Genomic DNA, 60948 nt, shown 5'->3' on the forward strand with positions numbered 1-60948 from the left:
ATATCCAACTAATCAAATCTTTGCTGCTGCCTTTGAACTGTGCTGTACGTGAGCATACTTGCACATTTGTGCTTGTATCTGTGGCTTTAAAGTCTGGTAAAATACCCTCTGGTGTTATTTTTGGAGGGGGATTTCTGAGCCCCAAGTATGGTGATAGGCCTTTATAGAAATGTTGCTGTCAGATGACTTCAGAGTGATTATGAAACTAGCCACGTTCTGAAATCCCAGACACATCATAAAGCTAGTTTTCAAAAAAGAAGCTTTTTTTGAGGAACAATTTGGTTTATAAATACAGTAAAATCATATTATGGACTTAGAACCTTACTTTTCTACAAACTCTATTAGGTCAAATCATTTCTTCCTTATCCACAGGAAAATGCTGTCTTCTCTTAGAATCCAGAAAATTAGTGCTGCCCTCCCTTGTCCTATACATGTGTTATTAACAGATTGTTGTTTGTCCTTTGTTCTTGAAGAGGACCATGACATCAGGGAGGTGATGCCATGACACACAGGTGAGTTGGATTTAGGTGAGGAGGAGCTGTGTAGAGTCACCAGCTTCGCTTTCTCCTCCAGAGCTGTGTCCTGATCTATTTTAACAGATAACACTGTAATGAAGTCCTGACTCCTAGGACCTGAAAGGTACGTGTTGGAATTATCACCATATATTTCTTGCATTCTAATTGGTTTAGGATTCAGAACTGACTACAGCTTACCTAGTGTCAAAGGCAAAAAAAAAAAAAACTAGGGAAAAGCAATTGGGGCTTCTTACAGGGATACAAAATTTAGAGAATAATAACAACATGCACAGTCCTTCCAGGTAGAAACAATAGAGTTTAGCACCTTGCTAGCAAGAAATTAATTAGTAGGAAGCTGCCAGATGGTGTAATGCATAGAGTGCCAGGCCTGGAATCAAGAAGACCTGAATTCAAATTTGGCCTCATACACTTACTAGCTGTGTGACCCTGGGCAAGTCACTTAACCCTGCTGGCCTCAGTTTCCTCATCTGTAAAATAAGCTGGAGAAAGAAATGGCAAGCCACTCCAGTATCCTTGCCAGGAAAATCCCAAATGGGGTCACAAAGAGTCAGACTCAACTGAAAACAACTAAACAAACAACTAGACGGTAGGCTAGGGCAAGTCTTCCCTTGACTTACTCTGTTCCCTCCACTCCTTTAAGGTGGCCTCCTTAGCAGTAGATTCACAAAAGTGCCCTGGAAACATCTATCTTTGTTTCTTCAGCTGAGGGCAGAAATCATGCGGTTCTCCCTCTGCCCTCCCCACTTCCATCCTCTTTTAAGCCCATCATGGTTTGTGTCTAGCCAGTCAAAGCTTTGTGGTCCTTACCCTGACACAAATATTCATCATCATGGCTTTGATCAAAGGGACTTTAATAAGTGTTCTACATAGAATGGTAATTTATGTCATTGGGCAGATATCACTTCATTCCAGGAATCTAAGTCATACTGCCCAAGTCCAGGGTATAGGACCAGGGCGGGCCTGGCTTGTGAGAAGGTCTGTCTCTCTGGACCAGAGCAGCTCTAACCAACTGAACTGATTGGTATAAATTTCTGTGTAAATTCAATTTGCTCTTGTCATCTAGCCTGTTACTAGTACTTGGTGCTATTAGATGTAAAGGAGTCTGGTACATCGATGGAATTCCTCAGGTGGTGTTTGCCACTTAGAGGCCAGTAAGGAGCCTACTTCCAGTAGAATAGTGATAATATGGAATGGAAATGACTTGGAGAGACTGTGGAGTACTTATGGATGTTCTGTAGCTAGTTCTGGCTGGCCAAGCATGTGGCGAAGAGGAGGCTCTTTGGCTATGAGGACCTTCAAAAGGCCTGTCAGGCTCAATCACAGCCTCTTTGCCTTCATTGTCTTAGGGACTTCATTGACTAACCTTTGCTCTCAATGATGGATAAAGGGAATGGAACCTATCTAGGAGGAAGGTCTAGAAGTCACTAAAATATCCTCAAATTCTAGAGCTTATGTTTGCAGCCTGTGAAACATTGATGCACTTGTGACAAGAAAATAGAACCTCCCTCTGCATTCCATCCATCATTCAAGTCTGGGTTTGCAGTCAGTGCAGCACTGATGTCCTGAAGGGCAAGGTGTAATCTTCTGAACACTAGCTGAGTGGCAGCTAAAACAAGGATTCATGCAGCAGTGATGCCAAACTTGTTCATGGACTTGGTGGGATCTATGCTATCGGGGAGGAGCAGCTAGGTGGCGAAGTGGATAGAGTGCCAGGCTCATCTTTCTGAGTTCAAATGTGACCTCAGACACTTCTACTAGCTGTGTGACCCTGGGTAAGTCACTTAACCCTGTTTATTTCAGTTTCTCAACTGTAAAATGAACTGGAGAAGGAAATGGCAAACCACTCCAGTATTTCTACCAAAAAAAAAACCCAAAAAACCAAATCCGAATGGGTCACATAGAGTTGGACATGACTGAAACAGCTATAGAACAAACTATATAGAAACTGTGCTAGGTCAAGTTTATTCTCCCTAGATACTGAAGTGGTGTAGAGGAAGAGTTCATAGCCTTAAGATATGGTGGGGGTGGGGGTGGAGGGGTAATTTATACATTGTTTTTGTCATATCATTAAAGTAAATATCCCTTTGGACAGAGCTTAAGTGGTTAAATGGAACAGGGATGGTATCATAGGCACCTAACAGTGGGGGCAACACTGGTGAGGGTTCGAGTCAATGGCAGTAGAAAAGACAGATACCTCAACTCCTCAGAGTACTTACTCTAGAACCCTGAGGCAGTAGAAAGACAGATACCTCAACCCTCAGAGTACTTACTCTAGAACCCTGAGGGAGAGATGTAGTTTCCTGGACCCATGAGAGTAGACCAGAGTATTCACACTACATCTTCTATGGGTCCCCATACACTTCAACTTCTCTACAAGGCACTTCCATTCTGCATCTTCACATCCTCTGAGAAGCAGATTCCCCAGAGTCATCCACATGGAGGAAAGCCAAATGAGAAATTCTATGAGTGCACAAGACCTTTCCCCCAACGTTACACATACCTTGTACCTCATTTGATATTTTTATTGGACAGATATTTCTGATGACTGGTGCTTGTAGAAATCCTACTGTTTATTTTTCTGGTATCTCCCTAAGCGATGTCATCTTCTAGATGGGGAAACTGAACCCTTGGGAATCTGACATAACATACCCACCATATCCTGTGGTGGGAAACACACTCAAACGTCCTGATCTCCAATACAGCATGCTTAAATTTTTAAAAAATGAAAATGTCACATTAATGACCTTCTTTAAAGAACATGGTGAAAAAGGGCTGAAATTAGCCTTTGAAATGTCAATAATTAACCTACTTATTATCACAAAACTCTCTCTCAGAGTTTTTTTTTTTTTGTGGACTTCAGTATTTTGTTACTGTTTAAAGTTCACAAAGCTGCTTCTCCTAAGCCTGTCCAATAAATGAGACATACAGTTTATGATATTTATTTGCTGTTCAAAATCTGAAACTTCCTGGTCAGCCTTTGGCAGGGCAAGTTTTACTTTCTTTTCTGTTAAAAAAAATAGAAAGAGGGGAGGAAGAGGGAGGGAGAAAGAGAGATTACCGAGAATCAGACACTGCTCGGGGACCTGGAATGAGTCACCCTCTTTTTTAAGCTAGTAAGCAGCCCCTCCCAGTGTGCTAAAGTAACATGACGTCAGACTTGAGTCTTTGGGCTTTTAACTTCTACAAGCCCCAACTACTCTACTGACTTCATAGGCTCCTTAGGAGGAAGACAAGGAGTGCTAATTCTGTGGGTGTGTCACAATTTTTCCTAGAGGTAGCATGGACCTTGATTCTGGGCTCCTGGGTCATCTTCCCAACTCTACTGCCAATCTCTTGCGTGACCTTGGTGGAGTCACTGCTCCTCTCTGTTCCTCAGTTTCCCCCTCTGTACCAATGGGGAGATTATTTTTCAACAACAGGTAACATCTGAAGCTGGAACTTAATTTTCTCTGAAGGCTGATGATCTATTCTGTTTCAAAACTGTCATGTTGAACTTTTTAAAGTTTGAGTATTCTGGTTTATTATTTCTTTTCGTCTCCTCAGGACATTCCATTCAGCTGAGCAGAGACAGCCTGACACTCCCTGGAGCCTGATATCAACGGGACATGGGCAAAATGCAACACCAGCTTCTCTGACTTCTGGGCAAGACCCTGGACAGGTAGTCTCTGATACTGGACTCAGTCCAGCTGTGGATCAGGTAGGTACAACTTGGGTAGAAACAGAGAAAATTCTTCCATTAATTCAGCTGGGGCCACTAACTAGTTAAGGCTTCGGGGTTACCCTTCGGATGACTGCGATAGTAAAATTGGAGATAAGGATTTCCAAGGCTGTGTAACTGACTCCTTATTCGGGGAATGAGTATGTGGTCTGAATGAGGGAACCCCCTAGATTTATTTCAAAGTTGAAAAGTTGGGAGATCCCCTACCTACACAGCTTTTCTGAGAGTGTGAAGGGTCCTAATGGTGTTTGGCATTCTCGGAAATGTCGAGGTTATGGGAGGAAGGCAAAATGTCTCAAGGTTCTCTAATCCTGAAGGTTGTCATCAAACCATCTGGTACTTTTGTGCCTAAAAATATATTTGCAATATTTTATTATAAGAAATAATTTTGCTAAGCCCCATCATAATTTTTTCCTTATTTTTTTCCTGTACATATTTTATCTTATGGAATTTTTTTAAATTAAAAAATTTAATTATCCTTATAATCTGAGAGAACCCTACATCCTATATTATGGAAGACAGTGAGGTAGAAGGTAAAGAGATGTTATCTTGGTTAGTCCAGTGGATGAAAGGACTTCTTTGGCAAGGGAGACATTGGTGAACTAGGCAGGGGTGGATGTCAACTTCTGAGAAGACTAAGTTTAATTAATTAAATTAATTAGGGAAAGTTTAATTAATAAGGGAAAGAGAAAAGATGAGAAACAAAAAGCCAGAAGAAGGAGGCCCGTATTAGACATTAGAAATTACCCTAATCTCAGACAGTCTCCATATCAGGTTTAGATTCAGCACGGGCATACATCGAAGAGGAAGGGTCACATAGGCACGGCCAGTAACTGAGGCAATTTATGAAGGGAACAACCAGGGTTCAATGCTATGGGGAAAAGCATAGCTTATTTAACATAAGCAGTTGAGTATGAATTGTTGCAATGGCATGTGCTGATTTTTGGACTGGGAAACATGGAATTACACAATTTCAACTGTATGTCAAGCAGTGTAATAGGAATGGGACCACATACACAGGAAATAGAATACAACAGCTAAGATGTATATAGCACTTTAAAGCTTGTAAAGCACTTTATACATATTACAATATTGGAGGAGGGGGCATTTGAATACAGCCATTTTCCAACTTTGAGTTCAGCTATTGTTACTTCTGAGGGTTCCAAAAGATCATTTGAAGGAAGGAAAGAAGCATTTTCTAAGCACCTGCTATGCACTAGGCAGTGGGCAAAGCACTTTACAAATATTATCTCATTTGATTCTCAAGTCTTTCGAGTTAGGTGCTATAATTATTCCCCTTTTACAGTTGAGGTAATTGAAGCAGATAGAGGTTAAGTGACTAGCCCAGGGTCACATAGCTAGAGTATTTAAGGTCAGAATTGAACTTGTATTTTCTTGTCTCTTTAGGGCACATCATTCCCTTTATTATTTCCGATTCCACTGTTCTTTTGAGGTAATATCATAAAATCTCCTTCACTGGAGATGAAAGGAAAGAAGAAAGCCAATTTAAATTACAGAAAAATTTAAAATAAATTCAATTTTTTTCAAGGATATAGAATTATAAAAAGTACTAGGCTTAGCTTGTTGCCAAATAATCTTAATAGGAAGTTTTACAAAAGGATTTTGTAATCTTTACAGTTAACAAAACAGCAGATTGTATGTAAACGATACTTCTGAAGTGCTTTTAAAAACTTCATTTTCTTTAAGGATAGGGACTGGACCTTTGATTTCATTGATACAGGGAACTTTTACCAAGGTAGGTAGGTCAGCAGCCTGCTTCTCTGTAATTTATAGGTTGAGAGAGCTGCCCAGACCAGAGATTAGGTGATTTGCCCAGAATCACCCTGAAAGGCAGTATTTGAACTCAGACCTCCCCTTTACTTCTCGATCTATTAGACCATGCTGACTCTTTTTCAATGTGATTTTCTTTAAAAATAATGAATTTGTTCAGCAATTAACATTGTTAGCAGGGATCTTGGAGATCATCTAGTCCTATCCTCTCCCTTTACAAGTGTTAAAACTGTGGCCTAGGGAGATTATCAAGTCGCTCTTGGTTAAGAGCACAGTTAGTGTCAGTCAGTTCTTTTGACTTAGCCTATACCAGTGTCCTTTCCTATTTCTTCTTAACCAAAGCCAATTTCATCAAAATTATTCAAATTTTGAATGGGGGGGTGGTGGTGGTTGGGTCTGAAATTTTACTGTAATTCCTCAGAAATTGAATGACATAAGTAAGGTTGAACAACTTCCTCATACCCTGGTCCACACAGGCTTCCTGTTAAATCTGATAGTGTATTAACACTATCATTTTGGGCTGTCATGTCTTTGAGGTTCTGTAGTACAGTAGAAGATGCTTGAGGGCTAGGTTATCTATTTGGTTTAAAATAAAGACCTGGGAAAGAAACTTTGGCTATTTCCAATCATAGGTTATGGGAAAAATTTCCACTTTTAATGACATAAACCTCATTCTTTGAGTGTGTCTAATTTAATACAATGACAACTGAGACCTCTCTGCATCACCAACCCAGAAGGTCTTGTTTTATTATAGGAATGGCATGATCTTGGGGAAATTTCTACTCTGAGTAAAATGTAATCTAATGATAACTCTTTACCTCTTCAGCATTTAGGGTGATTGGTTCAGATAATTTTAACTAATTGTGTAATAGCCTTATAGCTATCTAGAATCAAAGAATGCTAGAATTGAATGGGACCTTAAAGATCGAATTATACAACTCCCTCATTTTAACTTTCACATCTGTAGATCTAATTTTATCCTCATAACAACTCTATGCCAGGCAACAAGGGGTTTAGTGCTGGCTTTAGAGTCAGGAAAGAAGGGGGTTCAAGTCCCGCCCTCGTGACAAATATTAGTTGTGAGTCCAATCGCCTAAACTCTCAGTGTTCCAGACAGCTCTGTAAGACTATACGTTTCAAGGAAATTACTTTGCTGAATGCATTGGTTGAGGGAGTTTCTACTTGGGGAACTGCTTATGTCGATGAAGTTGTAGGTCCAGATTTCCTCTTTCCCTCTCCACCCCACACCCCAAGGGGAAAAAAAAAATCCCACCAGTTTCATGAAGTAGGTACTCATTTGACAGCTGAGGCAAATGAGAGACAGTGCAGATCACAGAGAGCTGACAGCAGCCCTGGGGTTAAGACCCCTAGAACTCCAGATTCCTAGCTTTCTCTAGCTTCAGCTATTTCTAACAGGTATTTGTTCTTTGCCCTCAAGCATCCTAATATCAGGTACTTCATCTTCCATAGAGATGTATACCAGAGGAGCTCTTAACTGGTTAGGCTTTCAAAAATGATTTTCAAGTAATTTAGAGATTCCTTCTAGTGTAACATTCTTTGCAAGTTGCCCAAGTATTCAAGAGAAGAATTGTGTGAACTGTATACAGTGATGATTTGGATTTGAGGTTACCTGTGTCTGGCTCTTGGTTACAGTGGCTTATATCACACTTCATTCAAGGTAAAACCTGCCTGTTTTGGGGGCAAGGAGTGATGTTTTCAAGCTAATCAATCTTAATGTTAAGATTCTGGTGGCCAGGAAGATTCAACATCTATTAAGCACCTACTGGGTGCCCTGCACTGGAGATACATAATTTTTTTTTTGAAAGACAGTCCTTGCTTATAAATAGCTTATAATTTAATGGAGGAAGGAGAGGATAGGACATAGACATAAATCAAGTATGATAGAAGGGAGAAGGGGGAAAAGAGAAATCTGAAAAATTTGAGAATTTCAGGGTCATTTTCAGTAAGAAGAGGGTTTTGGGGGGGGGATTGTTAAATTTCCTCTGGCTGGGTGAGACTAAAGAGAAAGGATGATGCCCTTGATCCTGAAGCTTGGGGAGGAGTGGGCCCAGGACCTACATGGGAATTTTGTGCAAAGGGCCCCACCATCCCAATGTCAACGGGCCACCTGTGGGTGTATCCATAATGTCTCACTTCTTCAAGGAAAGGAGGAGGTGCATTTTTCATTTTTTTTCCCCTGGGCCCATGTTTAGTCATTACAATTTCACTGTGTTTGCTTTCAATTTAGTAGGAAAATGCTAATTCTTTAAAGCGTAAGTAACTGGGACGCGGAGGGTTTCCAGCTCGGGCCGGGCCGGCCGGCCAAACCAGGCAGCACCCCCCCCGGCCGTAGCCGAACCCCAGAGCTGCTCAAGGGGTGTTACACGTGTAAGCCATAGACAAGCCCCAGGGAACCTCCCTCACACCTCACCGTCCGAGGGGATGAGATGACCCCAAACGGGCTCAGAAAAGGCGGGAGGCCGACTTAAGTAGTAACGGCCGCCAACGGGCCAGCCAATCAGCGGCGGCTGCGGCTCCCTCTCCTCTCCCACCCCCCCCCGCCCCTCCACTCCGTTCTTCTCCCCCCCGCCCCCCATCACCGCCACCGCCGCCTCTTGGGCCCTCCTTCTGCCTGTCAGTCACTGCCCCGGGAGTGGGGGGGTGGGGCCGGCGGCGGCTGCTGCGGCGGCGACTCAGGCTCCAGTTCCGGGGCGAGCGGCGGCCGTTGGGGTGAGTTTGGAGGCGGTTCGGGCCGCTGAACCCCGGAGCGGGAGCGGGAGAGGGGGAGGGGGAATTCCGTCGCGATGAGCGGGGCCGAGCCGGCCCGAGCCGAGGGAGTCAGCTGTGGCTACAGCCACCCCTCGAGGGGGGCCAGGTGGGCTGGGAACTGGGGGGCCCGGTCTCTTTCGTCTCCTCCTCCTCAGGTGCCCGAGGAAGGGGGGGGGGCGACACACCCTCCGAGCCCTTCGGGACGGGTCCTCCAGCTCCCGGGGCCCCGTCCGCCCCCCTCCACCCCGGGCGGGCCGACCTGGGCCGGGGCACGCTCCTCGGCCTCGGCCTAACCTTGCTCGCGCCGCCCGGGCGGACCCTCACCCTCGCGGAAATTGGGCCGGGGGTAGGAAAGGCGTGGGGAGGCCACCCTGGCGGGGAAACCGAGATTTCCAAACTCCGTTGGGCTCTTATTTGCATTGAGTCCGGGAGAGAGGAAGTCGGTGGGGGGAGGCGGGGAAGGAGCCGGTGAAGGGGAATTTCCAGCTCTTCTTCAGGATCGGGGCTTGACAGGAAGCGCCGCGCCGGGAGCCCTTGGCATATTTCTGTGCGGAGGAGAGGAGCTCGGCGAATGGGGGAAGGCCCCCGGGGGCCCTTCTCCCGGCCCCCACCCCCACCCCGGGGGCGCTTTCCTTGGGAATCGTCCTAAAACCGGAGGCCAGGTTTTTGTTTTATCTGTGTAGTACATGAATGGATTCCCGGGGCCGACTTGGCTCCCAGCCTTCTTCAAGTGTTCCAAAGATTCCTGACTTATGTATGCATGCATACCTTTTCCAGGGACAGGCCTGAAGGGTTCTGTCTGGATGGAAGAGATACAGATTCATTTCAGACCCTTACTTGTCATGCATGTGGTGATAGGGTTCAGGATAGGGCGGAGGAGGCTCTAACCATTAGACTTCACGTTGGTGCTTTTACACAGAACTTGTCTCGCTCGATTTTCTCAATGATCCTGTGAAATAAGCAGTACATAGAATATTTTTACTATTTTGTAAATAAGGAAGCTTAAGAATCCCAGAAACTTTGAATCAAGACTTGACTCCCAATCTTCAGACTCCTAGCTCATTGCTCTCCAAGATCATGTTCTAGCCCCTTCAGGACCAAGTCATGTTTTTACTGTTTTCCAGATAATGGAACTTGAGAATTCCAGAAACTTTGAAGTGACTACTTGCGCAAGTTCATACTGTACTATAGTTAATGTGAGGCAGAATCAAGTGTTCAGACTCCTAGCACACTGCTCTTCAAGAGTGTGTTCTGTCTCCATTAGAGCCGTTTAGATTCACTGTATTTCATGGCCACAGAATGTATCACTACCCCAGGCAAGCTGCATCTTATTGGGTCCATTGGGTCACGGATCAAGGGTGTGATTTGTTCAGTGGAACCTCTTATCAGTGCTGGAAAAGCAGCTCTGAAGGTTTTTTCTATTTTCGGTGGAGTGCCAACTTTTTAGATCAAGGACAGGAGGGAGGGCTTTAAAGCCTTGGTGGCAAGCAAGGCATGGAGGTCTGATTAGAATGAAATTGGGCCGTCCTTGTTTGGAACCTTAGGTCTGGTTTCTAGTCTCAGTCATATCATTTTGAGCAAACCATTTTATCAACAGGTACCCACTATGTCACATACTGGAACAAGCACTGGACTAGGTCTGGAGACTCGGATTCAAGTCTTTGCTCTTCTCTAGATAAAAATGTAATGATCTTAGCCAAGTCATTTTGACTACATGGGCCCCGGCGTCTTTATCTGTAAAATGGGGGAAGAGCTTGGACTAGATACTGTCAGGAATTTTGGAAGTTGGCAAAGAGGCGAATTTTAAGTTTGTTATAAAGAAAAACTTGCTAACAAATAAGGCTTTCCCAGAGTGCATTGGGTCTTTTGGGGACCTGGTCAATTCCCCTTCCCTGGAAGTCTTCATTACAAAGCCTGATTAACTACTTGCCAAGGTATAGTTGCGGTGATTCTTTTTTGGGTATGGGTTGGACTATAGTCAATCTCTTGAGGTCCTTTCCAACTCTGAAATTATGTGATTCTTTGCTTTTTCCCTTCAGCTTTCTCTAAAAACATTTCATGAGTCCCCAACACTGAGTTCTAGGTACTCTGGAGAATATAGAAATATAAGATATGGTATCATCTTTTGAGAAACTTATATTCTACTGGGGATCAAAAGTAAGCCACTGGGGGAAAACAATTTAAACAGTTAAATATTGAACTGTATGATACTGACTAATATATTCATAGATGGTTATCTTAGGATGGACTGTTTGGGCTGGAATAGTCAGAAAGCTTCTTAGGACTTAAAGGATAAATAGGTGTTGGGCCTTGAAGAATGGATAGGATTTAGGTAGTGGTGGGGGAGTGCTACATTTTGAGTCTCAGGACCTGGATTCAGATTCTGTCTCTGACACTACCTATATGGCCTTTGGCAAGTCATTAAAATTCCTTGAGCCTCAGTTTCTTTATATGATGTGGAGGTTAGACTAGCTGACCATTGAAAGCCTATCCAGCTCTATAGCTATGATCCTTAGCCGTCTCTGGGACAGTTGCCTCATCTTGAGAGGAGTTGACTAGGTGACTTTTGATTGAGGTTCCTTCCTGTTCTAAATCTATAATTCCGTGATAGAAGAAGGACACTTCCAAATTTCTGATGCCAGGCCCTTCACTCTATCCACTATGCCACCTATCTACCCTGTCTATCCGAGGCAGTTAAGTGGCTCAGTGGAACTGGAATCAGGAAGACCTGAGTTCAAATCCAGCCATAGATACTTGTAGTTGTGTAACTCTGGGCAAGTGATCTAACATCTCTCAGGCTCAGTTTCTTCATCTGCAAAATGAGGCTAATAACATGGCATCTTCATTTCAGGGAGTTGTTAGGATAAAATGAAATGATGTTTGTAAAGTGCATTGTAAACTTTGAAGCATTATATGTGTTGCTTTCTCACAGGATTATTGTAAGGATAAAATAAGCTGTGAAATCACTTTAAGGGGTAAAAATACTTTAAAAGTGCTTATAGTGTTTTTCTCCTAGAATGTGTCATATTTTTAATTCATGAAAAAATGTATTTTGTAAGTATTTTCAACACAAACTAGTATTTTATCACAATGTAGTATTTCTGCTTTGTGGGGTCTACCCCATATTGTCGCATGTCTAAGCAATCTTTATGAAGAGATTGCTGTAAAATAATTGTTACCCATGGTAGTATGCAAAAATTTTTTTAAAAATTATTTCAGTGCCTGTTGGCTTTATTTCCGGATATATGTATTCCTGTACCACTCCTTCCCTAACAACTTTCTCCTATGTCAAAGAAAAACATTTAAGCAAAACCCACTGACATAGTACCTATGTTCCAATTCCTCTTCTGACACTCTGTGTGACTTTAGACATATCATTTTACCTCATTGAGCCTCAGTTTCCTTATCTGTAAAATGAGAGGATTGAACTGTTTAGTATTCATAAAAATGGATTTTGTATAACAAGGACTAATTGGAATGGATTGTGGTATGTGGTAAGCTTCATGAAGGCAGAAACTTAGTCTTTGCATCTTACTGTACTTCCTTGAACTGGTCTCTGCTCAGTAAATGTTTGTTGAATCAATGAAAGGTGTCCTTCCTTTTAAAATTAAATAATTTTTGTATTGAACTTTATACAACAATCTAAACAAATGTACATTTGCATCTATCGATACTTAAAAATTAATTTTTACATACAATATTACAGCGTAAACACATGAGCTAGTCCTTAATGAGGAGTGTTTGTTGACTAGTGCTTCCTCTGTTGCCCCTTATATTCATTCATCTCTGTATTGGGGCACTGTTTTTCTTTTTGTAACAAATAATCAATACATAAATATTTAATTAGTATCTACTGTGTACCAAGCATTAGGGATACAAGTAAAAATAATCAAATACTTCTATTTTCAAGGAACTAACTTTCTAATAATAGCATCTGTAAGTGCTCTTAGGTTAGTGAAGCACTTCATGTACATTATATCTTTTGATCTTCACAACAGTCCTGTGAGATAAGGACTCTCCATTTTATAGATGAGCAAATTGAAGCTCAGAGAGGTCAAATGACTTCTCTGTCATCACAAAGCTATTAAGGCTTATTGGGTCAAAGGGTATGCTTTTTTTGGTGACTCTTGTATATTGCCAGATTGCCCTCCTAAGAGGTTCTTCCAGTCTACAATTCTGTCAGCAATGTATGAGTGTACTCAACTCTGCCAACATTGTTTTAGTACTTTTTTTTCTAATTTGATAGTTATAAAAGTAGTAATAAATCAATAAATTTGTTATTAACCTACTGTGTGTTGGGTGTTAGTGATACAAATATAAAAGTAAGACAGACCTGCCCTTCTTCTGGAGGGGTAGAGAGAGGTAATTACTTAGTTTAAACGGTCCCAGAGATAGTGAGTGGGTAAAGACCAGTAGATTATTACGCTTTTAAGTAGAAGCAACAATATTGATTTGATTATTGTTTAATGATCATGAGATGGGGAAGGGCTTAGAGGGAATGACCAGTTAGTTAATGGGACAAGACCAATGTCACTCAACTAAGCCCTGGTCTGCCTAGGGGGTAATGATAATGATGACAATAACTAGCATACTGTGTGCCAGGCACTGTGCTAACTACTTTGCAAATATTATCCAATTTGATTCTCACAGCTCTCCTGGTGTTATTATTATCATCCCCATTATACAGCTGAGAAAAATGAGATAGAAGTTAAGTCATTTGGGGGAGGCGGAGCCAAGATGGCAGCTGGAAAGCAGGGACTAGCCTGAGCTCCCTGCTGAGTCCCTCCAAAAACCTATAAAAAATGGCTCTGAACCAATTCTAGAACTGCAGAACCCACAAAATAGCAGAGGGAAGCAGGGCTGCAGCCCAGGACAGCCTGGATGGTCTCTGGGTGAGGTCTGTCCCGCACGGAGCTGGGAGCTGAGCGGAGTGGAGCAGAGCCCAGCGTGGGCGGCAGCAGGACCAACCAGACCAGGAGCTGGGTGGAGCGTGCCCTAGCGCCCTGAATCAGTGAGCTGCAGCAGTTACCAGACTTCTCAACCCACAAACACCAAAGACAACAGAGAAGGTTAGTGGGAAAAGCTGCGGGAGTGGAAGGAGTTTGCAGTTCGGCCACCGCCCTGGGAGCAGTGGAGGTGGGGCAGCTACAGAACTACAGCTGCGCTTGCTTCCCAGCCCCAGGCCCACCTGGTGGGAGAAATTAAGTGGTGGATCAGAGCAGGAGTGAAGAGCCTGCTGAAGATCTAAGTCCAGTCCAGGTTGGGGGTTCTTGGAGAAGGAGGAGTGCTGGTGGGGCAGAGCTGGCGCATCCCCCCAAGCTTGGAACATAGTTCTCTTAACTCTACAAGCAGTCGTACCCCACTGAAAAACTCAAGGGTCAAGTTAGTTGGCTGGGAACATGGCCAGGCAGTGAAAACGCACCCAGATTCAGTCTCAGACTTTGGAATCTTTCTTTGGTGACAAAGAAGACCAAAACATACAGCCAGAAGAAGTCAACAAAGTCAAAGAGCCTACAACAAAAGCCTCCAAGAAAAACATGTACTGGTCTCAGGCCATGGAAGAGCTCAAAAAGGATTTGGAAAAGCAAGTTAGAGAAGTAGAGGAAAAATTGGGAAGAGAAATGAGAAGGATGCGAGAAAACCATGAAAAACAAGTTAATGACTTGCTAAAGGAGATCCAGAAAAATACTGAAAAATATACTGAAGAAGTTAAGTCATTTGCTCAGGGTCACACAGCTAGTAAATATCTGGGGCTGGACTTGAATTCAGGGCTTCCAGGCTCCACACCCAGTGCTCTATCCACTCTGCCACCTAGCAGAGTATTGAAAATTTAACAGTTTTAGTTTAACAGTTTAAAAGTTTTAACAAGGACTCATCTTGAAGCTGAATGGGGATGAAGAGGGGGAAGAGTAATTCAGAATTGTTTTAAATTTAAATTTTTCTGATTATTAGTGAAATGGATGAAATTCTTTATGTTCATATTTTTTGACCAACCAATGGGTGCTGCTTTTGAATTTTTATATTAGTCTTTATAAAAGTATATGTTAAGATTTTACCTGTTATATTTGGTGCAAATATTTCCCTCAACTTGCTGTTTTTTAATTATATTGTTTTTGCTTTCCAGAACTTTACATTTTTGTAGTGAAAGACAATTTCTTCCATTGTTTAATAATTGATGTCTGTCCTCAGTTGAAAACAATATATTATTTCCGTTTTTTCTAACATTTTAGAATTCATTTTCTTGTACTTCAATCTATGATGGAGCTGGAATTTATTATGGCATATATTCTTTTATTTTTAAATTAATATTTTTAAATATTCCTAAAATAAATATGAATAGTATTCATCCTTGAGTGCCTATGGATTGAACTGTGGAATTATTAAATATAATTTAGTGACTAGTCAGTCAATTAACAGGTATCAAGCGCCTATTTGTCAGGCACTGTGTTAACCACTGGAGATACAAAAAAAGGCAAAAGACAGTTCCTGCCCTCAAGCAGCTCACAATCTAATGGGGAGAGACAACAAACAACAAATATGTACAAACAGCTATATACAGAATAAATAGGAAGTAAATAAGGGAAGGAAGATAGTAGAAGTAAGAGGTGTTGGGAAAGGCTTCCTCTAGAGAAATGGGATTTTAGTTTGAACTAGAGCATTAGAATAGATATATATATATGTAATATATTATTATTATATTATGTATGCATATATATGCAATAATTTGTAGTTAGAGAAATATCTAAAGTTAATTAGTCTTCTTAAACTATACCCTAAAGAGTTAGGTCTGGTCCCTGTTCCTGCTTCCTTTCTTATGAAATCAGGATGAAAACTAACTTTTACCTATGTTATGGCAGTGTTATGAGGACTGATTAAATTATATCTAAGATTAGTGTTATTTAAACTGTGACCTAGAGAGTTAATTAGAGCTGGGCTCTGATCCTAATTCCTTTTCTGGTAAAAAAAAAAAAGGGGGGGGGGGATAATAACTACCCAAGACTTACCTCACAGAAATGTTATAAAAATTGATGAAATGTCTACAGTGTTCTCTAAATTGTGTTCTAGCTGAGATTTCTAATGGTTTTTGCCTATCCCCTGCTCACTGTCTCCCTGCCTTTTTGGCTAGAAGACTGGTGTAGGAAATTTTGGTTATTTATAGTAAGCAAATGAGAAAGGAGAGAAAGGGGAAAAAATCAAGGGTGACAATAATGCAGTTTTACTTGGAAAAAAATTATTAGTGCAATGGTGTACAAATCAACTCAGACAAAGTAAATTAACTTACTGACTTCTACAATAAAGCTTATACTTTTTACCATTAAAAACTTGTAATAATAAGCAGCATTGTTTTTCTTTTGCTGCAGTCACTCGTTTTATGGAATTTGGCATTGACTTCTCAAAGTTTTAAGGTTTTTTTTTATGCTTTATTATGAAATCACACTATCACATTGGATATTAAGCACAACTTTGACAAATATTCCACCTTTCCAAGTCTAGCCTTGATTATAGCCATATAGGTTTTGAATGGGGTTTAAATCAGGCAAATTCCCTGTTTTATCTCCATCTCTTGGTTAAAATTCTTAACCTTTTGTGATGCATGGCATGGTATAAAGTCATGTTGCAATAGTTTAGCTCCATTTGAGAATTTCTGTAATTCTTAAACAATTCTGTATATTATATTTACCAGAGCTCATAATTACGTCAAGGACAGCAAGACTTTCAGGCATGCTGGGATTTTAAAGATCCCCTAAAACTTTTTTTTTTTGAGTGGATGTTTTATATTCTGATTAAGATGCCCAGGTCTTAAAGGCTCACCTGTACTTCTCATAGTGTTTTTGGCATAACACTGAATAAGGAAGTCTCATCAGTAAAGAAAAACAACAAAACAATCTTTAGTACTCCAGGCTTTATATTGTCATCTTCATAATAAGCTTTTTTTTTTTAAACAACATTAGTGAGCAGCTGGTGGGTTTTTTTTTAAAACTCTTCTTCCAACTTCAGAAAACCTATACCATACTCTAGAGGAATCAGTATCAATCCCTTTAGCTGTCAGCTTCCTCTGAAAGTCTTTGTTTTTTTATGTGTATTAATCAGGCTGTTTTGCATGGACAGATTATTGATTCTTGGCATTTTTCTTCATTGTTGACTTTCCTTTGCACTTTGGTGCTGTTGATACTGTTTCACTGTTAGTTTTAATGGGTCTTAACACCTAATTTCCCCTCAGCAACAGCTGTCACATTATCTCTGTCATTGCAGTGTACTCTTTAGAGTTAGAACTTTTGCATGTTTCCTTGTAGTAATTATCCACTCTTTAAAGCCACAGAGTTAAAAATGCAACTAAGGAGAGCAGTGAAACATGTAGTTATGGCACTTTCCTAAATTATAGATGTGACATTGTTACTTCCTTCTTCAATGAGGTCCGATGGATTGCTATCATTTCTAAGATCAAATACAAAAATATGAAAAGCCTCTGCTGGTTCTGTGTAATGATAATAAGAAAGTACTTTGAAGATATCAAGAATTATTAATATGAAATGATGGCATTATTTATAGTTTCAGATTACAAAAGTGAATCCAGTATTCTAGAGTCGAGTCTATAGTAAATGGAGTTTTTAAAATGTTACCAACACAAATACTAACATTGCAAAATAATGCAGTTGCTGTAGGCAAGTATTTGTTCTCCACCCCCCTGTCATGTTAAGGTTGCATGTATAAACAAGAATCAGAAATTGCAAAATTGGAAATTCTCCCAGCAACAGCAGCTTGCTTGATTTACATTTGTTACTCTAGCTTGACTAGTTGCATTTTAATTCATTTTTAATCCCATAAATAATATTGCCTGTGAAATTTCAGTCTAATATCTTTGGTAGGCTTTTAATTAAATTCACAACTTACTATCTCACAGGTGCTAAACAAGGGATAAAAAAATAGTAGAAATATGCTGCAGTGGAGTACAGGCATGCCTTGGAGATATTGTGGGTTCAGTTCCAGACCAATACAGTAAAACATCATATGAATTTTTTGGTTTCCCAATGCATATAAAAGTTATGTTTATATTATACTGTAGTCTGTTAAGTGTGCAGTAGTATTGTGTCTGAAAAAAAGTACGTGCCTTAATGAAAGATATTTTATTGCTAAAAAAAAATGCTAACCGTCATCTGAGCCTTAAGCTAGTCATAATCTTTTTCCTGGTGGAGGGTCTTGCCTTGATGTGGATGGCTGCTGAATGATCAGGGTGGTGGTTGCTGAAGGTTGGAGTGGCTGTGGCAATTTCTTAAAATAAGACAATAATGAAGTTTCCTACATCAATTGACTCTTTCATGAAAAATTTCTCTGTAGCATGTGATGCTATTTAATAGCATTTTACCCACAGTAGAACTTCTTTCAAAATTAGGATCAATTTTGATTGGGATCAATAGGGGATCAAAAATCAGCCCTCTCAAACTCTGCTACTGCTTTATCAACTAAGTTTATGTAATACTGTTCAATATTGTTGTGTCTCAGAGAATAGGGAGGCCCAAGAAATGGAAGAAAGACTGGGAATGGCCAGTCAGTGGAGCAGTCAGAACACACATTTATTGATTAAGTTTGCAGTCTTAATGGGCATGGTTTGTGGCACCCCAAAATAATTATAATATTAGCATCAAAGATCACTGATCATAGATTACTATAACAGATATAATGAAAAAGTTTGAAATATTGCAAGAATTACCAAACTGTTACTCGGAAACAGGGTGTAAGCATATGTTATTGGAAAAATGGTGCCAATAGACTTGCTCAAGGCAGGATTATCACAAACTTTCAGTTTATTTTAAAAAAAAGAACAACATCTGTGAGGAGCAATAAAGCAAAGCTCAATAAAATGGGATATGCCTGTATTTGGCATATTTCATATCAGCCAAACATTTATTACATCCTTACTGTGAGCTAGACACTAGGGTTACAAAGAAAAAATAGTCCCTGCCCTTGAGGAACATACGTATATTATGAAGAAAATATGTAGATATATAATCTCTATAAAGTAAATACAAGATAATGGCCGCTAGGAAATGGTAGCACCAAGAAAGGCTTCATGTAGGAGGTAGCATGATCTAAGCTAAACTTTGGAGGAAGTTAGATATGTTAAGATGCAAAGGCGAGGAATGAGTGGGAGAAGGAATGTCATGTGTGAAGGATGGCAGGTAGGTCAGTTTAGTTGGATTGTATAGTATATGTGAAGGGAAGTAATGCATAATACTTGGAAACGTAGGCTGGAGCCAGATTATGAAGGGTTTAAATGCCAAAACAGTAGTTCATATCTTTATGCTAGCAGCAATAGGGAACCTGTGGGGCTCTTTAAGAAGGGGATTGACATGATCTGACTTTCACTTTGGAAACTGCGGAATATGGATCAAATAGGGTCAAGACTGCTGAGGAAGTGATGACTTGTGAAGCCATTTTAATTGTTCAGGTAAGAGGATCTGAACTAAAGTGATACCCACAAGTTAGTGGGGAAAAGACTGATATGAGAGATGTTGTGGGGGGTAGAATTGACAAATTTGCTTATTGATTGGAAATCGGGGGTAAGGGAGATTGAAGAGTTGAGAATAAAGACCAGGAGGCTAGTGGTATTCTTGGCAGAATTGGGGAGGTTAGAAAGGAGCGGGGTAGATTTGGGGAAAAGATGGAATTCAGTTTGAACTATTGAGTTTGAGATACCTATGGGACATCCAGTTGGAAATGTCTAATGGGAAGTTAGTGTTATGGAACTGCAACTCAGGAGATAGATGAGGGCTGGATATATTGATTTAGAAATCATATGCTTAGAAATGTTCACTGTACCCATGGAAGCTAATGATCACCAAGAGAGAGGGTGTAGAGAAAGAAAAGAGGGCTCAGGACAGAACTTTTGGATATACCTAGTTAGGGGGGGCAGTACATGGAATAATGATCCAGCAAAGGAAACCGTGGGCTAGTAGGTATTTCCTTTATGTAGCTAAGGAAGATTCTGGAATAACTAATCTTAAATGAATATCTAAGTATGGATGGGTTGAAAAAGCACTGATGTGGTATTCAGAACATCTGATTGATAATCCTAGTTTGAGCTTTAGATATTTGAGCAAACCTTTTTATAATAAAAGTATTTACTATATCAAACTCATGGAAATGTGAAGAAGAAAACAGATTTTAAGATATAAGACATATAGACATAAAGATATCATTAGAAATCAAAATATCTTTGTTTCCTCCATCAAATTTCTCTGAAAAATAAGATCTGTTCTTATAGACCTATATAGAATTGTTTGTTAACAATCTAAGGATGGATAAAATGGACTAAATTGAAGAAGATAATGGAAGGACACCATCAGTCAACAAATAGGTACTAAATACCAATTGTGAACCCAGCATTATGTTAAGGTAATCTAGAAGAGATAAGAAACACAGGATCCCTTAAGGAGTTTATGATTTAGTTGGGAAAGGTGTGAGGGACATTTATGAACTAAGAAAAGAATACAGTGTACACTAAAATTCATTGTTAAAAAAAGGGATAGTGTAGTTTCTCTTGTCTGGTGTTTAAAAATTAACACCTATCTCCTTAGATAGAGTTCTTTAGGTATTATATTGGCTAGAGGCAAGAACCCTTCCTGCTTTATGTTTTAATGAGTTTGTGAACTGTCATTGGCAGATATTGCCTGTTAGGAGGGTGTACATAGTTTATGTTTGCAAAAATCTTAGAAGGCCACAAGAGATTATGTAACAGATGGTCATTTGCAGTGTTCAGTTTGTAAATCATGGTAGTTTGAGAGTGAAAATTTTTTTTTCAAAAATACATGAATACTTGTGTATATTTCAGGATCAGATCCGATGTTTTTTAAATTAAAATAGCTTTATTAATATTTTTGAACATTTTGGCATGCCTCAGAGAGGAGAATGTATAGATTATTTTTTAGTTGCTTGAAAATACTTCTTATATGAAGCCAATGAAATGTAATGTGGTTCTCAGGGTCAACATAACTTGTGAGGCTTGTATATATGTATCACACCAGTAGAGGTAGCATTATGTGTACTTTTAAGCATATTTTGGAAAACATTTAATGTAGAAGTTTCTGAGTTTTGATTACACTACTTATAAAGTCTACTTAAAGTCTTGAGGTGTTAAAATGCCCATATTTTGTTGTCAACTTGTCTACAAGCTGAATGGAGATATTTTTCTGTTTTCCTAAAGAGATGATGTAGATTGGAGGCAAAACAATGACTCAACTGTAAAGTCCTCAAAACAAAGCAAAACTACTTTGCCTAAGAATAAGAGATTGGTTTAAATCTCTCCATACCTGTGTACTTAGGTAGCTTGCTATTTACTGGAATCCTTAGTTTTTATTTCCTCACCCCTCCTTATTTATCTGCTTTTGTAAGTTGAGATCTTTTCATGTGTTTTTAACAATAGTATACAAAGTGCATACATGTGTTTTTGATGTACTCTGTGTGTGTGTGTATGTGTATGTGTGTGTGTGTGTGTATGTGTGTGTGTGTGTAAGTGTAAATATAAAACCTTTTATTGAAGAGCTTCCTAGTTACCTTCAGATTAGGTAAATGAGTTCCTTGAAGTTATTGTGACTTCTTTGTAGGAAAATATTTATGTGATTAGACAAGTGAAAGACTAAAATAATGGTGAACAGAGCCTAGAAAAGGGGGGCCTTAATAAACAGGATTAAGACTTTTTAAAAGCACTCTTTTAAAAGCACCTCATTTCTAATAAATTGAGTAAAAATGACAAAGCAGCTTAGTAAAGTTCTGTTGGGAAACTCATCATTTGTATAGACACTAATGCCTGTTTGGAAACAGTTTTTCAGAATTAAATTTATCATTATTGAGGGTTGTTTTTTTTTTTAAATTATAGAAGCATTACAAAAGAAAACTTGTAACTCACTACCAGAAAGCTATTTCAGTAGTCCAGGCAAAAGGTAATGAGGGCCTGCACCTGAGTGCAGAGTGTCAGAGAAGAGAAGGGGGCATATCGGAGAGATGTTGGAAAGGTGAAATCATTAGGCCTTGGCAAGAGTTTGGATGGGAGTGGGGGTGAGAGATAATGACCAGTTAAGGATGACATCTAGGTTGCAGACCCTAGGGACTGAGAGAGATGGTGTTGACTTTGACAGTAATAGGGAAGGTAAGAGTGGTAGAAGGTTTAGGAAGAAAGACAATGAGTTCAGTTTTTATATGTTGAGTTTAAGATGTCTACTGGATACCCAGTTTGAGATGTTTGAAAGGCAGGTGGAAGTATGAGATTGTAAGTCAGCAGAGAGTTACGGGCAGGATAGATAGTTTTGAGAATCATCAGTACAGAGCTAGTAATTAAATCCATGGGAGCTGATGAGATCACCAAATGTGGTGGTATAGAGGGAGAAGAGAAGAAGGTCCAGGACAGAACCTTGGGGGATACCTATAGTTGGAGGATTTGGTCTGAATGAGGATCTAGCAAAGGAGACAGAACAGTTGGATAGGTAGGAGAAGCAGGACAGAGTGGTGTCCTGAATATCTAAAGAGAAGAGAGTATAAAGGGGGAGACAGTAATCAACAGTGTCAATGGCTACAGAGAGGTCAAGGAGAATAAGAATCCAGAAAAGGCCATTGGATTTGTCAACTAAAAGATTTTTGGTAACTTTGGAGAGAGCAGTTTTGGTGAAATAATAAGGTCAGAAGCCAGGTGAGGAGAGAAAGTGGAGGCACCTCTTATAGATGCCTTTTCAAGGTGTTTATCCACAAAGGGCAGACAAGCTATAAGATGGCAATTTTCAGGGATGGAAGGATCAAATGAGGGTGTTTTGAGGATGGGGGAGACTTGGACATGTTTGTAGGCAGTACAGAAGGAGTCATTAAACAGGGAGAGACTGAAAAGAAACATTGGAGTAGATAGGATGGAATGAGATGGCTTGAGCAAGTGGAGGAGTTAACCTTCGGTAAGGGAGTAAAGCAACCTTACCATGTGAGGCAGGGGTAAAGAAGAAGATAGTGGCGGAAGGCATCTGAGTGAGATAAAATGAAGAAGAAGAAGGAGCTCATAGTGAATGGCCTCAATTTTTTTCCTGTAAAATACGAGGTGAAGTTCTCATCTGAGAAGGTGGGGGAGAAAGGGGGAGCCATGGGAGATTTTAGGAGGGATGAAAAGGTTTAAAAGAGCCACTGTGGAGAGTGGGATGGCGAATTGATAAGGGAGTTATAATAGCATTACCTAGCAGCAGTGAGGACCTAGTTGAGGTTGTATAATACAAATTTGTATGGACCCATTCAGAATGGTTGCATGACTTCTGTATTTTCATTCAGCAGCATTTGTGTAGGAGCTAAGGCAGTGAATGGTAGGAGTGATACGAGGCTGAGGCTCTGTGGGGCACATTCAGTGAAATATTGAGGGCACTAGGGATTGAAGAGAGGAGGATAATGAAGAGTTGAATTAGTTCACCAAGGGTTCAAATGGGAACAAGAGCAGAGAGGTGCAACGGAGATGACCTGGGTGAGAATTGAGGAGTTAAAGGATTGGAGATCATGGTGTGGACAAAGAGTAGAGTTTGACAGAGGGAGAAGTGGAGAGGAATAGATTATGATTGGAGAAGAGTATGATCTGATTTCAGAATTCTCAAATATGAAGGAAGTACTTTTTGTGATGACAAGATCAAGGGTATGACATACATCTTTATATGTGGCTGAAGTGGCATGGGTGAGTAGCTCATGGGAAGTGAGCCGTTTGAGGAACTAAATGGTTAGGGTGTTTGAATGAGCATCAGTATGTATGTTGAAGGCCCTAGTATAAGGGCAGGAGTTGAGGAGGAGAGAAAAATTGTGAGCCCAAGTACTGAACTCATAGGAGGGAAGGGTTGTCACCTGAAGGTCTGTAGACAATAGCTACCGGGATTTTAATTGGGAATTAGAGATGAATTGTATGAACCTCAAATGAGAACCAAATCATTAATTATAAGAGAAATGCAAATCAAAACATTTCTGAAGTTTTAGCTCATGCACAGTAAATTAGCAAAGATGGAAAAAGAAGAAAATTGTCAAATGTTGGAGCTGTTGCAGTAGGAAAGGCAAGCATTTATATGCATTGTTAATGGAGCCATGAATTGGCTTGACTATACTCAGAAAGTGACCAAAGTGTTCATACACTTTGACCTTAGGATCCCACTGATAAAACAAAGGACAGACAACAATATACCTTTTCAAAGAGGTCAAATAATAAAGAAGAGTCTCATAGACTCTAAAATATACATAACAGCACTTTTTTTGTAGTAACAAAGAAATGGAAACAAAGATGCCAATCAGTTGGGAAACGGTCAGTCATTGTAAGCTTTCATTAAATGTTGTGCTTAGTGCCAGGGATACAAATAAAGGAAAATACAATTCTTGCTCTCAACGGGGAGACAACATCAAATAACTAGGTACATCCAAAATAGTGATCTCAGAGGGGGAGACACAGGCACTGAGGAGGCTGATAGGGTAAGACCTCCTCCAAAAGGTGGGATTTAAGTTGAACCTTTATAAGAGTCAAGGAAACTAAGAGACGGAGGTGAGGGGCCTGAGCATTGTAGACATGGAGAGGGACAACTGCTAGTGGAAGGCACAGAAGTGAGAGATGGAATGTTTTGTATGAGGAATAGCCAGCAAGCTATTATATCTGGATAATGTAGTATGTGGAAGAGAATAATAAGAATATTAAAAAGATAGGAAGAGACCAAATTTTATGAAGAGCTTTCAGAATTGAAGGTAACAATCGCTAGAGTTTATTGAGTAGGGAAATGACATGGTTAGACTTAAATGCCTCCGAATTGTTATGTAAATGTAATGGAATATTACTATGCCATAAAAATGATGAATATGAAGAATTCAGAGAAGCAAGGAAAGACTTATATGAATTGTTGTAAAGTGAAGTAAGCAGGACCAGGAAAACAATATATATATAATGACTAGCACACATAAATGAGAACAAAAGAAATTGAAACTTAACACCTTGTAATTTTAATAACGAAACTTATCCTTCAAGAAAAGAAGAAATATACCTCCCTTTTTGTAGACATGAAGGAATATGCGTGAAATATTGAGTATCAGATTTATTTGATTATTGTTAATTTTGTTGAATTGCTTTTTGTTATTGCTGCTGCTGCAAGGGATGGCTCTTTGGACAGGGAAATAAATTATTTTGGGATATTTTCAGAAATTAAGGTGACATCAAAAACAATACATCAGTTTAAAACTTTCAAAATCATAATAGAGGCCTTGAGAGTATGCCTGTGTCAGAGGATAAGGCTAGCTCCCAAAGGTTTATCGCCAGACTGGTTTTAGGTTGATGAATTTTTTAGTCACATGAAGAATTTGGTTTGTAAAACTACACTGGTGGAAGGAAGAATCCATACCAGTGAAATCGCAGATATTTGAAACTAAAAGAACTAGTAGATATGATTGCTGATCCACCATCTGGATCTTTGGAAGATTGAAGAATGGGAGAGAGAGACTAGAGGAGTGCAAATGTTGTTTGTGTTTTCCAAAAAAGGAAGAGAAAAAAGTATGGAGAGAAGAGTCTTCAAACTATGGGCTAATATACTTGAATTCTATTCTTGACAACAATTTAGAAAATGTTATTGAAGGGAGTGGTTAGTGAATATCTGGAAAAGAGAATGGTGATTATACAGAGCTGGTATCTAACTTCAGCAAGAAGTCATGTTGGCCTAACCTATTTTGATGATGCTTCTAGATCTAACCATCTATGCTAATTCACTTCAGTTCAACAAATAGTTATTAAGTACCTGCTTTGTCATAGGCCCAGCGCTAATAGCTCAAGGGACAAAGACAAAAGGACATAGTCCTTGCTCTCTAGGACTTTACCTTCTACTGGAGGAATTATAAAACATATAAAAGAAATTCACATATGTGTAATCTAAAGCTCACTTTAGCTAGCATTTTTGACCTTATTCCTCCTCAGACTTTATACAAACTTTGTACAAAGGATAACACGAATAGATTTTGAATTTTGTCTCCTCTGCTAAAAGAAAATTTGACAGTTGAAGCAAAAGGTCTTTATAACCAATCTCTAGATAGTCAGGATTTATTATATTACCTTGCCTGTTCTTTTTTTTTTTAAAGGAAACAGTCTTTCCATCCCAGAAGGAACCCTATCATTTTTTTATTCTGACCATAAACACCAAGTAAAATGAGTATTTCCATATACATTCTATAGAATAAAAGGTTATTGTACATGAAACTGTGAATTTACTATATAGTGCTTTTCTTTTTTAAGTATATAATAAATTCATCACGAAACTTTGGAAGTTGTCTTACTTGCCTGTTATTCCTTTTGGTCTTCCTTCTGTCCTTTTTACTGCACTTAAAAAAGAAAAAGAAAAGATTCCTCAATGATACTTTCTTTCTTCCCTTTCCCTCTCTTCTCCTCTGTTTTCCTCAACTCCCTTCAAACTCATCACCTACCCCATTGTGGGGAAAAGCCCCCAAAGCATTTATAGTAAATATGCATAGTCAAGTAGAACACATCCCCATATTGCCTTTTTCAAAAAACATACATCTTATTTCACATCTTGAGTCTATTACCTCTCTGTCAAGAGGTGGGGTAGCATCATGTTTCATCACTAGTCCTCTAGAATCAGTTGATTAGTACATTGACCAGAGTTATCAAGTTTTCAAAGTTGTTTTTACGATATTATTATTGTATAACTTGTTCTACAGGTTCTGCTTATTTGATTCTGAGCTAATAAACATTTTCACTGATTGAATTAAGCCAGGCTAATAGGGCTTCCTATGTGAACTTTGAGGTGTAGAGCAGAAAACATGCACTGTGTATAAATTATTTGATGCTATGTAGGTAGGGTATACGAGGGCAATCTTAGCCAATCTATTTTGGGAGTTCTATTCTTAGATTGCTCTCCAGCAGGTATGGGGCAGCATTAACTTGTCCAGGAATCCAGCTTTGAAACTTGAGTTGTGAGAGAATCAAGTGAGTTTCCTTTCCTGTAAGCTTTGGACACTACTAAATGAAAACACTCTAAATTGAGTGGTAAGAAGTTGAGGCTTCTTTTGTAGGAAAGGGGAGCCTCACCAAGCATGCTCAATTATGTTGGACTGGGACATCTAGGAGATGTCATTTAACTTCCTTGAAATTCCTGATATCTAAGGAAGTTAAACTTAATGAGCTCTAGAATCCCTGTCATCCCTAAAATTCTATGATTAGAGATTCTTAATCATAAACCCATAACTCTTAAATTTTGGGTGAACACAATGTTCTTTTCCGCTCAAGGGGCTGTTTCCCCTCAGAGAAATGGTGACATAAAAATCTCAACTAAACTGTAACCCGTTTTCTCTTACAGGGTCTTGAAGTTCATTTGGGGGTTGTGGCTCACATGGCAACAGCAAATTCTACTCCTCCAGGCTCTTTAGATTTGCTTCAGCCTGGATTTTCAAAGGATATCCTAGGAACAAAACTAGAAGATAAATATCTCTGTTCTGCTTGCAAGAACATTTTGAGAAGACCATTTCAAGCTCAGTGTGGACATCGTTACTGCTCTTATTGTCTGACAAGCATCATAAGGTACTGATCGTGATTTTTGAAACTTTAAGACCCAGCATAGTGGGAATAATGTGTTCTTTGCTTGTGCAGAAATTATCAGTCAGCCAACATTTAAGTAACTATTATGTGTCAGGCACTGTGCTAAGTGCTAGGAATGTATAGAAAGGCAAAAGACAATCCCTGCTCTCAGGAAGCTCACAGTCTAATGGGGGAGACAACATGCAAACAGTTCTGTACAGCAAACTATATATTGGATAAATTGAGAATTCTCAACCAGAGGGAAGACACTAGCATTAAGGCAGATCAGGAAAGGCTTCCTGTGGAAGGTGGGATTGGATTTTATCCAAGAAAAGAAAAAGCCAGGAGGCCAAGATGAGGAAGGAGAATCTTCCATGCATGGGGGACAGCCAGGAATCAGGAAATGGAGTGTCTTGTGTGAGGAACAACAAGGAGACCAGTATCAATTATACATATTCTTTTGTCATTGTTGTAGGGAATTAGGATCTGGGTGCTGAGTAAATACTAGTTAGATAACAGAAATGGAAGACCAGGGGTTCCATTAAATCTACATAAAGGTGATTTTTTTTCTGAATAAACAATAAATCATGATTTTGGCAGCATTTATTTATCAGACATTGTACCTTGTCAGAGAATATTTGTAAGGGCATGTTTCTTTTCTATTTTCATAAGCACTGGGCCTCAGAATTGCGCTGCCTGCATTCAAGAGGGAATATATGAAGAAGGCATTTCTATTTTAGAAAGTAGTTCGGTAAGTAAGAGTTCTCTAAAATGAAAATACTTTAATTGCTAAATTGAATTTGCTTTAGTTTCAGAAGTTGTAGGATAAAATTTTAGAGAGCTGTAAAATTATTCCTTAACATTTAAATTTTAAAAGACTGCTCTGTCAAGAGCCTTAGCTTAGCTGAGGTTTCAGAGACAAAAGCAGATAGTTCTTATACTCATGGATGATGTGAATTTTTTAGTGTTCCTTCTATGCAAGTCAGTTTTTGAACATGCTTAGAAAGCCTTTCTAACTTGAACATTCATCTCCGACTTCTTTAACATGTCATTAGTTTGATTCAAATATGACTGACAGGTGATTCTTTGATATTTATAAAGAGCCATGTAATAAAGAGGAAATTGTAACCTCAGAGGAACTTCTCTTTGTTTTTTCTAAGGCTTTTCCAGATAATGCTGCTCGAAGAGAGGTAGAAAGCCTACCAGCTATCTGTGTCAATGATGGTTGCACGTGGAAAGGCACTATAAAAGAATATGAGGTAAAGACTGGAGTTTTTTGTTTGGTTTTACTTAGTCTTTTCTTATGCATGTCTCAGCTGATACATGACTAAACTGCAAAAGCGTTTATTAAGTGCTTACTATGTGGCAAGCACTCTACCACTACTATTACTAGCATTTATTTAATGTTTACTAATGCCAGGCACTGTACTAAGCGCCTTACAAATGACATCTTGTTTGATCTTAACCATTCTGTGAGGTAGGTGCTGTTGTTACCCTCTTTTTACAGAGTAAGTAAGGTTAAGCACTCTATGAGCCACCTAGCTGCCTCTAGTGCTTGATAATTATTGGAAATACATATATAAAATTCAAGCTAGTTCTCTGCCTCAAGGAGTTTACATTTGAGTGATGTGAGATGAAGAGAAAGGGAGAATTATTTCAGTGAAGTATGAGACAAAGTTCTTAGCTGAGAAGGTAAACAGAGGAAAGGGAGTGAGTGGAGGTTTGAGGAGGGATGAAAAGGTTTGGAAAAGCTGCTGTAAGGTGTGAGGTGACTCAGCAGACAGAAAAGGATTGCCTTGCCACAGTGAGGGTCCAGTTGAGATTATGTAACATAAATTTGTAGTGGCCCCAGTTAGCATAGCTGAAGCTATGTGAAAACACAGTGAAAACAGTAGATGGTGAGAGTAAGGCTGAAGCTAGGCAGGGCAAGATTGGCAGTAGGATAACACCCTTTCTTCTTAAGAAGAAAGTTTAGAGTTGAACTGGTTCACTGAGGAAAGGGTTGAGTTAGGTAGGGGAAGGAAGGAGACTATCACTATCACAGGGGTGTTGTCCTGGGAAAGAACCAAAACGTTGAGCGATTGGAGATCACAGTGAGGATGAACAGGGTTTGGGGGAGTCAAGGCAGAAGGAGAGGTAGAATAACAATAGATTGTGATCAGATAAAGGAATTTCAGAGTACATGAACATGGGAGATAGTGCATTTGTGGATGATGACAAGATCAATGGTATGATCATCTCTCTGTGTAGCTGAGGTAGGGTGGAAAATTATGTGAAATAATAACTTATATATTACATATTCTATAATATGTATAATTGTATGTTTTTATATGTTATATATGTGATATAAATAATTATGTGAAATAATAAATTATAATGTGGAATTAGAGAGTTAAGGTTTCTGAGGGAGTATCAGTATATTTATTGAAATCTGTTAGTATGAAGGCAGGGATTGAGGAGAAAAGACTGTGAACCAAGCACTGAACCTCTTTAAAAAAGAAGAGGAGTTTCAATGAGGTCAGTAAACAACAGCTACAAGGATTTTGATTGGATGGTAGATATGTAGTGAATGAACTTCAAAGGAGGAGAAATTACTGAGTGATGGTAGTAGAGGGAGAGGCTAGCGGTGGCAGCAGGGCGTACGTATTCCAAATCCTTTACCTTGACCCATGAGTCAGGGGAATGAATAAACGTGCAACCAGTGCTAGAAAGGGTAGCCAGTGAGGCTGCATCATCAAGGTGGAGTCGTGTCTCAGAGAGAGTCAGAAGATAGGATGGGAAAGAAAATTTTAGATAAAAGCAGGTTTGTTACCTGTGAAGCAGATGTGCCAAAGAGCACAGTCTCTGGTAGCTTTAGAGTAACATATTGGGGTGGTTGGGTTGAGGAGGATGGGAATAAGGGAGTGGGCTATTGGTGACAGAAAAGGGGTTTGAACAATGGATGGGAAAACCTTCAGCATCACTGGGGTGGTGGGTTGGGTGTAACTAGAAGATGGTTTGTTAATCACTGAAGAATGAATTCTGGGGAGTTATTAACATTGCTAGGTGTTAGGCAGTTCAGGTGAAGGGGCCAGTTAAGGGAACTAGTGGAATGGCATTCCTCTTATCCTGAAGACAGCAGATAGGGATAAGGATTAGATTGAACTCACTATTTGATTGCATTGGTATAGGTAACTCCTGGGTGAGAAAACTCCCTCTGCCAATCAGGTTGGCACCTTCTCTGTAGTATATAGGCTTGAATTGTTGCATAGAGCATAGAAAGGTCAAGTAACTCTCCCAGGGTTACACAGTCAATGTAAAACAGAGGGAAGACTTTAACCCAAGCCTTCCTGGCTTTAAGCCCAGCTCTGTCCATTATACAACACTGCCTGTCACATAAGTAATTACAGAATAAATATAACAATAATAAATACTAATAAGTTAAATGCAAGGTAATTAGGGAGGGAGTGAACACCAGTACTCAGGATCAGGAAAGGCCTCTTTTGAAAGGGGGTGCTGGATCCGTGTCTTGAAGGAAGAGAGGGATTTTGTGAGGTGTAGAATTAGGAAGAGGGTACATTCCAGGCATTTGGGGTGACCAGTGCAAGAGAACAGAGATGGGAGATGTAGTACCATATATAAGAAGTAGAGAGAAGGCCAATTTGGTTAAATCAAAGAGTGCAGGGATAGGGAATAATGTCAGTGATGCTGGAAAAATAGAACTGTGAAGCCACTGGAGCTTATTGAGTAAGGGAGTGACATGATCAGGTCTCTGGGCAAGGAAAATCACTTTGGTAGCTATGTGGAGGGTGGACTGGAGTGAGGAGAAATTTGAGGCAAAGAGAACAATTAGCAGGCTATTAAAATTATCTGGTCAAGAGGCAGTGAGGGCCTGAACTAAGGTGATAGCTGTATTGAATAGAGAAAAAGGATTAGATACAAGACATGGGGAAGTTTAAAAAAAAAGGAAAATTTGGTGCATGTGGTGGGGGGAAGTGAAGATAAATCCAAGATTATAAGCCTGGGAAACTAAAAGAATGATGGTGCCTTGGACAGGAATTGGGAAGATGGAAAAAGGGGTGGGTGTGGAGAGAAAGATAATGAGTTCTGTTTTACATGTTGCTGAATTTGTTATTAACAAGGACATCTAGTTTGAAGTGTTCAGTAGGTAGTTAGTGATGTGGTATTGAAGCTCAAGGAAGAGAGTAGGGCTAGGCATACAGATCTGTGAGTCATCTGCATAGAGATGATAATTACATCCATGGGAACTGATGAGATCACTAGAGAGAGAGAGAGAGAGAGAGAGAGAGAGAGTAGAGAGAAGAAAAAAGAGCCAAGAATGGAGCCCTAGGGAACACACACAGTGAGGGTATGGATGGTGAGCCAGCATAGGAGGCTGAGAGCATAGAGTCACAAAAGCCTGTGGGGGGTGGAGAGTGTCCAGGAGGAGAGATGTGACCAACAGTGTCAGATGCAGCAGAGGGATCAAGAAGGATGAGGACCATCAGATGTGACAATTTAGATCATTGGTCACTTTAAAGAGAGACATTTCATTTTAGTGATGAGGTTGACAGCCAGATACAAAGGGTTTGAGGAAGAAATGAGAAGAAAGGAAATGGAGGCAGTAAGTGGAGATGGCTTTCTCTAGTTGAGCTGAGGAAGAAAGGAGAGATTTAGGATGTCAGCTTAAAGCTGAGTGCTAAGGTCTAGTGAGGAAGCTGGGTGGCTCAGTGGATAGATCAGTGGATCTGGAATCAGGAAGATGGGCACATATACTTAATGTGTATGGGCAAGTCACTTAACCTGTGCTTGCCTCAATTTCCTCCATTGTAAAATGGAGATATGAATAGGGTTGTTGTGAAATCAAATGAGATAATATTTGTGAAGCACTTAGTACAGTGAACATAGTAGGTGCTTAATAAATACTTATTCCCTTCCCTTCTCTTTTTAGTGATGGGAGTAGACTTAGACATGTTTGAAAGCAGGAAGGAAGGAATCAGGAGATGGGAAAAGGTTGAAATTTAAAGAAAAGAAGGATGATGGAGGAGGCACCATGCTGAGGAAGAGAGGAGGAGGTGCGATCAAGGGCACATACCTCATTATCAGAGACTAAGGGAGAGGAGGAATAACTAGGGAATAATGTTAAGGGGTTTTGAGGTGAACATAAGGGGATAAGAAGAGAGCCAAATGGTCTCATTTTTTATTAGGTAAGAAGCAAGGTCCTCAGCTGAGGCTTGTTAGAGGTAGAAGTGTTGAGGAGAGAGGGAAAGTATGGAAAGCTTGAGGAGAAATGAGAGTTTGGATGAGCTTCTGTGAGGAATGAGGGAGGTAATCAAGGAGAAATACAGAGGTTTGTCTTGCTGCAGGGCCTGATTGAAGTTTGTTAATATCAATTTATAGTGTACATAGTCAACATACTAAGTTATTGACAGCTCCAGGTAAAATATCAACAATCTCTTGAGCCTGTAAGTCAAAAAAAAATATTACCTACTCAGAGAATTCAAGTTGTTGGGAATGTGTACAGTAACTTTTCTTATCCTGGGAATTTGATAGTTGTTTTTATGTATTACTGGAGCTTTGTTTTCTTGGTGTGGTGTATCACTTCAGTTATATAGCAACAGTTTCAAACAAGGGCTTTCTTTGTCTTTTTAAAACACATGAAATTGAGAGTATAGTTAAAATATGTGTATTCATTCCTTAAAGGAAACATAGTTTTGCACTAAGAATGACTAGCTTTTCTTATGTAGACTTTCAACATTTACAATTCATTGAAGCAAGCAAACATTTCTTATATGCCTACCATGTGCCAGACACTGTGCTAGGGGAAGGAGCAGGGATATGAAAAACGAATATGAAACAAAAATCTGTCCTGAAAGAGCTTACATTCTATCAAATGTCCTTTTAGTGTTTGACCCTGTTAGGGGCCAGAGGGAGAGGAGAGTCAGTGTCAGCTGGCATAACAGGCCTGCCTTACAGACTATCCACTGGCAAAGTACCAAAATGGAGTAGTATCAGGATTCATTTGGTTGTGGCTAAACTGTGTGTGTGTGTAGCTAATATTGAAAAGTAAGGCCTATCATTATTTAAATCCTTCTGTGTTCTGGTAATTTTAAAAAATTTGGCAGAAAATTTCCATTTCAGTGAGTAAAAGGTTGAAACTGGTAGATATTTAAGCTTTTCAATAATTATTGGCCTGAAGCCTTATTATTTCCTTAGATCTTAGAGGTTAATCACAACAGTCCTGCTTTTAAATACTCCAAAAAAATTTCAATGTGAAGTCAAATCTGGTGGTTTGTAGGCATAATTTCCATTCTCCTTTGAGTTAGGTATGAAATTTTGACAACTTAGACAATCATAACTTGCTTTTCAGAAATAAAATGTAGAGTCTGTGCTTTGGAGAAACTTCCCAGTTTGGGCTACAGCATTGCTTATAGTGTTTTTCTACTGCAGTTCTGACAAATATTTTTGTAATAATTGTAACAATGATACATTTGTATACAAAGTGATTTCATGTTCATTAATCCAAACTTCCCAAGATCTGTGTGAGTCAGGCAAGGTAGGCTTCAGTATTGCCATTTTACTCTGAGGAGATTGATTCTCAGGCCAGGGGAATTACTCAAGGTCACATGACTAGTAAATGGGGGAACCACTCCAATTAAGGTCTTGTGAATTCTAGTCCATTTCTGTTCCATGACACTACTACCTCTCTTTTAGTGATCTTTGATTCTTGTTCTAAGTAAAATACTTCACCCATGAGGAGGAATGATTGATGTTTGGGGGCACAAAACAAGGAACACACAGCAGGTGGATCAAAGACCTTAAGACTCCTTAAGCACCTACTACATTTGAGGCAGTATGTCTGACTGGCCCTAGCTAAGCCCATTTTTTTGCTCTCTGGAAGTGGTGATCTCTTGTCTTCTTTTTGCTTCTCCTCAGGGAGCTTATGGACATGCCTAGTGTCTCCTTGGAAAACAAAGCTTATCCCAGTGGAGAAGAGTTTATAAGCCATTTAATGGCTATATTGTGCATTTATATATAATTTTAAGGTCTTGGGAAAACATGCTAAAAATAACTACCAGTTGATAGCAGTCAGCTCCTTTTATGCGGTGCCCCAATTAATATCTGAAATCTTTAAATTTATTTTGTTGTATAATATTATCAATATAAAAGTGCTTGTAGTCTAGGTTAAAGATCCTACCCCATGTATTTATTAAAAAGGCGCACAATTAAATGAAGAGGTATGTGATCCCTAGTTAGAGGAAGAAGTGCCGATAATTGGGAGCCAGTGAATGAAATAAAAGAATAATCAGTCTTAGATTAATGATAAATTAACATTATCAAAGGGCATTATGTAGTATCTCATTAGAGCCTCACCTCACAACAATTCTTTGAGGTAACTACTACAGGTATTATTTTTATTCCCATTTGTCCTTAATTGTATCAGAGGATAGAAGGAAAAGGTTATTGGGATCACCTGTCTGATTGTTTGCTTAAATACAAATACATTTAAATTGGAAATGAGGTAGGGTACAATCTGGGCTATCATGAAACGGAATCTGACCTAGCTTGGATGTTTGAAATATCCTAACCTTCTCTCTACCCAGTTTGGTATGGCTCTCTGACCAGAAAGTCTGAGTGATGTGTGGTGCTGCCATTTGCATGAGGGCAAATAAATGGAGAGACTGTGTGAGGAGGGACTAGTTACAGTGTTTTACCAGTTTCTCTTTTTTTCAGCTTTTCTCAGCCTGTACTGGAGACTATATATGAAAGTCCTGAACACAAGTGTATTTAGTGGTTGGGCAGCTTTGTAGAAACTGTCTCCATAGATTCACTCCACAGACCGCAGCCAAAAAATGTGGGCTGTGGGCTGTGGGCTGTAATCGTAACTCCTGCCAGGCATGCAGTGTGGAAAGTCCCTAGTTGTGCCATTTGAGAACAGCCTCGGAAAGTACCTAAGAGGAGTCATTGTTTGTTCATTTGAAAAGGGCAGAGTGTTTCTGTAGGGACTCCTCATCTGGTTAGCCTTTGATTTGAATGATAAAGCCTTATCACTGACTTTTAAAATTAGCAAATGTTACAGGGCCAGAAAAGAGATGAAATACTCATAGATAAAGTTTAAACAAAACTCCCTTCTGGCACTAACATTTCCTTTTACTTCTTAAAGCTAGCAAAATTTATATTCTCTTTAGGTTGCTCAGAATACATCTGTTTCTACTCTTAATTCCCAGCTGCCTGAATTGTTTGGTAAGCTGTGGAAAACTGTAAAGTACTTGAATTAAAGTAAAAAAAAAAATCCCATTTGGCTTTTGAATGTCGGGTTTTTTCTTTTCTCTGAAACCTTTACCAAAGTATTTAGCAAAAGATGACGCAGATTGTTTTTAACCATTGATAGAATAAAGAACAGTTTTAAAAATCCATGTATGATATGGAAAAATTAATAGTCTCTGAAATTATAAATCAAGTTAAATTGTTCTCATTTGAGACTTGGAAGTATGATGCTTACATTTACCTCAGTTAAAATTGACTGTAATTGAATGAAATATTGATGACTCAGATGTTTAATCTAGGTAAGGCTGATGAGAAAAAAAATAGGAACTTCCTTTTAGTTATAAAGTAGTCACAGGGTTTCTTGGCAGGTAGGAAGGACAAGGCAGTGGTATCTGCTACAGTGTAAGAACTCTAGATTCATCTAGGGATTAAGACAGCAAAGCAGTTTTTCTAAATCCATAGTGATACAGGATTTAAATCAGCTCAGTGGGAAATTGGATTTGTATGGTTTAGTCTTTGGCCATTTAGAATTGCTGAAGAAATTTTATTTATTAAAGCCAAGAAGCAAAACCAGACTGAGAGAATTAACATGTGTTGTTAAATCCAGGTTGCAGAACAACATTGGTTTAGGTTTACATAATGTATTGGAGCCCAGAATTCAGGCTTTCTAAGTAAAATGAATCGTATATTTTAGGTTTTATGCTACTGTTTCAGAAATTGCTAATATTTTCCAGAGTTTTTCTGAAATTGGTAGAAAAGTGGTTTTGGAGAAGAGAATTTCCCCAAAATATTTAAAGAAATACTTCCCATTTCATATATACATACCTCTACCCCACTAAGTATATTATTTGTAGGACTCATAGTGATTTTTCCACTCATGTTTTGGTGGCAAGATTGAACTCTTCTATTATAGACTTAGGTTTTTTGGTAACGTAGATATTACTAAAATTGATTTTGAGATTCCCTGATTAGCCTTTAAAGTTTCTGTCAATACAGATTTTACTATAATGCCTCTTGGTCTTCAGTGCTGCTATTGTAAATTTAGGAATACTTAATGAATGTAATTTCATACTTAATGGCATTAGAGTTTTTAAGTGCTTTCAGGAAAGATTTACCAGAAGCTTTCCTTTCTATTTGGACACGCCCTTTGTAACAGGATTTTAATTGCAAGCCACTATTGGTAGGTTGATTAGAGGCTAGGGCCCTTGCCTTATTTCTAGCTACACTTGGGATACTTTGCCAGGGAGGCTGAACAGATTGTAGACCTACCTCATTAATGTTAATGGGTTTGTGGATTTGACTGTCGTGCCCCAAAGATGAAAGCCCCAGAACTGGGTGTGAAGAAAAGACAGTTGGAGGAAAAGCAAATGGTATTTAGATACTAGATCTCAAAAGTTAGTCCAAACCCTACACTATGACAGGTATATCCCAAGGGCTGACAGGGTGTGAGATTGAATAGACCAAGTGCTTAGAAAAGAGATTACAACATAGGATATATTAGTCATTCTCTGGGATTTTTATATATATTGCTTACTCCTAAAATATCTAATCTTTGCTCTTAGCAGCTGTGTTAATTCACATGGAATGAAAATACTCAGTGAGCATATTTGTGGATACTTAAAACTGTAGAGTAATACAAGAGTAAACCAAATCTGTGTTTTCTGGCATGTTCCTTTCAAAGTCAGTCAGATTGTTCTCCAAAGAAGCCCTGAAAAATCCCCTTAGGTCTTATAACTCATGAGTAAAATAAGTGCTGAACCAATTGGGTATCATTGGAGAATAAACACTAATATTAGGGAAAGCCCCAGATAGTCAATATTTAAATTTATTCCATTCTGCTTTTGAATGCAGAAAAAATGATGAAGGAGGTAATAAGGTCAGAAAAGGCTCATCTAGCAAGTAAAGATGTCCACCATCTTTTTATAAAAAAAAAAAAAAGCAATCTCAAAAGCAGCAAAGAATTTTCTGAAATACTGCATCAGTTTTCACAGAAATTACTGGTATTGGTGTCAGATGTAAATATTAGGTTGGTTTCCCTTCTGGTCATATGCATTCAGGTGGGCCCAGGTGGTTTCCTCTACAGTTCCTGAAGAATGGCTTTTTAAAAGCACCTGTCATTTTTTGAGACAATTGATTTGGTTTATCCAACAAAGTAAATGTTTTTTGCAGTGTATCTGTTTCTCTTAAAACAAAACACTGTAATATTACACAAAATATATAGCCCTGTAATAGGCTTCCTTGCCTATGAGCCTAGTTAATTTCCAGAATTCAGTGTGATGCCTTTAGTTAAAATTTTCTGTTTTAAAATTGCCACATACCCAATTTGTATATTATATTAGAATATTTGAAAGCTTAATACTTGAACCTTGGTAAAAGTTACATATCAAGGAAAGGGGATATCTTCAGGTGATGTTTCAGTCTAGACAAGGCCTTTCTTGTTTCATTGAGCTCTTGGGCCTTTGGAAAAGCAATACTTTGGTATGATGTAGAAACTCATGCATGCAGGGTGTTATCTCCAGTCTTCATATGAGTGGTTGGACCTCTTGTCTCCTTTTTCACATAGATAATTACATACTGCATGGTATGTCAATACTGTCAGAGTCACCAGTCATAGAATAGGGTGTGTTCCCTAATTAGCAGATTCTCAATGTAAAAATAATACATACCAAACTGTATTTTGTTGGAGAACATAAAAATAAGTAAAACCAGTACCCTCCTCTAGTGCACTGTATGATCAGCTGTACTGGTGTACTTGCTGCTCCTTGAACATGACATACATCTTCCATATCTTTTGCCTTTATACTGACTGTCTGCCATGTTTTCCCTTCTATCTCCACCTCCTAGAATAATCAATCCCTGGCTTCCTTCAAGACTCATCTTAGATACTGCCTTCTTCATGAGATCTTTCTTGGTCCCTTTCAGTTGCTAGAACCTTCCCTTCTAAGGTTGCCTTCCATTTAATCTGCCTGTATATGGCATATATCTATTTATTTTCATGTTCTCTCCATTAGAATGCACATTCCTTGAGGCAAGGGATATTTTTTGCCCCTTTTTATATCCTGAACACTTAGCACAGTACCTAGAACATAGTAATCGATTAATAAATGCTTCTTGATTGGTTAGTTGATTTTCTTGCTTAACAAGACAAATACTAAGATTATCTGTTAAAACATATTTAGCTTTTAATGTTGGCATTTAGCACCATCCATCACCTAGCACACTACTTACTTCTTTATCTTCTCTCAGTACTCGAATTCAAGTCTTCTAATTAAACTTGTTTTCCTTATCTTCTAAAATATATGTCACATTCAGTTCCATGTCTGTGTGAAAACAAACTGTTCTCAGGCAATTTTCTAAAGAAGTGCCCGGGGCAGCTAGGTGGTGCAGTGAGTAGAGCACCGGCCCTGGAGTCAGGAGGACCTGAATTCAAATCTAGCCTCAGACATTTGACATACTTACTAGCTGTTTACCTTGGGCAAATCACTTAACCCCAATTGCCCTACCTTTCCCCCTCCAAAAAAAAAAGAAAGAAAAAATAAAGAAGTGCAAACTGTCAACATTCATTTGTCTGATGTAAAGACTGGAAAGCAGTTTAGCAGAAATTAGATTTAGACCAATATCTTGCACCATATACTACAATAAACTCAAAATAGATATTAATACTGGACTTATATTTTAAAGATAACACCATTTTTAAAAATTAGAAGAGAATAAGATTAAGTACTTTGCACCAAGATGGCAGGATTCTTAACCAAATGAGGAATAGAGAAGATAAAACTTTTTTTTTAAATTTCATAACATTGAAAAGCTTTTGCAGAAACAAAATCAATGTAGCAGGGATAATAAGGGAAACTCTTACCTGGGGTAAAAATCCTTTGCATCAGATATCCCTGATATGCAAGATAAATAGGGAATTAACACAAATCTGGACCAAGGAGCAGCTAGTGATAGACTATTGGGCCTAGAGTCAGGAATACCTCAGTTCAAATCCAGCCTCAAACACTTAGTAGCTGTTTGACCCTGGGCAAGTCACTTAACCTTGTTTGCCTCAGTTCCTCATCTGTCAAATGAGCTGGAGAAGGAAAGGGAAACCACTCCAGTATCTTTGTCAAGAAAACCCCAAACGGGATCATGAAGAGTTGGACATGGTTGAAATGACTGAACAGCAAACAACAAAAAATAAGACCAAGAGCTATTCCACAATGGATAAGTGGTCAAAGGATATGAGCAAATAACTATCAAAAGAAGTTCAGACTATTAACAACTTTATGAAAAATCGCTCCAAACCACTGATAAGAGAAATGCAAATCAAAATGACTCCAAGGTCTCCTCAGACCTGTTAATTGCCAAAGATGAAAAAGATAGGACTAGTCGTTGTTGAAGAGGTTATGGAAAGAAAGACACACTGATACATTGCTGGTGGAATCATGAATTTGGCACAATAATTCCAGGAAATAATTTGGAATTATTATAAAAAAATAGATAAAATGGCCCGCTCTTTGACCCTAAGATCCCACTGCTAGGTATGTACCCCCAAGGAAGTCAAAGACAGAAAGGACCCATATATCCCCAAGGAATCCTAGTGCCACTTTTTATGGCAGCAAAGAACTTGAAACAGATGGTAGATGCCCATTACTTGGAGAATGGGAAAAAAATTGGCATATAAACATAATGGACTATATCTGTGTAATAAGAGAAATTGGAAGATTTATGTGAATTGTTCTAAACAGAAGCAGGAAAACAATAGATTTGGAAAGAATAGGAAGGAAAAGAAATTGAATACTAGATAATTATAATAACCAAACTTGTCTAAGGAGAAGAGTTGAGAAACTGTGCTTTCCTCCCTTTATTACAGGGGTGGGAGATTATAGGTATGGTGTATTACATACACTGTCAAACACAGTCAAGGTGTTGCTTAGTTTTGGTGAAGTGCTTTTTTTCCTCTTTTAAAAACTCTTTTACAATGGATGGTTTGCTTTGTAGAGAAGGTAGGGAGATGTTCAGTAATGTGATGTATAAACTAAAAACATAGTGAAAATAAGATTTTTACTGATGTATAAACTAAAAACATAGCGAAAATAAGATTTTTACAAGTGCCATGTAAAAGTTTCAAATCACTAATTTTTTTCTTTATTTTTAACATTCATTTAAAAAAACTTTTGTATTCCAAAATCTTTTCCTTCAGCCCCTCCCCAATCCATTGAGGAAGCAAACAATGTGATATCAGTTATACACATGAAGTCTTGCAAGACATTCCCATATTAGTCATGTTGTTAACAATAATAATAATAGGAAGAAACAGAAAATTTGTTCTTCAATCTGTACTCAGTTCATCCATTCTCTCTCTGGAGACGGATAGCATTTTTCACAGGTCTTTGGACTTGTCTTGGATCATTGTCTTGATCAGAGTAGTTAAATCTTTCACAGTTGATCAATCTTTACAGTATTGCTGTTACTGTATATAATGTTCTTCTGGTTTTATTCACTTAACTTTGCATCAGTTCATATTAATATTCCCAGGTTTTTCTAAAACCATCCTGCTTGTCATTGCTTAGCACAGTAGTATTCTATCATAATCATACCACAGCTTGTTAAGCCATTATCCAATTGATGGGCATCCCCTCAATTTCCAGTTCTTTGCCACCACAAAAAATACTGCTAGAAATTTTTTTGAACCTTAGGGCCTTTTCCCTCCAAATCATTAATTATAAGAGAAGTTCCTGTTAAAACATTCCTGTGATTTCACCTTGCATCACACCCATTAGCTGGGCAAAGATGACAAAGGACCAAAATTATATGACTGTGGAATACAGTGTCTCTGTGCCTTATTTTCCTATCTTATAAATGAAATGAGGGGTTGGAATTATTTCTCTGCAGTCCCTTACAGTGCTTGCTGACAGTGTGGTACTGTGGATAAAGCCCTTGATTTGGAATCAGAGGTTCTGGGTTTGGTTGATCCTGGAGGGCAGAACCAAGAGCAATCAGTAAACATTTCAAGGAGCCAAACTTAGGTTTGATGTCAAGAAAAACTTCTTAACAGTTAAAACAGCTAAGAAGAAGAATGGGCCACTGTGGAAGGTGGTAGTTTCCTTTTCATTGGAGGAAACCAAGCAAAATATGGTTGACAATTTGTCAGGTATGTTATAGAAGCAGGTATCTTTCTGCTACGATAAGTTTCTTTGAATATAGGTTGGACTCTAGATAGGTAGGTAACTACTGAATTCTCTTGCAACTCTGGAAATCTTGATTGTATTATGTACTGTTGGTAGAAGTGTGAAGGTGTTCTGTAAAAGCATTTGGACTTCTATTAGAAAGGTCATTAAACCTTTCATGTTCTATGATCCATTAGCATCACTACTGGTCATGTGTCCCAAGGAAATCAGACACAAAAGTAAAGGTCTCATATATACAAAAATATCTGTAGCAGAATTTTTGTGGTAGAAAAAAACTACTGCCAAAGTGAATGCCTTTCTTTGAGCATTGCTTAAATAAATTGCAGTGCATTTATGTAATGTAGGGGTTCTTAACTTTTTTATTGTGAAGGACTCCTTTGGCAGTCTGGTGAAGCCTATGGAGCCAAAGTTTTTAAGGGCATGAAATAAAATATTTAAGGTTACAAAAGAAACCAGTTGTATTGGTATTTATTTGTGACCCCAAGATAAGAGCCTCTGATGTAATGAAATATTATTGTACCATGCGAAATGACATGAAGTATACAGAGAAACTTGGGAGTATTTCTGTCACTTAGAGTGAATGAAGTAAGTGGAATAATGACCACAACAACATCAAAGAAAGTATCATTGAAAAAAGAGCTGGGATCAAATATAGTGGTACACTCTTGTAACTCCTGCTGCCGGAGAGGCTGAGGTGGTAGATCATTTGAGTTCAGGAATTCTGAACAGCAGTAGGGGAGGACTAAAGCCAGTAGGTGTCTGCACTAAGTCTGGTACTAGTATGGTCAGTCTTGGCTTGGGAATGGAGGGCCACCAGGCAATTGCCTTAGGAGAGGAAGATACATAAATTTGTTTGATGATGAAAGCATTTTGGCTTTACTTACTCAGTATAATTGTATTTTATGCTTCAATTAAATAAAAATCAAAACAGTTTTCCTTGTCTAGACTATTTCATTAACTTTTACTTAGGGTTATGATATTGATAGACTTACCTTCAAATTGTAAAAGCATTTACCAAGAACTCAAAAAGATATATGTATACTGCTCATATTTGATACCATTTGATATGGCATTGGAAAGTCATCACATAAGAAGTATGGACTATACTAATACAAGAGCAGTATCAGCCATCCACCTTTGCCTCAGACCTTTCAGATAGCATGTGAAGCTGAAAGGGCATTTTTTTTATTAAGATTTTTTATTTTTAGTTTACAACACTTAGTTCCGCATGATTTTGAGTTCCAGAATTTCTTCCTCCCGCTAGCCCCCTCCTCCCCTAGATGGCATGGAATCCGATATATCTTCTACATATAACTTCACATTGAACTTATTTACACAATATTCAAGTTGTAAAGAAGAATTATGACCAATGGAATGAATCATGAGAAAGAAGAAACAAAACCAAAAACAAAAGAGGAAAAAAAAGAGAGCAAATAGTTTGCCTCAATCTGCATTCAGACTCCATAGTTCTTCCTCTGGATGTAGATAGCTCTCTCCATCATGAGTCCTTTGGAGTTTTCTTGTATTGCTGAGAAGAGCCAAGTCTGTCAAGGTTAGTCCTCACAGAATCAATATATCTGTGGTTGTGTATAATGTTCTCCTAGTTCTGCTCTGCTCACTCAGCGTTATATCTTGTAGGTTTTTCCAAGTTATTATGAAGTACATATCTTCCCCATTTCTTACAGCACAATAGTATTCCATTACATTCATATACCACAACTTGTTCGCCATTCCCCAATTGATGGGCATCCCCTTGATTCTTTGCTACTACAACAAGAGCCACTAGAAATATTTTTGTACATATGGGACCCTTTCCCACTTCTGTGATCTCTTTGGGATACAGCCCTAGAAGTGGTATTGCTGGGTCAAAGGGTATGAACATTTTTATAGCCTGAAAGGGCATTTTTTATGAGATAACATAAGGGAGGTGCTCACCCTATAGGTTCAGTGGTCCCTCAGTCTTTGTGTACCACTGCTGCCAACTCTGGAGCTTGTTTCTAGAGGTTTGGTGAGCTTATGGAATAAAGTAGAATTCAAGGGCTTTACCAGCTTGCATGGAACCACATTTTTATAGTTTTTCTATAAGCCATGGCAATATCTAGTTGTCCTTTCAGATGCTATGGTTAGTGCTGTCCCTGTTTGTTGACACAGAGCATGCCATGTTTGTGGAATATCTTTATTAGGCTGCTTACATCGAATGTGTTGATTACCATGTGACCATTCTTGTGGTACGCACTGTGGCTAAAACAAGAAAATAGTCTATTTGTAGTCCTAGTCCTCAGGAAGTTTAAAACTCTACCATGCTGAATTGCACTTGCTTATACAAGGTATCCCAAAAGTCTTACTGCACTTCCCCCCTCCCACCTTCTCACCCCTAGTTTTAAAACTGCCCTAAGACTTTTGGGGTACCCTGTATATTGCCTTGCATTATTTTTCTAGCCTTTTCACATGAGTATACTTGTCTCTTTGGGTAGGTTGTAAACTCCTTTAGGACGGGGACTGTAAGTATCCTGCCTTTAAGAAATTTATTCACAGTGCCTATCACAGTAAGGTAATACACACTAGATGAATGGGGGGGAAATGTTTTATGAAGAAATTTTTTTAAAGAAATATTAGTACCTGTATAGTTAGCTTGGTGGCAAAATGGAGGAAATTTTAAAATGCTTGGAATAAAGCAAATTTGAGAAAAGCAGGCGGGCAAACAGGAATAGGTAGAGAATGGCAGCAAAGATTTAGAGTGCAGTGCCTAACCTAAATATATTAATGTTCCTAACCTAATGTCAGTAGTATGAATATATGGAGGGATTTTTTTCTCCTCAGTAGTTGAAGTTGCATTGACTCAACCTTATTTCCTTGACTCCTTTTGTCTAAAATCATCTTAAATGTCTTCAAGACAGCTGGCCTGGGCTAGGATGGTTAGGAAAGTGATAAAGGCAAGGAGCAGTCTAGTGAGTTGGACCTTTTAAAATGAAAGTCAAAAAGAAGTTATATTCTTTAAGTTTAATGTTCCCCTTCAATGGGCACATTTGAGAATTTGTTATTTGGTCTTCAGTGGCTTGGCACTGTGAGCTAAATTGAACACCTCGAAGAGGAAATGACGATATTAGATAGCAGATGAAAAGCGTGCCTGGTGTGTGCTTGAGTGATGTAGATATGAGAGGGAGTCCAGATAGCGAAAAATCCAGCAGGAAGTTAAACAGACACTTTGAGAAAAGGAGAATGTTTTCCTTGACTGCCTCTCTAGGCTGTTGATGGTATGAGAGACCTGCTTCTTCTGAGGACAGTCACAAGGTTTATTACTCTAGGAAATTTGCTGAAAGTGAAGGAGCATGTAAAAATAAAGTTCTTATATCTCTGACTGTTACCATAGCTGGCTCTAAAAGTATCTCTTGATGGATTTTAAAGGAGGTGATGGTTCTGTTTCCTCTTCAGCAAAGTCTGAGGGAGAGCTCTCTTCATCATTCTTATCATCCTTCTTTCCTCCTTAAATCTAAGTAAGATCAGATTTTCATCATACTTTTCCCTTGCTACAGCTATCCAGCCATATCAGCAAGGGATCTTGTTCATCAGCTTGTTCATTTTGTCCATTCTTGGATTTACTGAAAGAGGCAAAAGAAGGAACATTCCGACAACTTATGACCATCATTTTGGTCCAGTCTTGGCTACTTTACATTTAGTGTCTTTAGAGCAGCACCTTTAAACCTAATTCCAGAATAAGAAAATGAGGGCATATACACATGACCCTCTTCTTGTGGCACTGTCAGGGAGTTAATTAAGCTGGCTGACAAAACAGCAGATCTCTTTTTTGGTGACTCCCAGTAAGCCTCCCATTGTTTGCTCTATTGAACCTGCTCCCTTTGTTGCCACAGAGCTGCCATGAAGGACACTGCCCATTCATGCTAATCGAGTGCCCAGCATGTAAGTGGATGATCAAACTGGGTGAGAAGGAGCATCATTCTGAGCGGGAATGCCCAAAGAGAAGCCTCAACTGCAGATACTGCAAAGTTCTTTTCTACTATCCTGACATAAAGGTACGAGACCAAAAGCAGGAGTCACTTGGCCACATCACGCTCTCATAGTGTAGTTCTGCCTTTTCACCCAAATTGACTGATTTAGGATCTGTGATGATCTATGACAGAAGCTGCAGTAGAATAAACGAATTTCTAATGGGCTGAAGAGACAGTCATTTTGGGAACTCTTAAATTGAGTGCTTTCTTATAGTAAAATGATGGTAGGTCATTAACAATACGCACATAAATATTAGTTTTTAAATCTGCAACGTTTTCTTTTCTGGTTCTCTTTTGTTTTTGTTTACTTTCGCTCTCATCGCAAAGAATTGCAATATAGGTGAGTTGTGTGGTAGCATGACTTAACTTTTGGATATATAAAGTGACTACAGAACAATTTTTAATACTTTCATTTTCCCCTTGGCCTTTCTCAAGCTTGCCTGTGATCACATGAGGATGAAAAAATGAATTGGTTGAGGACCACTTATGACATCTTTATTGGAAACTACAGTACAATCCTGTCAAACTCTCTTACTCTCTTTTGATCCCAGACTTCAGTCTAAAGCCAGTCTGCAGTGGGGCTCAGGGCTAACTGTTTGGGGCACTGGAGTTGGAGGTGATAGGCAAGGAAACTCGAGGAGAGGGCACATGTACTTTCTCTGCCTTCTAGAACCAGGCTTCAGATTATCTATAAGTGATAGAGGCTTACTCTCTTCTACAAGTAGTTTTTATCCTCACTAGGAATCCTGGTTGATTTTTAGACAGTATGGTATTGCCCCATTTTATATGATACAGACAGTGCTACTGAAATCTTCCTTTGTTCCTGTTTTCTTTCCTCTCTTTTTCCTTCAAGTTAGTTCATCAAACTTTTATGTAAGTGCCTGCTCAATACTGGACTTTGGTTGTGATCTCAATATGAACTCACTGTTCTGACTATAAAAGTCAGTTATTGGACTTCAATCAGATGCACGTGAAATCTATTCACTTGCCTTAGAATTGTAATTGTTGAGTGTTCTGCATTTATAGCAAGAGGTCTTGTTTTTCCCTTTTAGATTGGGTGATTGTTTAGGAAGTTTTAGTATTGGGTAGAGTCAGTGAAAAACAATCTGTTGGAGTGAGGCATACACATGCAACCTGAATATTATTTGGGATGGTACATTGAGTGGTCTTAACATTTTTGATTAAAGTAGAAGTGGATGTGTCATTTAAAACTGCTCAGTTTTCTTATGTTTTCCACATCCAGCATTTTATAATCTTAAAGTAGTTTGTCATAAAACAGACACATGGTTTTAAAAAAAGTGTTCTAGTAGCAATGATTTTAGTGGTCTGGAGTTCTAGCTCTTACAGTATTTATATAGAACAAAGATAATAGTGGATGATTTATTTTATTAATAAAAAACATAAATAACAACAAAAAGATGTGATTTAACATATTTTATTGATTATTGGACCAGTGTTAATAGGAAACATCTTGTTTCCAAAGAGATTCTAGTCATTTGATTTCATTTAGTAGGAACATTTGAGGATTAGTAAGATTGAAGGTTTATGAGTGACAGTTTTCCTCCTTCTCTTTCCTTCTCCTCCCTCCACCCCTGAAAAAATAAAAAACCAAAACCCTTGTAACAAATAAACATAGTTAAGCAAAACATTTCCAAAAACGTGTATCTTTTTGCATATTAGTCACTGCTTTATCAAGAACTAGGTAGCATTCTTCATTATTTGGAATCAGACTTGATTTTAACAAAGTTCTTAATTCTTTCAGAATTGTTTGTTTTTACAGTCTTGATACTGTAGTATAAATTGTTCTCTTGGTTCTGCTCACTTTATTCTGAATCAATTCAGACAAGCCTTCCCAGTCTCTGAAGCAATCTCTTTCTTCTTTATTTCTCATAGTACAATAGTATTCCATTACATTAATATACCACAATTTGTTCATCCATTTTTAGTTGATTGGTACTCCCTTAGTTTCCAGTTCTTGGCCACTACAAAAGGAGCTTTTGCAAATATATTGTACTATGTCTAGGACCCTTTCTTGGGGTGTAAACCTCATAGTGGTACTTCTGGGTCAAAAGGAATGTAAGGTTTAGTAACTTTGTGGATCTAGTTACAAATTGCGTTTCAGAATGGCTGTACCAATTCACAACTTCACCAACAGTGTATCAGTGTGTCTCTTTTCCCATAACTTCTTCAACCTATGTCATTCTCCTTTTTCGTTCATCAATCTGATGGGGGTGAGGTAGAACCTCAGAATTCTATTAATTTGTTATTTCTCTAATTACTAATGATTTGGAGGATTTTTTTCCTATGACTACAGGTATCTTGGATTTTATTCCTTGATAACTGCCTATTGAAATCCTTTGACCAGTTTCTTTTTAACAGGTGTGAATCAATAAAGAAGCATTTATTAAGTACTTATCATATGCCAATTGCTAAATGCTGGGATGGAGAAGAAATACATTAAAAGAGGGCAAGGGAAACTAATGTCTAAAAATAGACCTGACATATAAAGGGTGTCCTAAAAAAGTCTTAGCATAGTTTTAAAGCTATTATTGTTCTTTAGCTTAAAACAGAACTAAGGCTTTTGGGGACATGTTATATACATGGTTTCTGTAGTAAACGCAAACTAAAATGTTAGTAATGTCTTTAGATCACTGATGTTTCTTTTAGCACAGTCTTGTAAAGGCCTAAGCCTGTAGGGATGTTGTTCTCTAGCCACAGAAGTCTTGAAGTAGGATCTGGCATGCCGATTTTAGAGTCCTACGCAAATTTGCTTTTCTAAGGAGCATTGTCAGGAAAGATTAAATGCTTTCCCTTTCCATCTTTAGTCCCCAAACCTCTTAATTTACAGCAAACAAGTATTTGGAATTAGGAAGTTAAATTTCTGCTTAATTAGTGCTACTTTTGTGAAAGAAACCCTTTGAAAAGGGTTTCAGTTTCTTTATTTAGAAGATTCAGTATCAGTGTCATGGGAAGAGATCTTTTTCATGGCTTTAAGAAACTGTATAAGTGGAAGAATTGCCCAAGCAATATTTAGTTTTTTTTTTTTTGTTTTTTTTTTTTGCTTTTTGGCAGGGCAATCAGGTTAAGTGACTTGCCCAAGGTCACACAGCTAGTACATGTGTCAAGTGTCTGAGGCCGGATTTGAACTGAGGTCCTCCTGACTCCAGGGCCGGTGCTCTACTCACTGCGCCACTTAGCTGCCCCAGTATTTAGTTTTCATGATTAATCTTCATTACCAGGTGGGCTATTTAGGTAGAATTAGGTAGAATTGAAGAAGCTGCTTGAAGGAAGATATTCTCAGCAGAGAGTCACTGTCAGCCCTAATGATTCTTGTCTCTTTTTTTTTGAAGGCCCATGACGAGATCTGTCCCAAATTTCCCTTGACTTGTGAAGGCTGTGGTAAGAAGAAAATTCTGCGAGAAAAAGTAAGTTGAGTTTCATATATTTTAGGACTCAGGATAACAGAATGTGCTCCTTTTATAAACATTGCATTTATACTGAATGACGTTGAGACAAAGTTACAAACTCAGGCTTACGAGGCCCAGAAAAGAAAAAAAAATGATTGGTCCACATGCCAAGGACCTTGCAAATAAGAGGGCTAGTGAATAGAAATATATGCCTTTCTCTCATTGGCAGTATATTGATAGCAAAATGACAAAAAATTTTATTTTTCCACCAAAAATTCTTACAGGCAAGTTGTCAAGTGGCTAATTCCAATAACTTATTTTTAAGTGTTAAAAATTTTGTTTTTACCTATGAATTACTTGATTCCTGAGTATGACCTTTTACCTTGGACCTTACACAGTTTTGTACATCTCTTGTGCACTTATCTCTACCGGACTATTACAATAACTTCCTAATTCTTCAAGTGTCCTAGCAAAGTTTCACTTGGTAACTCATTCTCATGTTAACTTATTCAAATGATGGGTAAATTTAAGCCCATTTACTTCATCTTATTGTTCACGTCTATTTCTCCTTGGTATGGAGGTGAATAATACTTTAAACTATTCTTCTAACTGAGGACTGTTTAATATTGAGAACTATTTGCTGATTCACTTTCCAGAATCCTTTTATAGATCATGATTTGTTGACAGAGATGGTTCAGTGTCCAAATATCCTGATTTTTTGTTCTTCATAAAAAATAAATTTTCACTGATCCCTTTTTTCATCATCTATATTTTCACTGTAACCAGAGAGCCATCTATATAACCAAAATTTGTCTTTATGTATTTTAATTAGCATTTACAAAGAATGAGGAAAACTTTCTTGTTAAAGCAAACTTGAATGCTCTTTCTGTTATCTAGATATTGAAAACAAAAAAATCATTCACAGTATTCTGAAATGTCAGGCTGTACACACAACTCTTTGAGAGCATTCTCATCTTATAGTGAAGCATTCTACCCTTCATAATTGGTGAAGCAAATACTACTGATTGTGTGTAGTGTTTCATCCACTGTGATGGCTAGAACATAGATTTAATGAAGAGGAATAATGTGAAATTAGCTGGAAAATTGCCTGGCACCAGACTATGAAGTGAAATCAAGCCATAATTTGAAATGAAAACCAGAGGAGTTCATCTTTTACCCAATAGAATATAAGTTTATTGAGGGCAGGGATTATTTTGATTTCTATATTTTCATCCCCAGGACCTAGCACAGTACCTGGCAGGTGGTATATGCCTAATACATACTAGTTGAATTGCACTAAGTCCTAGAGGTAGTAGGAACCACTGAAGATTTTTGAATAGGGGAGTGATATAATCAGACCCTTGCTTTAGGCAGGTTCTATTGGTTGTGTGGAAGATGAATTGGAGAGGGGAAAGAGGGTAAAAATTACTGCAGTAGTCCAGTTGACAGGTGATGAGGGCCTAGACCGGGTGGACAGCCAGATAAATGGATGTAGCACATATTATAGAACCACAGTATCAGCTCCTACTCTGTACTGATGAGGCTAGGCCCCGGATCATGACTGCAAGGCCTTCTCAGGGCTCTAGAATTTACCCTGAGGAGTTGACAAGTATCTTTTCCAGAGCCCTTATCCATATTGATTGTGAGGGCATTATAATTTACTTAGCCAAACTTAAGTAGCTTTTAGAAAGTTATTTACTAAGATGGTACATTAAGAACAACTGATACAAAACATCCCCCAAAAAGTCCAACATACTCTCCCACAAGTACATACAGAATCCAAGGGAAAGTGTGGTCAGGCTTAGGGATCACATATAGCCAAGGGGTAACTCACGTATCTTCTGTAAGTTATTTTCTCCCTTCTTGGGGTGTTCAAGATACTCACCTTAGGCATAGTGTAAATTATTTTCTAGGCTTCTTGTGGTGCTACAAATATGCTTTTCAACATCATATCCATCATCATATATGCCCATTCATAATATTCTAAAATGTCAGCTGCTGCTATCTTGGAGGATGTTGCTAGGACACTGATGAGAAGACGGGAAGTCTAAAACCCCCTGGACCTTTGAAAATTGCAAGGTCCCCCTCCAGCCAACAGGCGAATGGGGAAAGGATACTTAGGCCCAGGCCAAAGCTGAGCCATCTTCTTCCCTCCCAAGCAGCTCCTCTTCAGAGGCGTTGTTGGAATACTTTCTCTTGGCTTTTGCTCATTCCAGTCTCTTAGGACCATATACTGGTTTGGTATTTCATAAATGACTCATAGGGCATGATAAAGTTTCCTCAGCCAATCCAGACATATTTCTTATGCAATTTGATTTTGGCTCATCAAAGACTTTTCCTGCACATCATCATCATCACAAGTAACATTTATATAGCGTTACTCCGTTCTGGGCAGCGTGTTCAGCACCTTGCAGTCGTTACCTCATTTGATCCTTGCAACAAGCCTGGGAGGTAGGCACTATTATTTTGCAGGCAAAAATTAAGTGGCTTGCCCGGGGTCACACAGTTAGTAAGTGTCTGAGGTCAGATTTGAACTGAAGATTTTCTTGACTTTAGGCCCAGTACTCTGCTACACTACTTAACTTCCTAGCAGATTGAATATATAAAGGGAAATGGAGACTAAAGAATTGTGGATGACTCTTAGGTTGTGAGCTTGGGTGCCTAGAAGAATGGTGGTACCCTCAACTGAAGTAGGAAGTTTGTGATGTGAGCTTCTTGAAAGCAGACAGTGTTTATTATTGTCTTTGTATGCTAGCAACTCACACAGTGCCTGGCACATAAAATAGGGACTTAACAAATGCTTGTTGAATGACTGAAAAAGGAAGAAGGTTTGGGGAAGGCAATAAGGTCGGTTTTGGACATGTGTTTGAGATGCCAGTCACACACGTGGGACTGGAGCTCTCGAGAGACATTAGGACTGGATACGTAGATTTTCGATTCATCTGCGTAGAGATGATAATTAAATCCATTGGAGCAGATGAGCTCTTCAGAGAAAATGTAGAGAGAGAAGACTAGAGGGCCCAGGACAGAGCTCTGGGCAGTGGTTAGAGTTAGGAGAAAGAAGGTAGTCATCTAACAAGGGAGACTGAGGAGTGTTAAGACAAGTAGAAGAACCAAGAGTGAGCAGTGTTATGAAAACACAAGGAGGAGAGAGTATGAAGGAGGGAGTGATGAGCAGTAGCAAAAGCATCGGATAGGTCAAGAAGGATGAAGACCAGAAAAGACCATTGTTTTTAGCATTTGTTAGATTTTTGGTAGCCTTGAAGAAAAGGGTCAGTTTCAGTAGAGTGGTGAGTTAGAAGCCAGATAGCAAGAGGTTAAAATGTAAGTGGATTATGAAGAAGGGAAGCAAGTGTAGACAGCTTTTTCTATGAATCAGTCAAAAAGGATTTAATATGAATGGGAGGAAAATTATGAATGATAATTTATGGGGCTGGGTCAAGTGAAAGTTTTTCAAGGATGGAGAAGACCTGAATTTTTGTGTAGACAGAAAGGAAGGAGCCAGTACATAAGGAGAAATCAGAAATGTGTTTAAGTGACATATGATCAAAAGGACGTGCTTCCCATTTGAAATAGCAAGGAACAGTTTTAAGAAGAGTAAGCTCCTGATAGATGGCTTGATTTCTGAGTAAAGGAGGAGGCAAAATCCTCTGCAGAGAGCGAGGGGGAGGAGGGATGGTGATATCTCCCTCCCTGAACGGCTTGCCCTCTGTAGAAGGAAGCTCTTCTTTGTGCTTAATTGTAGTAAGAAATCAGAAACTCCTTGAGTATCAGGACTGTTGCATTTTTCGTTTTTGTATCCCCCTAGTGTCTAGCACATAGTTGGTACTTAATATTTGTTGAGTTGAATTGATCCATATATGTGTTGTATTTCTCTCTCTGTTTAGTTTCAGGACCATGTCAAGGCCTGCGGCAAATGCAAAGGGCCTTGCAAATTCCATGTTGTTGGCTGTACTGAAATGGTGAGTGAGCACAGTTTGTGTTTATTTGCGGTGGTAGAAGACTGTTGCTGTTCAATATATATAGCTCATAAACAGAGACTGAGAATCACTGAATCTTATTCTTTTAGGCATTATTTAAACAGCTGAAATATTATAAAGCTCAGAATAAATCTTATATATGAAGTTATTCTACTGTCTCAGTTTGTTAAGATCATATTATTTTAGATAAAATTTATGCCCTGTCTTGCATTCTCATTAGTAAGTTGACTGCTCTTAAATGTGTTTTCTGACATTCCTTACACTTAGGGGTTGTCACGTCAGGGGATTGTTTCATGTTCCCCTTTTCAAAATTTAAGCAGTTTGAAGCAAGCAACTCGACCTTCTAGGCACTTAAAACCTTTGTAGAGAGGTAAAATATATACATGATTTGCCACAAAAAAAAAACATTTTAGGAATGAGTATCAAAAACTCAAAATAATAATGGGACGAATTAAAAAATTTAAGTTCCAAGAGCAGACCTGTGTTTATCAGGGAGACTTGTTAGAATAAGTAAGTCTTGAGCCATCAAATGTAGATGTTCAGAGACTGTCATGATAATACAAAAAAATTACTAGTATAATAAATACAAAGTGATTTAATAAGCAAATTGTCTATCTGTGAGACTTTCTGGCCACATGCTAGTAATGCATTGTGTTGAGCATTCTTTGTCTACAGTTGTAAATAATACAACCTGTCTTTAACCCAAGAGATTTGGAACTTTCAAATTCGTTGGTCAAGTCTTGCAGATTTTATAGATTTAAAAGGGTAAATTGATTTATATACAATTAAGGAAATTTCATGGACCAGGATGAAGATTTAAGCAGAACTTACAGTGTAAGAACCAAGATTTGAAAAAAATATTTTGCATGAGTTTACTTGAGTGTTAGTATTAGCTCTGCAGAAACTTATCTTGGAGGCTGGTGTGAGGCACGTGGGGACAAATGTTATATCTGAGCTCTTTGAAGGAAGGTATTTTGTATATTGAGAGGAATGGTCAAAATACAGGCGATCTGGTCAGTTATATTCATTTGGGAAGTAAAAAGAATTGCCATTGGTTTTTATCACATTTCAGATTCTTACGTGATGCTTAAATGGGAAATTTATCTGTTTTGAATCTTGAATATAAAATGTAGCTGATTTACTTGTAGTCAATAATGGGTACACTGGTATCCTTGAAAAGAGGTTGGGGGGAGGTCAAAGTTTGTCATGGTTTTAAAATTTTGTTTCCTCAAAATTTATCAAAAAATAAAAATTTCTGGGCATCTTTGAGGTCCTTGATCTTTTTATCTTTCTACCCTTAAGTGTATATATCTCTTCTTTTCACTTATTGAATTAAAATTGTGATCTCCTTCTTTGTAAATCTGTAAATTATAATATACTATAATCACTTAAGAGCTTTCCCTCATTTCTCTAGGTAGAAAATGAGAAACAGCAGGATCACGAAATTCAGAAGGTGGCTGAACACCTTTGCATGTTGTTAAACTTTGTCCTTGAAGCCAGGCATTTCCATGGAGATATTGGTCCCCTTCTTGGCCAAGGTGACATGGGGGGCTGGGGAAACAACTCATTGGCCTTAGGGTCAGAGATGTCCAAGTCTACAGAGCTGTTGGAGAGATGTGAAACCTTGGAAAGAAAAACAGTCACTTTTGAGAACATTGTCTGTGTCTTGAACCGGGAGGTGGAGAGAGTGTCCATGACAGCCGAAGCTTGCAGCAGGCAACATCGCCTAGACCAGGAGAAAATTGAAACTCTCAGTACCAAGGTCTGTAATCTTGGGGAGTTGCAGTGGTTTTCTTCCTTTGGGACTGTACTTGTGTTTGCATGCCCCATGTGTGTTGCAGTGACTATTCACTGACTATCCTTACTACTTTCTACTTAAATCTTGCACTTCAAAAGCATAGAATTTTAGAGCTGGAAGAGACAATGTGTGTCATCTGTTCCAGCCATTCATTTTACATATAAAGAGACCAGCGTCACACAGCTAGTTAGTGACAGAAGTGGGAATACATCCCTAGTCTCCTCATTCCTGGTTCGTTGCTGTTTTCTCTACATTGTCTACCTCCCTTCTTTCAGTAGTGATCTTGGGAGCTGAAGACCTGGCTCCAGAGATTTCTAAAAAGGTATTATAAAACTTAATTTTCTTATCTCCCAAAATCCTTACCAGGTGAACATTAGTTGTTGTCTTAATTGTTATGTTGTTTTCAAGAAGTAGAAATCTACTGTCACTGCTTTTTCCTTCATCCCATTGACCACAATGATAGAAATATTCCTGGAGCTAGGTAATTTTTGATGTTCTGTGGCAGCAGCTTTTCATAGTTTTTGAGACTGAGGTATCTGTGTTATTCTTGGTGCCCTAGAATCTCAATTCCCAGATCATATTTGGGAAAGGATTTGTATTTTAGGGACCAGTTAAATACATCCCAATACATTCTTTCAAGGAACTATAGAGATGCCTCAGGAAACATCTCTTGAAAATTTCAATCTTACAAGAAATTGATAGAAAGTTCAGATGTGGGGAATTTGGATTGTCATGTTTTGTTGAATTGGATTTCAGTGGCAGATCATACTGTCCCTAGCTTTCCCTATAATATTGAAAGTACTCTTGATGGAATTTGTGTCAGAAGATTCCAACAAGACAGTCACTCCCTTGGAACTACAGCAGATATGTAGGTCTAACAAGACTACAATGTGTATTCTAACCATTAGGTCCAGCAGCTGGAAAGGAGTATAGGATTGAAAGACCTGGCAATGGCTGACATGGAACAGAAGATCCTTGAGATGGAAGCTTCCACTTATGATGGAATTTTCATATGGAAGATAACAGATTTTGCTAGGAAACGCCAGGAAGCCATGGCTGGCCGCTCTCCTGCCATCTTCTCTCCAGGTTGTTCTCTCGAAAATAACCTTGTAACTGGCACCTTTTTCTGTGCCCCACATATTTCATTTATTCAGGTGGGCATGTGGAAATGTCACCTGCGATTCAAGTTTAGAATATTTCCACTTTAAGTCTTTTTTATTTTTTTCATGAATTAAAACTGCACTGACTAGACTTGGGCAGTTAAAAAAAGAGAAAGAATAGGAATCTATTTAGGGGAAATATCTATTATCCAACTTGTGAATTTCATTAAGTTCCCCCTCTTCTCTTGCTATTCTGCCACCGGTGTCCTAGCATACTGATAACATCACTACCTGGAGGTTATATTGCTCCTTGGCATATAGTCAGCTTTCTCTTATTCTCACATGACTTATCCAAGACAAATGTTGAATTCTAGTTTGGTTTCCCTCTGCTACCTAAGAGGTATTTGATAGACCCATCTCTACCATCAGCTGGGGAGCCTAGAGATTGCAGGTTCAGCCTATTTGGGCTAAGATCAAGCTAAGTAAGGCAAATTTAATGCCTCAAAAATTTTATCCTGTATTCCAGAACTCTTTAGAATATTTTTAGGATTCTCTTTGTTTTGAATTATCTTAACCAGCACTCCTCTTTGCTAGCCCATGTAGTCAAGAATTGACCCTAATGAGGTTTTCTCACTTTTATGTAAAGACACCATAGATCTTTGGTTATATGGATCCTGATGTCTCAAGACAATTAATCTGGAGCAGGTGTGAAAGAGACCTATAATGATGAAGTGAAAGACTTTATCTGACAATAAAAATATTTAAGATATTTCTTCTATAATAGATATCTCCCTGCAAAAATTCTGCCTCCTCTTCCACATCTTGGTTAACATCTCAAGCAAAATGCAACTTTTCCACAAATGTTCATATTCACTTTGAAAGTATCAAGAGATTAACTTTTTTGGGTGTTATTCAAGTCACCTTGGTGATGACGTTAAAGTGATTGAGGGAGGAACTGAGCACACAAATCCAGGCTTCTCTCAGTTGAGATGGAGAAAGTAGAAATTTCATTAGGAAAAAGCAGAGGTAACAAAAGATAATTTTCTCAGTGAAACTTGAGGTTGCAGTAGATTAGTAAAGATTCCCCTGATGTCAACCAAGGGGTACTACTTCTTAGCTCTTCCCTATATAAGTCAGGGGAAAAGGGCTGTTTGATATTTCAGACAGTCATAACGCTGCTCTTATTAAATTCATAAATATACTCCTAACTTAATTATAAATTTCCTTTGGGCTTGAGTTTATGGCAATTACCTGGAGTTTATTTTCTCCCTGCTTTGCTTTAGTTCTCTTTATTCAAAGTGCACATCTTTCTGAGATAAAAACCTTGAAATGGGAAAACCTCCACAGCATTTGTGACATCCTGTCATATCCTTGTTATTTATAATATCATGGCTTCACCAGTGATTCTAGGACCAGCTGTTTGTTCATCTGCATCTTTGCAGTGTTTATGCTTCTGCCTTTTCTTACCTCCCCTTCCAAATTTTTCATTGAGGTCTGTACAGTTAGGGCTAACTCCTTTTCTAAATCCTTTATCTGGCTGTTTTTTATTTAATATGAATTTGTTCTTGGGTTAGTAATGTATCCTAAAAAGTGTTTGTTTCCATTTACCTACCTGATAGCTCTTTCTTTATAGGCTAACTCTGTGGGGGTTGTTGCTTTATTTAAAACCAGTTTTCTTCTCAGCCATTTCTTTCTTTGGCTCTGAAAACTGAATCCTTTCTAGACAGGGAGCCTTCTATCTCTCTTTTGGAAATTGGAAGCCTGATTGTTGGGAAACCCCCAAGAGAAATTCAGTAAGAACAATCCCACTTGAAAACAAGTCAGGTTTTTCTTCCCTCTCTCTCCTCCTCCAGTTTTGTCCAGATATTTATTATGTACATTTTGCATTGCTTTGTTAGCCTTCTACACGAGCAAATATGGCTATAAGATGTGTTTGAGAATTTATCTGAATGGGGATGGCACTGGACGTGGGACCCACCTTTCTCTTTTCTTTGTCGTGATGAAAGGACCAAATGATGCACTTCTCCGTTGGCCCTTTAACCAAAAGGTAAGCCTGACCGGGTAAACACAGGGCTTGTCTTTCAATTCTGGTAGCAGTGAGGGCTTCTCAGATACTATCTTGCCTCTCATTCTCTTCCGCAAACACCCACCTAGTTCCCAGAGGACTCTCCAAGGTCAGGCTTAATTCTCGTGAGTCCTACTGTAGAAAATAGTTTAACTAAGGTCTTCCACCTACAAACCATACCCCTGCTTTAGAAGGCCATCTGGCATGTGAAGTTTAAGCAAACATTAATCATTTTATACATCACTCTAACCGAGAGCTAATGGATTTTATATTTTGACTATCTGAAGTCAGTCTTCAATCAGCTGAATTAAAGATCTGTGGATTGGGCCTATAAGAAAAGTGTTCTTTCTTGTTGAAGTTGCCAGAATATTATGCTTTTTTACCTATCAGTACCTCTTCTCCTAATATGGAGCTGATCCAGAAGGAGAAGAAGCCTTGTTCAACTTAAGAGGAAGATATACTCTTGACGTTTGGTCCTAAACCTGATGGCCAAATGATTTATTAGCCCTTGTTTTTTAGCGTAATGATTGCTCTGTCTCCAAAGAGCTTCTCTTCCCTCATATATTTGCAAGTAGCTCTGAAGAAATTAGATCTTTTAAATTATGTTTTCCTCTGGAAAAGTATAGTTTCTGCAGGAAGAGTAACATGTACTTTCCAGTCTCTTGGATAAACAAACACCTTTATGGGGTGAGCATTAGCAGATTGAAAACACAGAAATCAGTGTTGAGTTTGTCATCTTCAGGCTCTGTATGTGGAAGGTACATTAATCCGCCAATGAATAGACTACATTTGGATTCTTTAAAATTAATACCAAGAATTTAACACTCGGTGCTGTTCCTAGTTCCTTTGAGGTACGGATTTTGGGATCTCGTGGCCACTGTTGCAAAAAGCAAGACTCATCCTGTTCCTTGTGGAATGTAAATGATCTTGTCTTGCTTCGGTTTGGTTCTTGGGAAAACAGGAAGCTGTGATTGCAAAGCTTGGAATCTGATGTGACATTCTGACAGTTTCTTTACTACTGGGGCTTTCCAGGCTTTCAACCCAGCTCCTCAGAGGTGGTGGGTGTGGGGAAGTTGAATATAGGAGAATAGAATTGAGCTTTCAGATCAAGTTAACACTAGGAAACTGCATAACTTCCTCTATCTTCTGTTTCTACTCTGTGCTCATAGGTGACATTAATGCTGCTAGATCAGAACAACCGGGAACATGTGATTGACGCCTTCAGGCCTGATGTGACATCTTCCTCTTTCCAAAGGCCAGTCAGTGATATGAACATTGCCAGTGGCTGCCCCCTCTTCTGTCCTGTCTCCAAAATGGAGTCAAAGAATTCTTACGTGCGCGATGACGCCATTTTCATCAAAGCCATCGTTGATTTGACGGGTCTCTAATGCCACCTTTCCATCAACATACGGGAGCCTAGTGCCAGCCTGGTTTGGAAATGTCTCAGGCAGGGGTCTCACCTACACATCTACGGGCAGAGCCCCCCCCAAACACACTCCAAGCTCATAGGGCAGAGGGGTGGGGCCAAGGCAGGCCTGCAGGGAAAGGCCCTGACCTTCAGCTAAGAGTGATATACAGGACCAAGAGGAGAAGGCACTGGCTAGACCTTGGATATTAGAGGCACTTGGTTTGAGACTTGTCAACAGAGATTGGGAGTCAGTGAATGGGCAACCACTTCTAGGAAATAGGCAATTCAACCCAGGACTGGTTTGAAATTTGCTGTGGGTCTGCAAGCTCCTGCCTATAAAAGATACTCGATACACTATCTGTGTTGTTATAAGGGGGGTGGGGGATAGCAGACTTACTTTAAGGGAGGGGGGGATGGGGAAACATGTTAGTCAAGAAAGAAAGTATTTCTCTCTGGCACTGTGCTTAGAGGGCTCTTCCCAGCGGGGTTGTTAATTTAGACCCTGCAGCCCACAGTAGCACATAGGAGCAGAAAAAGATCCAGGAGAATTGACAAGAAAAGACTGTCAAGGACCCATTATGGCTCAAAAGGTGCCCCTTGCTGGCACCTGAGATTGTAGGAAATCACTTTGATCACCTAAATCTGATCATGCAGGGACACAGAGCCACCTTAAGATGGTGGGAAGTGATCCCTGGGGGATAGAATTGGCCCTTACATGTAACTACTGATTAGCCAGCCAAAGAATTTTCCAACATGGCCTTTTATTAAAGAAAGGTCAGTTCATTCTTTTGATTCCCTGCTTATACCCACTTTGTGTGGCAAAGGCTATCCTGTTGGATGGCCGTGCAGGGAGGTTGCTATGATAGGATGTGGTTAGTCACATCCTTCAATCCCTACTAATTTTAAATATCACATGGAAGGGGAAGGGGGGGGAAGAATGAGTAGGGATTATCCACCCCCTGGGCCCACACCAATGATTTGTATTATCTGCATTTTCAAATGAGAGAAACAATCACTATTAAATCTTTTTTTAAAAAAAATTGTGGGTACTGACATGTTGACATGCATTCAACTCCGTATCTCCCTGATTATTTGAAAAGTACCCTATAGTTCTCTAGAAACCATCATTTATTTGAGATTTTTCAGTGTTATCTCCCCCTATTCCCTACCCCTCACCCTCCTTGTTTAGCATTTATTTGCCTAGAAGACAGATTGTAGCCATTTGATTACTTCCTTGGTGACCTTTGAGTGGGGAACCTGAGCATAAGAAAAGTTAACCTGTTGTCAGGAAGCAGGCCAGATGAAGAGTGGTTGAGGGAGGAGCAATTGTATGCTTGTTGGTGCAGAGGTGAAATAATCTGGGTGTGGAAAGAGCAGACTTGTCTTGAGA

At 38.8% G+C, this 60948-nt stretch overlaps 1 protein-coding gene across 4 annotated transcripts; it reads left to right on the forward strand.

Annotated features, from left to right (window-relative positions):
* Window positions 1-8688: 8688 nt before the first annotated feature.
* TRAF2 (TNF receptor associated factor 2) lies at window positions 8689-60598 on the forward strand. 4 transcript variants are annotated; one of them, XM_036752689.1, is made up of 11 exons: window positions 8689-8775; window positions 27156-27376; window positions 28046-28124; window positions 28534-28632; window positions 45663-45824; window positions 49151-49225; window positions 53095-53169; window positions 54602-54949; window positions 55894-56071; window positions 57984-58132; window positions 59320-60598. In XM_036752689.1, exons 2-11 carry the CDS (start codon window positions 27189-27191, stop codon window positions 59536-59538), a joined length of 1572 nt encoding a protein of 523 aa, XP_036608584.1. In that variant the 5' UTR covers window positions 8689-8775; window positions 27156-27188; the 3' UTR covers window positions 59539-60598. The 4 variants fall into 4 exon arrangements, with proteins under 4 accessions (XP_036608584.1, XP_036608587.1, XP_036608585.1 ...); XM_036752690.1 differs by lacking the exon at window positions 8689-8775 and adding an exon at window positions 8881-8920 and having other exon boundaries at window positions 59320-59936; XM_036752691.1 differs by lacking the exon at window positions 8689-8775 and adding an exon at window positions 9141-9160 and having other exon boundaries at window positions 59320-59936.
* Window positions 60599-60948: the final 350 nt, after the last annotated feature.

This window comes from Trichosurus vulpecula, chromosome 3 (genome assembly GCF_011100635.1).
Source record: "Trichosurus vulpecula isolate mTriVul1 chromosome 3, mTriVul1.pri, whole genome shotgun sequence".
NCBI lineage: Eukaryota > Metazoa > Chordata > Mammalia > Diprotodontia > Phalangeridae > Trichosurus > Trichosurus vulpecula.

Bases quoted from the DNA above. Each gene is read 5' to 3' on its own strand.
- TRAF2 (XM_036752689.1), top strand. From the start codon at position 27,189: ATGGCAACAGCAAATTCTACTCCTCCAGGCTCTTTAGATTTGCTTCAG. The intron at 27,377-28,045 runs GTACTGATCGTG...TATTTTCATAAG, and splicing joins TGTCTGACAAGCATCATAAG to CACTGGGCCTCAGAATTGCG. The intron at 49,226-53,094 runs GTAAGTTGAGTT...CTCTCTGTTTAG, and splicing joins AGAAAATTCTGCGAGAAAAA to TTTCAGGACCATGTCAAGGC.